Source organism: Lissotriton vulgaris, chromosome 1_1 (assembly GCF_964263255.1).
Source record: "Lissotriton vulgaris chromosome 1_1, aLisVul1.2, whole genome shotgun sequence".
NCBI lineage: Eukaryota > Metazoa > Chordata > Amphibia > Caudata > Salamandridae > Lissotriton > Lissotriton vulgaris.
This window is the reverse complement of record NC_141685.1, coordinates 210972645-211044733: the sequence shown is the minus strand read 5'-3', so window position 1 is coordinate 211044733 and position 72089 is coordinate 210972645. Positions and strand designations below refer to the sequence as shown.

The following is a 72089-nucleotide window of genomic DNA, read 5'->3' as shown; positions in this document are numbered from 1 at the left end:
GGCCCGGTGCCTTCTGCGGTTTAAGGGACCGAATGGCGGTCAACACCTCCTCCCTAGTGAAGGGGGCCTCCAAGAGGTCATTCCATTCCTTGGAAACCTGCGGGAGCGGCAGAGCTTCTAAGTATTCCCGCTGATCGGCTGGCGCCAGGTGGTCTGCCGAGTAGAGGGCGGCATAAAAGTCGCCGAAAAGCTCGGCTTTGACCGCATCCCTATGTTCCACAGCGCCGGAGGGCGTCCGAATGCCACCCACATATTCCCTCTCACGCTTATCATGGAGCTGCCGTGCCAGATGTTTCCCAACTTTGTTGCCTTGAGCATAAGAGAGGCGCCGTAAGCGCAAGAAGGTATATTCGGCCCGATTATTATAGTGGGCCCTGAATTTCCCCCGCACCACAGCAAGAGGGTGAAGGGTCTTTCGAGAAGGATTCTGCTTATGCTCAGTTTCCAGTGTCGCCAGTTCCGCCTCCAGCGCCTCCAGCGCCTCCCTCTCCTCGCGCCTAAGCTTGTTCAGGGCGGAGTTCAGCGCAATGCACGTGCCTTGTGTCGTCCCATTGGGTGAAGACCGAGGTGTCTCCAGCTTTGTTAAGCTCAAAAAACTCACCAATGGCTGCCCTAAGTTTTTTGCAGGATTCCTCATCCCGCGTAAGAGAGGCAGGGAAGTACCATTTGCGGTGAGGGGACGACTCCAGGGCCCAGATCAAGCCCAGATCAAGCACGTCGCCAAAAGGCTATGATCAGACACCGAGAGCGGAAATATTTTGCTGTCCCGCAAGTCGCCCTGCAAAGATTGATGTAGAAAAATGAGTCTCCTGCAGAACCACCACATCCAAATGATGATCAAGAATATACTTCCACACTTTCTGACGCTTTTGAGGAGAATTAAGGCCTTTAACATTCCAGGAGCCTACCGTAACAGGCAACATTTAGTCAACGCCCTCCCCCCCACCGCTCTAATCAGTGCCCCCCATAACGCCAGAATCAAACCAAACATACTGCAGTCACACCAAATCCCCAGCCACCACCACTGAGTCCCTTCCTAAACAACCCTCCCACAATCCAAAGGAGCCTCAAAACAATATACAAAAGAGAAAGAGTCAGAACTAGAAAAAGAACAATGAAAGTCGGACATGACCTTAAGGGTCAGATGTAGAAGACCCTGGTAATGCCCCCCTCGAGTTCAGGGTCGGGGTAACCCTCCAGTGGAGTACTGTCCCACAGAGTACCTGAGATGGTAGAGCCCCCCAGGCCTCCACGGGCCGCCTTCGGGGGAGCCTAGGCCGCTGATGAGCTGTCCACCCGGCTCGACTCAGTCACCAGGGCTAGCGAAGCCAAAACTTCTCCCCTTTCACTTTGGCTCGCCGATGGAGTCGGACCCTCTGCCACACCATGTCGACCCACTCTCTGCCACGCTGGGGAGCGGGAATGGCGACGTCTTCTTGGGGAGGCGCTGGCGTCTGCCGACGCGGCCGCTTCCTCCATGCCCAGCAGTTCTCTGGCGGCTGCTAGAGATCTCACTTGCACCAGTCTATTTTGCCACCTGAAAATGAGCCGAAAGGGGTGACCCCAGGAGTAGGACACCCCGCGCTCCCTCAGGAAGGCTGTGATCGGGCGGAAGTCCTGTTGTTTTTGCAGGGTGGAAGCCGCCAGGTCTTGAAAAAGCTGAGGGCTGTGCCCACGAAAAAGCAAGTTTTTGGTGTCCCTCGCCTTCCGCAGGATTGTCTCCTTCAGTTGAAAATCATGGACACAAACCAGAATGTCGGGAGGCGGCGAGCGCGCGCCACGTGGCAGGCCTACCCGATGTACTCTGTCCATGCGGACCTCCGTGCGGTCGTCCTCTGCCAGAATTTGCAGAAACAGGGCCTCCACGTACTCCCGCAGGTTCTCACCTTCTCCTTCCCAGGGCACCGCTCGGATCCGAATGTTATTACGGCGGGACCGGTTTTCCAAATCCTCGCAGTGGGCCTGAAGATCCAAATTTTGCTTGCGTAGCTGGAGCAAGTCCTGCTGTAGCTGATGAATATCACCATTGAGGCCCAGATCGTGGTCCTCCAGGGTCGCCACCCGTTCACTGATGCCGTCCACGTCCCGGCGGACCTCACGGAGATCGGAAGCCAGTTGCGATTTCAGTTCTGTGATATCGTCTTTGATAGATGCAAAAAGCTCAATCAGGAAGGCCTTCGTGACTGGGCCCTCACCGTCATCCTTGGCCGGGTACTTGCTAGGGCCGGGGAGCGATCCGGACGGCCCTTTCCCAGGACCATCCTTCCCCGTCTTATTTGTGCGATTCCTCGTCGTCATGGTGTGGCGCCACAGCCTAATTCTAGGCTACTCGCGACCTCCCAGAGCGTCTCGGGTAGCAAGCCACGCTCCTCCACACCTTCCGCGATCTCCGCTCCGTAGACACCGGGGGGCCGATGCGATCAAAAGGCAGCACTCGCCGTGTCGCTCAACGCCCGTTGGATCGCCCCCAGGGCATAGAGGGTTAGAGGCAAGATGGCACCACCTCTTCTTCCCACAGCCTTCTGGGCTGTCCAGCAGCCGCCAGACAAGTCGGCGCCTCCTCGTCACCGCCGCTCAGGCGTCAATAGCCAGATGGGTCGCCGGGGCACCAGGCAGGCTCGCTACAATCCCAGTGGGGGGAACCCGCAAAGCAAGCGCTTCACTATTCAACTTGCTAGAGTTCAGGGTCCCCTCGTGCTAAGAGCCGCTGCAACCCAGGCGAAGCTCCGTAGGCCGCTCCAGCGCTCGTGCGTCACTACTCCAACACCTCGGCTAAGTCCGCCGTTCTAGGTCGTAGCTCGACGGAAGAAGGATCAAAGGAATTCAGGGCACCTTAGTGACCCCAGGAGAGTCAAGGCCGGGGTTGAAATCGCCCCAGTGCAGCTAAACAAAGCTATGAAAGGCTCGGGGTACCGGAGGAGCTCGCAGGCACGTCTTACTCCGTCGCCATCTTGGCCACGCCCCCGAAGAGCCAGGTTTTGAGGTTTCTTGCGAAGATGGGGAGCGATGTTGTCTGTCTGAGGTGGAGCGGAAGGGCGTTCCATGCTTTGGCCGCGAGGAAGGAGAAGGAGCGGCCTCCCAATCTGGTCTTTCTGGTGCGGGGGACCACGGCGTAGGAAAGCTGGGCTGATCGTAGGGTCCTTTGGGGTGCGTGGAATTTGAGTCGGCTGTTCAGGTATGCTGGTCCGGTGCCGTGGAGGGCCTTGTGTGCGTGGGTGAGCATCTTAAAGGTGATTCTCGCCTCGACGGGGAGCCAGTGGAGTGTGCGCAGGTGCTGGGAGATGTGGCAGTGTTTTGGCAAGTTGAGGACCAGCCTTGCGGCGCCGTTCTGGATGTTCCGTAGCTTGCGGATGAGGTTTTTGTTTATTCCGGCGTAGAGTGCGTTGCCGTAGTCAAGTCTGCTGGTGACCAGGGCGTGAGTGACTGTCTTTCGGTGTTCGAGGGGGATCCATTTGAAGGTCTTACGAAGGAGGCGGAGGGTGTGGAAGCAGGAAGATGAGACAGAGTTGATCTGGCGGTCCATTTTGAGCTCGGAGTCCAGGATGATTACCAGGTTGCGTGCGTGCTCTGTGGGGGTTGGCGGGTTTCCGAGGGCGGTGGGCCACCAGGTGTCGCTCATAGGCGTCGGGGTTCGGGCCCATGATGAGTACTTCTGTTTTGTTGGTGTTTAGTTGAAGGCAGCTGTTTTTCATCCATTTGGCGACGGCTTCCATGCCTTCTCGAAAGTTGCATCTGGCGGTGTTGGGCTCGTTGGATAGGGAGAGGATGAGCTGGGTGTCGTCTGCATATGACACGATGTTGAGTCCGTAGGTTCTGACGATGGGGGCAAGTGGAGCCATGTAGACGTTGAAGAGCGTCGGGCTGAGGGAGGAGCCCTGGGGGACTCCGCAGGTGATCGGTGTGGGGTCCGAGAGGAAAGGGGGGAGTCTGACCCGCTGCGTCCTGCCAGAGAGGAAGGAGCAGATCCAGTCGAGGGCCTTGACCTGGATTCCTGCATCGTAGAGTCTGAGTATTAGGGTGCGGTGGGAGACTGTGTCGAACGCCGCTGATAGGTCGAGGAGGATGAGGGCTACTGTTTCTCCTTTGTCTAGTAAGGTGCGGATGTCGTCTGTTGCGGCGAGGAGGGCGGTTTCCGTACTGTGGTTTTTTCTGAAGCCGGATTGGGAGGAGTCGAGGATGTTGTGTTCTTCAATGAATGTGGCGAGTTGGCTGTTGATGGCTTTCTCGATGACTTTCGCTGGGAACGGGAGCAGGGAGATGGGTCTGTAGTTTTTGAGGTCGGTGGGGTCCGCTGAGGGTTTCTTTAGGAGGGGAAAAACTGAATATTTTAGGTGTCCTGGTAACCGAATCTTGGAGGCTCGGTATATCCGCAATCAGATGCCAGTGCTTTCTTATGATGTTAAAAATTGTGCTGCTTTGATCGGAGTACTGTGTAGTAAATGATAGGGGTCTGCTAGTGTTTGAAGGCCTGCTTTTGGGGGTCAAGGTGCTTGTTCTAGACACATTTTGGACCTTTTTGTTGGCTTTCTCAAGGGTCTTTCTTGGATAGCCCCTTTCAAGGAAACGTTTTTCCGTTTCCTGTATATTGTGTTGAAAAGAGTCATCCGTGCTGCAATTCCGGCGCATCCGGATCATTTCCCCATATGGAATATTCTCGATGACGTGTCGGGGATGGGCGCTCTCATAATGTAGGATGCTATTGCAGGCTGTCGCCTTGCGATGGGTACAACTCTGAATTTTGTTGTTTTCTACAAAAAGATTTACATCCAGAAAGTCAATTGCTTTCTGGTTGTGTGTCATGGTGAAGCGAACATTAAACGGGTTGTCATTGAGGTAGCCAAAGTAATCCAAAAGGTCCAGGGTAGGTCCATCCCAGATCATGATCACATCATCGATGTACCTACCCCAGAAGATGATGTTATTCATCCAAGCGGCCGCGTGGCGACCCCATGCATGCTCCCGCTCAAACCAGCCCATGAAAAGGCCGGCGTAAGCGGGAGCAAATTTGGAGCCCATGGCGGTCCCCTGTATTTGGTGATACCACATAGAATCATGTAGGAAGTAGTTTTTAGACAGTATAATTTCTGTCATCTCAAGGAGGACACCATTGTGTGACAAGTGGTCTGCTGTACGTTTGTCTAGAAAGGTTTCCAAGGCCCTTAGTCCAAATTCTTTTTTAATACAGGTGTAAAGCCCTACTACATCAAGGGTGACCAGGTGTAGGGTGTCTGTCCAGGAGAAGCCCTCCAATTTGCCCAGTATATCCTTAGTATCTCTTAGGTAGGCAGGAAGGTTCTGCACCATGGGCTGGATGAAAGTGTCTACGTACTCAGAAAGCCTTTCCGTAGGTGAGTTGACTCCTGAAATAATGGGGCGGCCAGGTGGGAAGGGGCCTCCCTTGTGAATCTTGGGGAGTATATATATGCAGGGGTAGGAGGGGGTTGTTACTGTTAAGTATTGGCACTCCTCAGCACTTAGTAAGCCTATTTCACGCCATTCTGTAAGCTTCATATTTATATGGGATGTGAGAGTTTCAATGGGGTTGTGGCCAAGTCTGGTGTAGCAAGTGGAATCTGAAAGCTGGCGGGAAATTTCATTCATGTAATCAACCTTATTCATGATAACTACATTCCCCCCTTTATCCGCCTCTCGGATGACAATTTTTTCATCTGACTGGAGTCTTTTCAGGGCTTCCGATTCTAACCGGGTGAGATTGTATTTGGGCGGGGGAGCACGCTTAGGATTTTCAAGCATTTGGTGGAAAGAGAGGCTGACTTTTTCTCGGAAGATATCAATGTTTGGATGGGTGCCAGTGGGGGTGAATTTGGATCTTGGTTTCAAACCACTTTCGATATGTACATCCTCAACAACATTCAATTCATTCCTTACACTTTCAATGTCAACAGATGTGTCAAGTTCAACAGAGATCATTGCTTGTAAGGTGTTTATTTCATTAACAGTATAGTCAATAACAGTGTTAACATTATTCTGATTAGCATGATTAGTGGGGTTACGTGCAAAATGATCTTTGAGTTTTACCATTCGAACAAATTTCATCAAATCAATAAATATATTGACATCTCCACCCATTTGGTTGGGGCAAAAACCTAAACCCTTGTTAAGTACAGAAATTTCATCCTGATCTAGTACTCTCTCTGATAGGTTGACCACAATAGACTTCACTGTGTTGTCACTCTCAGAGCTAGCTATTGTGGCGGATTCCCCTTCTTTTTGGACCTCGTTACTCTCTCCACTGATTCTGGATTTGGTTTTTTTGGGTTTCTGTTTGCGTTTCTGCCAGTTCCTCCCTCCCCGTCTTGTCTTTGAGGTTCTTTGTGAACCGGTCGTGCCCCTAACCTCCACCTCTCCATCTCCAATAAAAAATTATTGGGCCTTATGTCGGTCATGTTGGAACTTATTGGTTCAGTCGTGGAGGCTGAGCTTGCCGCAGACGAGAGTGATGTGATACTACTCGCTGAACTTAATTCGGGGGTCTCAGCTCTCTGCCTTTTACCTTCCCCTGGGACTTTCACCTTATCATATTTCTTGGAAAAGGTATAGACCCTCCCATCACTGTAATCTTTGTCGTCCCTCTTGATTTTCCTCAGTTTCTTGTCTCTAAGGTAGATCTGGTGTTTTTCTAGCACCCCGTCTAGTATAGCGTAATTTTTCTTTATCACATCTTTTAGTTCGGATTGTGCTATCTCCTTTTCAAGTTCTTCTATCTCTTGCTGGGCCTTTGCTCCCTTTTTTTCACCATTCTTAATCAGGATCCGCATCATTGTGAAAGATGCGTTCCGTAAGTTGTTTTCCCAATCTTCTAGTTGGTCAGTGTCTAGGTCTTCAAAAGTGGGGAAAATAAGTATTCTCAACCCACGTGGAATTTTTTCATTCTCTAAATATTTACCCAATGTGGTGCCATCCCACCAACGGGACATCTCATTAATTTTTAATTTTTCCAGTTTTTTGAACTTTGCTTTTAGGCCATCTTCCTTGGGGATTGAAGTGCCTGTTGTCTTAGCCCCAGGTGTGAATAAATCCTGAGCAAGCTCCTGGCGTCTATCTTTGAAGCTAGTCATGTTTGAGACAATCTTTTTGAAGAGGTCTCACTGATGAAACGGTATAAACATACGATCTAGATATGGGGTGTGTCAGTGCTAAAGAGGGTGAATCAAAGGGAAAAACTGAATAAATGATGGACCCTGCCTGGAGTAAGCACCTGACTAACTTTCCCCCGTGAGGTATCTTAACCCTTAAGTTTAATCAAGGGGGTTGTGTGCACACTGAATGGCACCCATCATCACCGTGCCTATTCCCTAGGGAATTCTAATTCAGAACAAACAGCAGCAAAGGTGCACCACAAAACATAAAACAGTAAATGCAAACGACGTTTATGCAAAATAAGGAGATATTCATCAGAGATGTTGAAGTTCTTCTTTGAATCTTTATTTTCAAAAGGCAATAAAACACATACAGCCGACACGTTTCGTCCCAAACTGGGACTTCTTCAGGGCTGTCGGTGAAAAAAACATATATACATACAATCAATCTTTATGTACAAGACTCAACTTACAATTAAAAAACATTATCAGTACCGAAAACATATTAAAAGCATTGCTATCATAGACGTGGAGCCTATGTAAGCATTTGATGTTGGGGCTTTAGCCCATCGTCACCGACAGCCCTGAAGAAGTCCCAGTTTGGGACGAAACGCGTCGGCTGTATGTGTTTTATTGCCTTTTGAAAATAAAGATTCAAAGAAGAACTTCAACATCTCTGAGGAATATTTCTTTAGGAGGGGGTTGACCTCGGCGTGTTTCCAGTCGTCGGGGAACGAGGCGGTCGCCAGGGAGCGGTTGATGGTTTGGCGGAGCATGGGTGCGATGGTGTTGGCGGCTCTGTTGAAGATGTGGTGGGGGCAGGGGTCCGTGGGGGCCACTGAGTGGATTGACTTCATTGTCTTCAGTGTGTCTTCAGTGGTCAGGGCTGTCCAGTCATCAATCGCTGGTTTCCGGGTGTCGGGGGTGGTTGGTGAGGGTTCAGTGTGTTGGTTATGTTCGTCGAAGTTGTCGTAGATGCTCTTGATTTTGTGGTGGAAAAAGATGCTGAGTTTGTCGCAGAGGTCTTGTGAGGGAGGGATGTCGGTAGACTCGCTGGTGGGTTGGGCGAACTCCTTGATGATGCTGAAGAGTTCCTTGCTGTTGTGTGCGTGGGTGGAGATTCTGTCTTCAATCGCTTTTTTCCTCGTTTCTCTGATGAGTTGATGGTGGGCGTTGGTGGCGGCTCTGAAGTTGTTGTGGGCTTCTGTGGATTTGGTGTTTCTCCAGGCCTTTTCAAGGCGGCAGCATGTGCGCCTGGACTCTCGAAGTTCGGTGGTAAACCATCTGGCTTTCTTGGCACGGGTATTGTTTTTCTTGAGGGGGGCTATGGTGTTGGTGCTGTCCGAGATCCATCTATGCAGGGTTCGGGCTGCGGTGTTGGGGTCGTCGTTTTCCGCGATGGTTGGGGTGGAGTTGTTGAGTGAGGAGGTGAGCTGGTCATTGGTGATTTTGGTCCAGTTTCTTTGTGGAAGCAGGTGCTGGTGGCTGTGGATGGTGGGTGTTCTGAAAGTGAAGTGGACGCAACAATGGTCGGTCCATGGGAGTTTGGTGGTGTGGCTGAAGGTGATGGAGTCTCCTGTAGTGAAGAGGGGGTCGAGGGTGTGTCCTGCTGAGTGCGTGGGCTCGGTCACGATCTGGCGGAGTCCAATGTTGTGGAGGTTGTCCAGGAGGGATGTGGTGTTGGGGTCCAGTTGATTGTCGAGGTGGAAGTTGAGGTCTCCCAGCAGGGTGGATGCGATGGCCTGCGGGGAGATAATGTCCGTGATGGAGTTGGCGAAGGGTCCGCGGGGTCCAGGGGGTCGGTAGATGAGGGTTCCTCGGAGGGGGGCAGTGGGGCTGGCCAGTATCTTGAAGTGAAGGTGTTCCATCAGTTCTGTGGACTTGTCAGGGAGTGTGCTCAGGCGGAGGCTGGATTTGTGGACGATGGCGATTCCTCCTGGGTGGATGGGGCGGTCCTTCCTGGAGATCTTTTATCCTTGGGGGATGGCGATGGTCGTGCAGGCATGCCTATGAAGCAGCACACCCTAGAGCAACAGTTACTCTGTCACAGAGGTCACAGGACCCTTGAGACTAGTCTGCCTCACCCACTGGTACCTCCATTGGCTTGTTTCAGCAGTAGTAGTGCAATTCACCTGGGATCTGCAATGCAGTATTTGCACGCACACCAAACTAACGGCCAGATCCATTAACATTATTTGCGGTGGCAAAGGGGATTTTGGCCCCTTTGCGACCGCAAAATAGGTCAGCCCAATGTACTAACACTAGTTTGCGAGTCACTAACCTATTGGCGACTCGCAAAATAGGGTTAGCGACACGCTATTTGGAAGGGGCGTGCCAAGGGCGTCCCTTCCGAATAACAAGTCCTTACCCAATGTATCATTGTTTTGTAACTGCAATTGCGGTTGCAAAACACTTGCAGTTTACCACCCTTCTCAGGAGGGTGGTAAAGCACTCGCAAATGGGAAGGTGACCCGTTGCCTTTTTTGAATGACTGCACAAACATTTTTCCTTTTTTAAATTCATCCTGTTTTCCTTTTTTTGGGAAAACGGGCTGCATTTTTTTTTTAAACTGCTCTATTGACAAAGCAGTCCCAGAGATTATGGTCTGCTGACCCCAGCAGGCCACCATCCCTAGGAGAGCCAGCCATTCCCAACGGTGTCGCAAATTGATATTCATGAGGCATGCAATTTCAGACACTGCTGTACATTGAATTTTGCGCCTTGCAATTTGTTGCAATTTGCGAGTCGCAAAATTCAATGGTTGTACACTTGGCCCCAAGTTTGCAAAATTCACGGTCTCTGAGTTAGGGCTTATTTTCAGACAGCACACCCAGAAAGAGAAAGAGGCAATGCTTGCTCAATGTGTCCGAGATGTAATGTTTGAAAACAAAACAACTGAGAGAAATACATCAGGTTAAATGTGTATTCTCTATCCGTAAGCCGTGCACGCAGGCACATAGAGCAGGCGGGCAGGCTCCCTGCAAGAAAAGACCATCGTGATATTCACTACATTAATTAACTGCCCTGTGACTAATCAGAATTGTGCGGTTTTCCCGCCATTCGAGTTGCCTGGGGAACCCACTCCCTCCTGGACCATTGTGAGATTCAGGAGTGTACCTGCAAGAGGGGGTGGGGGGGCTGGGGGGAAGGGGTGAGATGGCTTGCACAGTGTGGAGGGCGCTGCGAATCCGGCAGGTTTCTGCACCAAGTTACCTGTCCTAAAACTAAAAACAAAGATGAAGGTTTTAAAACTATATTAACCAGTAGGAGTTTCCGCAGCAGTGTTTGCCAGTGTGTTATTTCAGCGCCTGGCTCCGATGTTGGCAGCCTCTGAGGTGCAGACGCACAGATTCTTGTGCAAACACCGCCCGTCGTGCCCTCTGCGGACAGAAGTTTCAGCCTCTCACGGGAAAGTTACTGGCCCAGGACTACAATCTGACCACGGACTTAACCAAAAGATTACGGGATCAACGCCCGGAGGAGTCAGAGGCAGGGTAAGCTTTTAGTATTGACTCTGGGTATTGTCTGTGAGAGGGCCTCTCCAGAGGGTGGCAGCCTGCCTCAGGCATCTCCAGAGGGTGCCCAACCCGCTTCAGGCATCTCCAGAGGGTGCCCAGCCCAACTCAGGCATCTCCAGAGGGTGCCCAGCCCACCACAGGCCTCTCCAGAGGGTGCCTAGCCCGCCTCAGGCCTCTCCAGAGGGTGGCCGTCTGTCCTCAGGCCTCTCCAGAGGGTGGCCATCCCTCCTCAGGCCTCTCCGGAGGGTGGCCGTCCCTCCTCATGCCTCTCCAGAGGGTGGCCGTCCCTCCTCATGCCTCTCCAGAGGGTGGCCGTCCCTCCTCAGGCCTCTCCAGAGGGTGGCCGTCTGTCCTCAGGCCTCTCCAGAGGGTGGCCGTCCCTCCTCAGGCCTCTCCAGAGGGTGGCCGTCCCTCCTCATGCCTCTCCAGAGGGTGGCCGTCCCTCCTCAGGCCTCTCCAGAGGGTGCCGAGCCCGCCTCAGGCGTCTTCAGAGGGTGGCCGTCCCTCCTCAGGCCTCTCCAGAGGGTGGCCGTCTGTCCTCTGGCCTCTCCATAGGGTGGCCGTCCCTTATCAGGCCTCTCCGGAGGGTGGCCGTCCCTCCTCATGCCTCTCCAGAGGGTAGCCGTCCCCCCTCAGGCCTCTCCAGAGGGTGGCCAACCCTCCTCAGGCGTCTGCTTTCAGTAATCTCACCCACCGCGAGCCTCTCCTACTTAGAGAACTGTGCGCCACCAGGCCTCTTCCAACCCTCTCTCCAACAAACAGATCTTTGCACCTCCAAAGCCTTCCCTGACCCTCTTTCCTACAAATAGACAGACCTCTGATCCTACAACGCCTCCCTCTCACTTCACTCCTACAAACAGAGCCCTGGGCCTCCAGGCCTCCCCTAACCCTCTCTCTTACATACTGAGCTCTGGCCCGCCATGGCTCTCTGGCCTTTCTCCTACAAACTGAGCTCTGGCCCGCCATGGCTCTCTGGCCTCCCTTCTACAGACTGAGCTCTGGCCCGCCATGGCTCTCTGGCCTCCCTTCTACAGACTGAGCTCTGGCCCGCCATGGCTCTCTGGCCTCCCTTCTACAGACTGAGCTCTGGCCCGCCATGGCTCTCTGGCCTTTCTCCTACAGACTGAGCTCTGGCCCGCCATGGCTCTCTGGCCTTTCTCCTACAGACTGAGCTCTGGCCCGCCATGGCTCTCTGGCCTTTCTCCTACAGACTGAGCTCTGGCCCGCCATGGCTCTCTGCCCTTTCTCCTACAGACTGAGCTCTGGCCCGCCATGGCTCTCTGGCCTTTCTCCTACAGACTGAGCCCTGGCCCGCCATGGCTCTCTGGCCTCCCTTCTACAGACTGAGCTCTGGCCCCCCATGGCTCTCTGGCCTCCCTTCTACAGACTGAGCTCTGGCCCGCCATGGCTCTCTGGCCTTTCTCCTACAGACTGAGCTCTGGCCCGCCATGGCTCTCTGGCCTTTCTCCTACAGATTGAGCTCTGGCCTGCCAAGGCTCTCTGGCCTTTCTCCTACAGACTGAGCTCTGGCCCGCAATGGCTCTCTAGCCTCCCTTCTACAGACTGAGCTCTGGCCCGCCATGGCTCTCTGGCCTCCCTTCTACAGACTGAGGTCTGGCCCGCCATGGCTCTCTGGCCTTTCTCCTACAGACTGAGCTCTGGCCCGCCATGGCTCTCTGGCCTTTCTCCTACAGACTGAGCTCTGGCCCTCCATGGCTCTCTGGCCTTTCTCCTACAGACTGAGCTCTGGCCCGCCATGGCTCTCTGGCCTTTCTCCTACAGACTGAGCTCTGGCCCGCCATGGCTCTCTGGCCTCCCTTCTACAGACTGAGCTCTGGCCCGCCATGGCTCTCTGGCCTTTCTCCTACAGACTGAGCTCTGGCCCGCCATGGCTCTCTGGACTTTCTCCTACAGACTGAGCTCTGGCCCGCCATGGCTCTCTGGCCTCCCATCTACAGACTGATCTCTGGCTGTGTGAAGTGTGCATGATTGGTTTGGGCGGCCCCGGAGAGCCACCCAAACAGTCATTGCGTCCTCGGGAGTGGGCACACCATTCCTTCCCTGCTCATAGAGCAGACCCGCCCACACGCCCGCAACCAAACCCCTCTGCTGTCTCGCAGTGCGAGAAGCAGAAACATAAAATGGCAGTAATTACCATTTTATGTTTCTGCTTTTTGCACTGCGAGAAAGCAGTGGGGCAACGCTCCTCTGCCCCAGTGTAAGAGCCGCCCCTGAATGATCCCATTATTTATTCTTTGATATGGATCAAAGAATGTTTATCCAATGTCTGTCTCAAAAATGCTCAATGTCCTAATAGACTTTGTTTCTACCTACACCACTAAGCCGCTAACAAAAACACCAAAAGATGTCTTTTCAGGTCCATGGCAACATGGTACCTGCCTAAAAATGTGTGGAGGTCAGGACTACATTTCCCACAATGCACTTGACCATTTACTTTTGGACGATCCCTCGGATGGCCAGGGATTCTTTGGTTTAGGTTTGTTGTTTTTGCTTGCGGTTGCTGGGGACTAGTGCCACTGTCTGCGAGAACTGAGCTGTGAGCTAGGGCGAGTTGCAGTCGTGTAGTCCCAGGAGAGGTGCCACAGATGCAGTTTCCCTCTTTTGGTTTGTGCAAGTGCTGTTGTTGCAGACTAGGGTCTCGTCTTTGTCCTCTTTGATGTAAGTTGGTTCAGAACCAAGGTTCTGGTGTCAGGGGTATCCCTTAAATCCTAGATTTAGGCAAGTTAGGAGTGTGGGAGCGAGTAGCCAATGGGGTACTAGTACCTGCTGCTAGTCTGACCCTGAGGTGACCACATCTGGGGGTGTGGGTCACCTTTGCTAACCAGAATCCTCTATTCTGTCACTTCTAAAAATGGCAGAAACCTTCTTTGGCTGTACAGACCGGGAAGCCCACCCTGCTATGTAATGGCTAGCCTTCTGGGAGTGTACACCTCCTGAATACCTAATTTTCCCACTTGCCCAGGTGCAAATGGGCCTGGGGGCAGGGGGACAGCTGATTCCTCCCCTGTGAGGCAGTGCATGCTTTAAAGCTACAGGCCTTGATGTGCCACTTCACTACACCACTGGATTCAAGCTAGCCTGGCTGATGAAGGGTGATGCCCTAAAACCGATCCCAGGTTACTTGTTTCCGGTCCAGGGAGGACCTGACTTGGCAGTTCGGGCTCGACTGTTCCCATAAGGAGCAGGGTCAAGATTGATTTGTATATGGTTGGGTCCAAACTGGGATGATGTGGTGAGAAAAAGAATGATGGATTAACCCAGATCCTTGTGACTGGGGGTGAATGTTTGCATTGCCCAGCATTCCGTACATCAATTATTTATTTTGCATTTATTGCCCTAAGTGGGAAGGGTATGCCCAGACATGGGTCCGTGCTCACTACATCATTGGATTCAAGCTAGCCTGGCTGATGAAGGGTGATGCCCTGAAACCAGTACCAGAATGCTTGTTTCCAGTCCAGGGAGGACCTGGCTTGGCAGTTCGGGCTGGACTGTTCCCATAAGGAACAGGGTCAAGACTGATTTGCATATGGCTGGGTCCAAACTGGGGTAGTGTGGTGGGTAAAAGAATGATGGATTAAACCCAGATCCTTGTGACTGGGGTGAATGTTTGCATTGTCCAGCATTCCGTCCATCAACTGTTTCTTTTGCATTTGTCGCTCTAAGTGGAAAGGGTATGCCCGGACGTGGGTCCCGTGCTCACTACACCACTGGATTTAAGCTAGTCTGGCTGATGAAGGGGGATGCTCTGAAACCGGTCCCAGGATGCTTGTTTCTGGTCCAGGGAGAACATGGCTTGTCCGTTCGGGCTGGACTGTTCCCATAAAGAACAGGGTCAAGACGGATTTGCATATGGCCGGATCCAAACTAGGGTGGTGTGGTTAGCAAATGAATGATGGATTAAACCTAGATCCTTGTGACTGGGGGTGAATGTTTGCATTGTCCAGCATTCCGTCCATCAATTGTTTCTTTTGCACTTCACTAACCAGCCTGTTGGGGAGGAAGGTGTGACCTTCTTACCATAGTAGTCATTGATTCTGACTTCTAGGAGAGTGCTTACCTCTGGCATTCTTGGTGGCAACCAGGGCACGGGAAAGGCAGGGACAACAAGGTGGGCAACCTCTAATGTAGCCACATGGGTGCATACCACGTCGTCCTTGGCATGAGAATCGTGTCAGGGGTGAATAGGCACGTTGGTTGATACCAAACACAACATATTTAGGCGGTACCATAATGAAGCTGCCAAGCTCAGGTTTGCCTGGGTGAAAGCCCATGTTATGCTAAGGACCGTCTATCACATATAGTGTCCTATAATGGTAAAGGCTTCTATAGGGACATATAAGCTTGCACATACATGTCCACAGGGTTTAATATATTGAACCCTGCCTCCTGGACTTAGGAGGCCTCCTATAGGGGTGACAAGCATTGGCTTTGCCTAATATGGTGAGGGCAAAGTCAGGTTCAAGCAGTTTACACTGCTCATGCAGTCTGCAATGGCAGGCCTGCTGTCGGTAATTTACATGAGTCAATGAGGGTGGCACAAACAGTGCTTCAGGCCCTTTACTCCCTTTAACACCCATTCCCTGGGTACCACTGGTTCCATCTACTACCGACTTATAGGGGGGGGGGTTCAAGTTCTTTGACAATTGAGTTTACAAATTCACACATATCCGTTTTAGGGACAGAGCTCTGTCCCTGAGATCTGATTACAAGGCTTCAATGCACTGTCAGAGCCAAAAACCAGAATGTAGTAGCCGAAAATGGCAAAAAGGGGGGCGGGTATCGGCAAAAATGCCTGTTTCCTTACAGGTGGGTTCTCTCTGTTGACAGCCCTGGGGCAGCGAGGGATGATGCCTTCAACACCATGCATATGCTGTCCCTCAACACCCTCTCCCTGGAGACAACCTTGAGGCGATCAGGGCTCAGGCCCACATCACCCTGCCTGTGCTGTCCCTGGACTCAGCCCTTAGGTAGGGAGGGTCCAACCCTTTGTGCTGTACGTCATTTCCACCCTGGACACCCCTGAGACAGGTGGGCCTGAGAGTTCGAGACTCCCCCAGTGCTGTCCCTCATCCCCCTCTCAACGGACTCAGCCTTGGAGCGATGGGGGGTGGGGGTGGGAGGGGGGGATATGTGGTAAAAACAGGGAAATCAACATAAGAACTGACCCACCAGATCTTAAAACAGGCCCACAAGCAGCCACAAATCGGCCCACACACTGACCAGTCAGACGGGGCCAGCGGGCATTGCCAGGTTGCCCTATGGACCAGTCAAACCCTGCCCTGGGGTGGGCACCAGTGCTGTCTCTCAGCACCTCTGCCTGGCTTGAGAACTCCTCGAGACAGCCCTGGGGCAGGGAGTGCCACAGAGCTTCAGAACTTACTTGCTGCTCTCTTCTCCCTCCAGACTCTCATCCCACTCTGGCTGTTCTCCTCGCTCTCCAGGCCTCACATCCCTCACCTGCTGCTCTCTTCTCCCTCCAGGCCTCTCGTCCCTCCCCTGCTCTCTTCTCCCTCCAGGCCTCTCGTTCCTCCCCTGCTCTCTTCTCCCTCCAGGCCTCTCATCCCTCCCCTGCTGCTCTCTCCTCCCTCCAGGCCTCTCATCCCTCCTCAGCTACTCTCTTCTCCTTCCAGGCCCCTTGTCCTTCCCTCGCTGCTCCCTCAACGCCTCTAGTCCCTTCACTGCTGCTCCCCTCTCCCTCCAGGCCTCTCGTCCTCCCTCGCTCCTCCCTCAAGGCTTATAGTCCCTTCCCTGCTGCTCTATTCTCCCTCCTGGCCTCTCGTCTCTCCCTCGCTGCTCTCTTGCCCCTCCAGGCCTCTCTCTCTCCAGCTGCTCTTTTCTACTTCCAGGCCTCTCAGTCCTCTCGTCCCTCCCCCGCTGCTCTCTTTTCCCTCTAGGCCTCTAGTCCCTCCCCTGCTGCTCCTCTTCTCCCTCTAGGCCTCTCATCCCTCACCTGCTGCTCTCTCCTCCCTCCAGGCCTCTCGTCCCTCCCTCGCTGCTCTCTTTTCCCTCTAGGCCTCTAGTCCCTCCCCTGCTGCTCTCTCCTCCCTCCAGGCCTCTCATCCCTCCCCAGCTACTCTCTTCTCCTTCCAGGCCCCTTGTCCTTCCCTCGCTGCTCCCTCAACGCCTCTAGTCCTTTCCCTGCTGTTCTCTTCTCCCTCCAGGCCTCTCGTCCTCCCTCGCTCCTCCCTCAAGGCCTCTAGTCCCTCCCCTGCTCTCTTCTCCCTCCAGGCCTCTCGTCTCTCCCTCGCTGCTCCTCTCGTTCCTCCCCTGCTGCTCTCTTCTCCCTCCTGGCCTCTCGTCCATCCCTGCTCCCCTCTCCCTCCAGGCCTCTCGTCACTCCCTCACTGATCTCTTCTCCCTCCAGGCCTCTCGTCCCTCCCTCGCTGCTCCCTCAAGGCCTCTAGTCCCTTCCCTGCTGCTCTCTTCTCCCTCCATGCCTCTCGTCCCTCCCTCGCTGCTCTCTTCTCCCTGCAGGCCTCTCGTCCCTCCCTCGCTGCTCCCTCAAGGCCTCTAGTCCCCTCCCTGATGCTCTCTTCTCCCTCCAGGCCTCTCGTCTTTCCCTCGTGTCATATCCTGCTGGTAGTTGTCATATCCTGCTGGTGGGGCAGTCGGCACACCAAACACAGGACAACAGGTTGGTGTGTAAACACTTCTTTATTTGTTGTATAGGAGCATGTCTTGGCACGTCCGTCCTCTGGTCAGTCCTCGGCTTCTCTGTCCACTTCCTGTCCCTAACAGGATGTGGTGTCCAGTGACCTGGTCACTGCCCCTATGACCCAATGGGTCCTAGTGCCCTACCGTCAGTCGTCGCCCTATGGTCAGGTCACTACATCTCCCCCTTTGTCGCAAACAAACGTTCCTGATACATTTTCACTAGTCGTTGTCGCCCCCCATTCTTTGTTGACAGAACTTACTGATAGTTGTAGTGAGAGAGAGAGAGAGAGAGAGAGAGAGAGAGAGAGAGAGAAAGTTATTCGTTCTACATCTCTTCAATGAGTCTTTGTGGTTTCCTGCATGTTCTTCTTGGTCTTGTCTCTCCGTTGATTCCTGGCTCTCTGTCTTCCGCTTTCGGTGGTGTTGCTACTGCTGATTCTTCTTCTTCCGCCTTGAGCTCATTGGAGTGGGAACTGTTTCTCGTTATCCTTTGGTGGTCAGAGACTGCCGTCACCATTGATCCCTTCACTTTGGTCACTACCAGCGGATCTTTGGAGAATGGGCTGTCCGATTTCCGTTGTTGTCTCTGTCTCACCACCACCAGGTCTCCTTCATTTAACTTCGATTCCGATGCGTGTCTCTGCTGATCGGCATATTCTTTCATTTTCTTCTTGGCTTCGTGATCACTTTCCACGATGTCGCTCCGATCTATGCTCATTTTGGCGTCTGTTTGAGGCAGTCTTGTCTTGCTCGAGCGTCCCAGCACCAGTTCCGGTGGGCATCGACCTGTGGAGCTGTGAGGGGTGTTTCTGTAATCTCTCAAAACCTGGCACAGTGCCTGTCCCGTCGATATTTGTGTCAGTTTTGCTCGCTGGATGGCTTTCTTTATGGTTCCCATGAATCGTTCTGCCATTCCATTGGCCTGGGGCCATAGAGGTGTTATCTTCCGATGCTTGATCCCCAGATATTTCATTCATTACTATTTCATTACTCCCTTGGCCGGCGAAGATTGTGGAGGCCCATGTTAATCTGGCCCTGTCAGACCATCTTGCTCGGGCCAATGTCCTTGACTCCACGCAGAATGGCTTCCGTGCTGGGCACAGAACGGAGACGGCCCTTCTTGCTATGGTGGAGCACCTGCGTGCGGTGTTGGATGCTGGTCAGACGGCGGCGCTGGTATTATTAGACCTCAGCGCCGCCTTTGACACCGTCTCTCACAGCATTCTGCTGCACCGGCTGGAGGAGATTGGTGTTGGGGGACAGGCTCTGCAGAGGTTTTGCTCCTTTCTCGACAATTGTTCTTTCTGCGTGGCCATCCCACCCTTTCAGTCCAAATCCCAGCCTCTGGCCATGGGGGTTCCGCAGGGATCCTCGCTGACTCCCACGTTATTTAACCATTACGTGAGACTGCTGGCTGAGGTTGCAAGGCAGTGGGGCCTGATTATGGTCTCGTATGCCGATGACACTCAGCTGGCGGTTACTCTCAGTGGGGATGTGGAGCGAGATGCCCCTAGGTTTCAGAATGGACTGAAGGCGGTGGCCAACTGGATGACGGCGAACTGTCTCCAGCTTAATGCAACAAAGACAGAGATTATGATTGTCGGTAAGAGAGTGGAGCTTTGGGGGGACAGGTGGTGGCCCCCGGAGCTGGGACCAGCTCCGACTCCGGTCTCGGAACTAAGAAATTTGGGAGTTTGGCTGGACGCTAGCCTTAACTTTGTTGGCCATACCAAGAAAAATGCGGCCTGCTGTTTTGGCGTTCTTCGGGGCTTAAGACCTGTTCTTAAATTTTTTGATGCCCCGACCAGGCAGCTGGTGATTCAGGCTACGGTTATTTCCCGGCTTGATTACACCAGCTCCCTCCTGGTGGGGGCCAACCAGGCAGAAATCATCCACCTGCAGCGTGCCCAAAATGCCGCAGCTAGAGCGATAGTCGGCCTGCCCAGATTCTGTCCCGTTTCCAACGTTCTTCGCTCCTTGCATTGGTTACCGGTGAGGATGAGAATTCATTTTAAGGTCCTATGTTTGGCCTTTAAAATCCTGAAAGGCACTGCCCCTCAGATTCTGTCCAATCTTTTGTCCTTCTATGTTCCGACACGCTCTCTCCGATCCTTGGGCCAGGCCCTCGCCGTGGTCCCCCGGTTCAAGCTTTGTCGTGCCGGTGGCCGATCCTTTCGTGTGAAAACCGCGGCTATCTGGAACTCTCTCCCGGTGGAGATTCGTTTGTTGGAGGATCTCATGCAGTTTCGAAAAGCCATTAAAACCTTCTTGTTTTAGTTTTGCCTTTTAGCTGTTCCTTTATGTTTTTGTCTTTAGTGGTCTTATGTTCTACCTTGTTGGGCGCCAGGACGCTCCTTTGCTGGAGCAGCTGTGCGCACAATAAATAACTATAACTATAACATAACATATCCCATGAATCGACGGAATTCTTCTCCAGAAAATGGAGGGCCGTTGTCAGTCTTCAATGTTTGTGGGGAGCCCCAGGCAGCGAAGATGTCATCTAGTACTGGTAGTGTGGCACTTGCTGATGTCGACGATATCTGTCTTACAATCGGGAACCTTGAGAATTCGTCGATAACAACCAACAAGTAGTTTCCAGTTTATAATGGTCCATAAAAATCTTCCGCTAACTCAGTCCATACTGCCTGTGGCAGTTCTGACATTTGTAGCGGTGCTGGTTTTGATGGCGGTCCCGTCACTTGACAGACATGACAGTGTGCTATTGTTTCTTCCACCATGCCATCCAGTCCTGGGAACCACACTTTTTCCCTCAACATCTTCTTTGTCGCTACAATGCCTCAATGGGACTCGTGGGCTAGTTCAATTGTTCTCTTCCTCAGTCTGTATGGTATCACTATTCGTGATCCCCTCATTAGAATTCCGTTCTCTGTTTCAGATAGTTCTTCACTTATTTTCTTGAAAGCCAGCATTTCTTCTTTTATTACTCTTTCTTCTGTCGGGCTGTTATTGTTGATGTGTCTCCATCTCTGTTGCCGCACTACTCTCCCAATTGCCTGCATGGTCGGATCTCTCTTTGTTTCTTGTTCCAGTTCGGCAATCGTTATTGACGTCGGAGTGCTTTGTTTGAGGTTGAAGTTTAGGTATTCTTCTGCCATGGTGGTGCCATCTTCTCGATGGGGAAGCGGGTGTCGTGACATGTAGTCAGCCGGGTTTTGCTCCTTTCCAGGTTTGTGAACTATTTTAAAGTTGTAGTACATCAATCTTATCCCCCACCGCTCAATCCTTGGTGGTATCTTGGCGCTTGGGTTGCCATATATGGTGACTGGGGCCTGGTGGTCTGTTACAATCGTGAACGGCTTCCCATAGATAAACATGTGGTAGTGCTCACATGCCCACACCACAGCCAGACTCTCCTTTTCCGGTTGAGAGTACGCTCTCTCAACGTCTGACAGACTTTTGCTTCTGTAGGCCACGACCCGTCGTGGCGAGTCTTTTCCATGCTTGTGCTGTGCCAGTTTTGCACCCAGGCCTACTGGGCTGGCATCCACTGTTAGTTCGGTGCATAGGTTCGGGTCAAAGTACGCCAGGTGGTCGACTGCCGTCACTGACGCCCTTATCTCTTCAAACGCCTTGCTGCATTCTGTGGTCCATTCGAACGTTTGACCCTGCTTCGTGAGTTCTCGCAGTGGTGTGCTCACTGTTGCGAAGTCCTTGATATAGCGTGCACAATAACTGGCAAGACCGAGGAACAATCGTACCTCAGCTACATCTTTTGGTCCTTTTGCCTTCTGTAGGGTGTCCACCTTGCTGCGATCCGGCCTCATTCCTTTTTTCGAGAAGATGTGCCCAAAGAACACCAGTTCTTCTCTTCCCAATTCGCACTTCTTTTCATTTACCGTCAGGCCCACTTCTTCCAGTTGTGAGCAAACTTCTTTCAGTGCTTTGTCATATTCCACATCTGACTTGCCAAATACCAGGATGTCGTCACTATAATTGAGGCTGTTCTTGATCGGTCTTATTATTTGTCTGATTGTTTCCTGGAAAATCTCAGCCGCTGATGAGATTCCGAAGCTTAGCCGTTTGTAGCGAAACAGGCCTAGTTGTGTCGAGAACATTGTTATGTACCTTGATTGTTGGTCCAGTTCTAGTTGGTGGTACCCTTTACACAAGTCTAGTTTGGAAAATCGTCGCGTTCCCGTCAGACAGCTAATCATGTCATCTAGATGTGGCCCCGGATGTTGTTCTCTTTCAATGGCCGTGTTTGGAATTCCAATGTCTACACATATTCTGATCTGTGCAGTGTCCTTTTTTGGTACGGCAACTATCAGAGACAACCATGGCGTTGGCCCTTCAGCTGGTTCGATGATGTCCTGATCCAGCGGTGCCTTTATTTCTTCTTCCACTTGCGGTTGTAGGTGGATCGGTACCCTCTGTGATGCTGAGCGACAGGTCTGACTGATTCGTTGATGTGCAGTGTGATCTGCCGCCCTTTCAGCTTTCCAAGTCCTTTTGTTAGCTTCGGATACTCTCGTAGGATGCTTCTTTTGTCAGACACGTGGTATGTCATCTGTAGTAGGCCCATCACCTTCGCCGTGACATTGCTTAATAAGCATGGTGCTGGGATGTCTCCTCTTAGTACATGAATCTCTTCTGTGACTGTTTTGTCTTTGTATGTCAGGGTGTCCGTGAATTTTCCCAAATTTGTTACTGGCCTCTTTGCGCCCCAGGTAAATACTCGTACTCTTGATGGTTTTAGGTGTGGTTTTCTCTTCATTTTCTCAAATTCTGTGGTGCACATGATGTTGCACGTGGCCCCACTGTCTAGCACAAATTCTGCTTGGTGCGGCCCTACATCGATGGTCACCGAGTCTGTTGTTTCTATTGACTGCTTATCTACCAGCCTGATGTTTTCTTCCTCGTGTCCCTCGTCTGTGGACATGAGATATAGGCATTCTACTTTCTCCTCTGCTTCTTCTTCTTCTCCTGACTCCAGCGAAGAGCTCCTTGTTGTTGCTTCCATGTGTCGCGCGTGTCGGTTTGTCATCGTTCTAGGTCTCCCTGGCCTTCCTCTTTCATTCTTGAAGTGCATGCCTTGGCACATGGCGGCAAAATGGTTGCTTCTGTTGCATTTTTGACATGTCTGACCAAACGCTGGGCACGCTCGTCGATGTGGAAATTCCAGCCCTCATCTGTAACACTGTGACCCTTGTTGTTTTCTTGTCATCTGGTCATTCGACCCCTTCTTCCAGTGTCCAGTTCGACCCGTGTCTTTTATTCTGTGAACTTGCTCGCCCCGTCAGTCCATTTGTCTTGCATGCACCATCGCCCTTGCCTCTGCTCTAGCCAGTTCTAAAAAAAATTCTAGCGCGGTGGGTACCTTTAATATTCTCATACGAAAATCTGTGTCACAACATCCTTCTATCAGTCTTAGGCGGATGGCCTGTTCATTGTCGTATTTTTCAAACTCACAATGGGCCACTAATTTCCTTAGCCTCGTTGCAAAATCATCCAGTGACTCGTCAGGTTGTTGAAACGCTATGTTGAAGCTGTATCTTTCAAAGTCAATATTTCTCTGAGGATCAAATTTATTTGTCAGACACTTTATCAGCCCTTTGAATGTGCTTGTTTCGCTTTTTGGGAGCGTTATTAGAAGGTTGTCCACTTCATCCCCCACAAGATTTAGGAACAACCCTAGCTGTTTGGCTTCTACTACATCCGTGGCTTCCATGTATCTTTCTAATTTCATGATCCACTTCTCCCATCTTATTCCCACCTGTGGCTCTAAAACGCTGAATGGCAGTGGTCTGCGATACTGTGCGCTTTGTTTTGTCTCAGGCATCTTTTGTCGTCTTTTGTGCTCTCTTTGTCTCTTTGTCTTATTGCACCTTTATTTCCTTTGTTTGCTAGTGTATTGTAGTGATCCTGTCACTTTCCACTTCTCATTCCTTTATTTTCACTGGTTGCTGTTGTGTTGTGGGGATCTTTTTGTCCTTTTCCTATTTTTTCACCAGTTTGCCTTTATTTCTCTGTTTTATTCCTCTTATTCTTTTCTTGCTACTGTTTTTCACTTCTCTTTTTGTTCGCCTGGCCTTAAAATGGCTGCCCTGCTCTTCTTTATGGCTTTCTTCGTTTTTGTCCCACACAAAATGGCTGCCGGTAATCACGCGAGACTTCGCGATTGAAATTTCGCGTTTCCTGCCCTAAAAATGGCCGCCTTGGTGTTTCCGTGCTGCTATTGGCCCTAGCTGCCTGATTTCCTAATGGCCGCCGAGATTTGCGATCTCGCGCTTTGATTTTCAAGCGCGGAGACCTCGAGCTGTTGTGCTGACGCTCTTCTTACTGCGATCAGCTGTGCTTCGTTGGACGCTGTCGGGGTGGGCTCCCGTGTTGCTCCTTGCATCTTTCTCCTCGCTGCTGCTGCGCATCCAGGGTGGGCACCTGGTTTTCTTCGTTGATGCTCGTCCCAGACACGCGACGCGATGTTCCACGCGTTTGTCCGTTACCCTTCGTCGCCAGTTGTCATATCCTGCTGGTGGGGCAGTCGGCACACCAAACACAGGACAACAGGTTGGTGTGTAAACACTTCTTTATTTGTTGTATGGGAGCACGTCTTGGCACGTCCGTCCTCTGGTCAGTCCTCGGCTTCTCTATCCACTTCCTGTCCCTAACAGGATGTGGTGTCCAGTGACCTGGCCACTGCCCCTATGACCCACAGGGTCCTTGTGCCCTACGGTCAGTTGTCGCCCTAAGGTCAGGTCACTACACCTCGCTGCTCCTCTCATCCCTCCACTGCTGCTCTCTTCTCCCTCCAGATCTCTCGTCCCTCCCTGCTCTCTTCTCCTTCAAAGCCTCTCGTCCATCCCTTGCTGCTCCCCTCTCCCTCAATGTCTCTCGTCCATACCCTGCTCTCTTCTCCCTCCAGGCCTCTCGTCCCTCTCTGCTCCCCTCTCCTTCCTGGCCTCTTGTCACTCCCTCACAGCTCTCTTCTCTCTCCAGGCCTCTAATCCCTCCCCTGCTGCTCTCTTCTCCCTCCAGGCCTCTCATCCATCCCTTGCTGCTCTCTTCTTCCTCCATGCCTCTCGTCCCTTCCCTGCTCTCTTCTCCCTCCAGGCCTCTCGTCCCTCCTTCGCTGCTCTCTTCTCCCTCCCTTGCTGCTCACTTCTCCCTCCAGGCCTCTCGTCCCTCCCATGCTCTCTTCTCCCTCCAGGCCTCTCGTCCCTCCCTCGCTGCTCTCTTCTCCCTCCAGGCCTCTCATCCCTCCCTCGCTGCTCTCTTCTCCCTCGCTGCTCTCTTCTCCCTCGCTGCTCTCTTCTCCCTCCCCTGCTGCTCTTTCCTCCCTCCAGGCCTCTCGTCCCTCCCCTGCTGCTCCCTTCTCCCTCCAGGCCTCTCGTCCTGCCCCTGCTCTCTTCTCCCTCCAGGCCTCTCGTCCCTCCCTCGATGCTCTATTCTCACTCCAGGCCTCTCGTCCCTTCCCTGCTCTCTTCCCCCTCCCAGCCTCTCGTCCCTGCCCTCTTCTCCCTCCAGGCCTCTCGTCCCTCCCCTGCCCTCTTCTTCCTCCATGCCTTTCGTACATTCCTAGCTGCTCTCTTCTCCCTCCAGGCCTCTCGTCCCTCCCTGCTCTCTTCTCCCTCCAGGCCTCTCGTCCCTCCCCTGCTCTCTTCTCCCTCCAGGCCTCTTGTCCCTCCCCTGCTCTCTCCCTCCATGCCTCTCGTCCATCCCTTGCTGCTCTCTTCTCCCTCCAGGTCTCTCGTCCCTCCCCTGCTCTCTTCTCTCTCCAGACTCTCATCCCACTCTGGCTGTTCTCCTCGCTCTCCAGGCCTCACATCCCTCACCTGCTGCTCTCTTCTCCCTCCAGCCCTCTCGTCCCTCCCCTGCTCCCTTCTCTCTCCAGGCCTCTCGTCCCTACCCTGCTCTCTTCTCCCTCCATGCCTCTCGTCCATCCCTTGCTGCTCTCTTCTCCCTCCAGGTCTCTCGTCCCTCCCCTGCTCTCTTCTCCCTCCAGCACTCTCGTCCCTCCCTCCAGGCCTCCCCTGCTCTCTTCTCCCTCCAGGCCTCTCGTCCCTCCCCTGCTCTCTTCTCCCTCCAGGCCTCTCGTCCCTCCCCTGCTCTCTTCTCCCTCCAGGCCTCTTGTCCCTCCCCTGCTCTCTCCCTCCATGCCTCTCGTCCATCCCTTGCTGCTCTCTTCTCCCTCCAGGCCTCTCGTCCCTCCCCTGCTCTCTTCTCCCTCCAGGCCTCTTGTCCCTCCCCTGCTCTCTCCCTCCATGCCTCTCGTCCATCCCTTGCTGCTCTCTTCTCCCTCCAGGCCTCTCGTCCCTCCCCTGCTCTCTTCTCCCTCCATGCCTCTCGTCCATCCCTTGCTCCCTTCTCTCTCCAGACTCTCATCCCACTCTGGCTGTTCTCCTCGCTCTCCAGGCCTCACATCCCTCACCTGCTGCTCTCTTCTCCCTCCAGCCCTCTCGTCCCTCCCCTGCTCCCTTCTCTCTCCAGGCCTCTCGTCCCTACCCTGCTCTCTTCTCCCTCCAGGCCTCTTGTCCCTCCCCGGCTCCCTTCGCTCTCCAGGCCTCTTGTCCCTCCATCCAGGCCTCCCCTGCTCTCTTCTCCCTCCAGGCCTCTTGTCCCTCCCCTGCTCCCTTCTGCCTCCAGGCCTCTCGTCCCTCACCTGCTCTCTCCCTCCAGGTATCTCGTCCATGAGCGTAGGAACTGTGGGGGACGTGGGGGACATATCCCCCCCAGATTTTGCAGTGGGGGGACACGGGGGACAAGGGTGGGGGGGACAAAATAATTTCCCCTCTCCCTTCTGTTATGCACAGGGCCATTAGCGCGCGAAAGCGCTACCTAATGGCCCTGTACTTGACATGTGATTCACCTGCCTGCAGGCAAAGAGGCCACCCGCCCTTTGCCCTTTGTTATTCTGCTGTAAGGCCTGGCCAGTCTGGGAAGGGCAGAGAAGGGAAAAAACTCTTGTCTCTTTTATGTCATTCCCAGAGAAGGCAAGGGCAGTGTCCGCTTCTCCTGCTCAGCCTCTGGTAGCTTCTGGTAGCTCTCTGTTCTTATTCCTCCATCTCTTTCTGTCGCTGTCTCACTTATCTTTATGTGCAGATTTCAAAAGACATACTCTCTCTTGCCTCTCATTTTCTTGATTTGTTCCCCGTGAAATGCATCCAAAAATGAGCAGAACACTTTAACTGGAAATGTCCTAATTTTCTGACAGGGTTCTATTCCAAAGTACAACCTCGGGACGGAGATAAAAAAGTATCAAAATAGGAAAAATTATTAAATAACCAAATAAAGCAATACAGAGTGGTCAGAAGAGAGGCCAGATTGTTATTTACACCCATGCACCTTAGTGCTGCATTACAGAGTTTTCCAGTGAAGCGCTACTTTCTTTTTATCTTCTTTCTTTTAACAACATTGTTTTCCCAGGGTGGGGAAGTGCACCATTCATAAAGGGACTGCAATACCTGGTTGAGGGGTGGACTGGAAAATGTTTAATATGAGCGTTTTCAACTGTTTTAATTATTTTAGCCAATAAAATGTGTACCACAGCTCTGTGTTGAGGGAGTTGGTCTTTTTTAAACCAAACTGCTTATATTGTATAATGATATAACCAATGGACATTGAAACGGCCCTTCCTAGTCCTGTAGTCATGTCCAAAACTTTTCAGGCAAAATCACTTACTGATTTTTGAATAATGAGTTTAAAACATTTAAGGTAACCTTGTTGTTCCTGCTTACATTTCACATGCTTTGCTCATCCTTGCATTCAGTGTTTGCTTTTTACAGGGTGTTGTTACTTTTTTTCAGGCAGCATTTTACTCTAGAATAATGCATAATTTGCATTGAGTCTCAGCACAATTGGGTTGTATCTGAAGGCAGTGCCAGTTTAACTCAGTGGGGCAGTATGGTGTTCAGTGGGGGACAGGATGTGGCACTCTGGCTAGAGCTGCCAAATTTGGAACTGGAGCACCATTTTCAGCCTTCATGACCAGTCCACCAGTCCACACTCCTGACAGAGCTCATTCCGATGGTACACCTTAGAAGGCCCGATAGACCTTAGAAGCCCTGGTGTCTTAGCACCAGCAGGTGGACCCTAACGGTGGCAAGTGTGGGTTAACCTTGAAGGCCTGTCCACAACAATCCTTGCAGTTCATCTCCAGTCTTGCGAGCAGGCATACGAAGAAGAAACACACTAGCGCAACAGTGACTCTGTCACTGAGGTCACAAGACCCTTGAGACCAGTCCACCTTGTCATTGGTACCTCCATTGGACTTTTTCAGCACTAGTAGTGCAACTTACCAGGGGTTGGTAATGTTGGATTTGCATGCACATTAAACTCAGGGGGTGATTATAATGGTGGTGAGACTGTCACATCACCGCACCGTTGACAGTCCCACCACCATTGAAGACTGTATTACTACCCACCATATTCCAATGGCGGGTGGTTCCCTGGCACTCGGAGAGACCGATCGCCACGCACACTTCTCCCTTCCATAGGAAAGGCAGAAGGCTAGGATCCTTGTGTCTTGGAGAAAGGAGAGAAAATTGTGTATCTGCTCTTCAGGAAGGATATACAATGCAGAAAGGGCAGGAATAGCCACTCTGGCATTTCCTTTGTGGGCTGCAAGCTAATGATGTTTAATTTAAGTTGGTGTCTGCAGGTAAGGCGAACTGTATTCTTTGTTAGAGACCGGTACATTATTTAAACCATCAGACTGTAAAACCGAACAAGAGAAAGACATCAAGAGTTGTTGGCGGAAGGAGGAAGGGAAATATGGAAACAGAGAATAAGGAGAAAGCACAGATGAGAAAGAACCTGGAAGAGTGAGATAATGTGGAGGGAGAGTATGTTGGTAGATAACGGAGATGAAATCAGATAGACAGCCTTGGTATTCAACAACCCAGCTCCACCACAGATTCCCTCACTACCACCCTTTAATAGTGCTGCCCAAGTCTCCATACCTACTCTCTCAGAAGTATTCAATTAGTTATATAGCACCACTCATACCAGTGCAGGGTGTCAACACTTTACATCATTCACACTACACAGAGGCAGTCAATCATAGGTGTGTAAATCTGTGTATAGGAAATGTTAAATAAAACTACAGGGTGTAGGAGTCACATGTCATCCATACTTGTAGACAGTATTGTTTAAGAGTGCTTGGTCTGGATGTTGGAAAGTGGGTTAATAGTAGGGGCAAATGTATATCTGTCCCGGGTAATAAGGACACTACCTCAATATATAGCTCCATACCAGTCTTTGAAAATTATTCCCATGCTCAACCCTTGCTAGCTTGGCTGTTAGCAGGTATGTAAAGCATTTAAAAACACCAATTCAGTAAATAATTAAGACACAACACAATAAAAATCCAACACCAATTTATAAAATTAAAAAATATTTTTTTCTTTCAAATGAAAAAAATCCAATGCAGGGAAACGGGAATATTACTTTTAACATTTTTTGCACGATATAGCACATAGAAACGTATATCCCCTTTTGGTACAACTGGTCATGCTGGACCTGCTCAAAGTCAAAGTTTCAGGCCGACCACGATGAAGCCCTGCAGGGGCTACTCCTTCCGGTAGGTCTCGGTCAAAGTTTTTATCTTCTGACTTAGAAACTTTTCTGGAGCTTTTCTTCGCGTGGTCCGTCGAAGCTCTCAGCCACCCCTGATTCGGTGAGGGTTCGCCAGCTTGTCTTGCAATGAACTTCCAGTCAAACTTATGAAAGTCCAACCTGCGGAGCTTTCCAGCGGTACGAGCTAGGGATGCAGGCTGGCACACAGTTGATGGTGGGTGGCTTGGCTCTCATGGTTGGCCCGGTCACCTTTTCTAAGTTCATAATTAGAAATGTTTGCAGAGCTTTTTCTTGCAGGGTCCCTCAATGCTTTTCACTAGGCCGGATTCGGTGAGGGTTCGCCAGCTTAGGTTTCTACCTATGCCCGATCAAACTCTGGAAGACGGAACCCTGGAGCTTTTCAGCCTGAAGAACCTGGACGGCAGGCCAACTCATGGTTGATGGTTGTCGGCTTGGCTGGCCAGAGTGAGTCGGTCCACTTATAGAGCTTTTTACCAAAGTTGCTCCAAACTTCTCCAAACCTCTGGAACTTCTTCCTGAAGTTTTCCAAAGGGTCTCAAAGTGTCCAAAACTTACTCCACGGGTCTGGAATCGCCAAGATGGTCCTTGAAATGGACTTCAGTTACCACAATCCACTTGGACAAAACCCTTTCATATTCACTGGTAGTTCTCCAGGCTAAGGATTCTTGGTGGGCCAGGTTAGGTCTGTTAACCTTCAGCGTGCAGGGAGTCCACTCTTTAGTCCTTTTGAAGCAAGGTAGTCCATATGACTGTAATTCCAGATTGTGCAACAGGCACAATCTTCAGTCCAGAGCCTGGTTGGTTCAAATCAAACTCCTCAGCAGGGACCCTTCTTCTCCCAAGTTTGAAGCAGCATCATCTGAGAGGCTTTGTCCCTTTCAGATACTTATTCCAAGTTCTCTGGGTCAAGAAGGAGGACACTCCTGTCCAATGAGGTGCAGGGCAATGATCCAGGGTATGACCAGATCCTCTAAAGTGGGGCATTATTTTCCCAAAGAGAGCATCATTTCTCCAAAATTCACCATGGCTGATTTTCCAGCAGAGGGAGCAGAACTAACTCAACCAGCCTACAGGATGGCTTCATCTACCTAGGTCCACTCCCCTTACATCTGGGAATTCCTCCTTAATCCCCCCCATCCGGCTGTGGGAGAGGTGTAAATGAAAGTGATTTTTCCAGCTTGTCTCCTTCTCTTGAAGAGCATTGTTTATTACCCCTCCGCCTGGCTCTGCCATTCCTATGCCCAGCAACCTCTACTCAGACAGGCCACCTAACTCTAGAGCCCATTTATCACCTCTTCAAACAGCCAGTCCAATCCACTTACCTCTAACAAATCAAGGCAGGGCACTAAGGGCTGAATTGTGGCTTGCAGACAAGAACATCTTATAACTTCTTGTCTGTACATTTTAGAATAAATTCAACAATACCACATTGTTTCATTTATCATTAACATTCTTCTGAGTCCTTTAATTCTAGTTGTATGGCTTTCCTTTCTCCAGTTATTAATTAATAACCTCTTGCAATGTTAACCTATGGGCTGGGGATCTGCAATGGAAAAATTAACCGGCCAATTTCTCCGATACCAGGGCCTGTATAAGGATCCTCCTTATACCTACAGGACCCCCACCCCTAGAATACATAGGAAAGACTTTAGGGGTTCTGATTATATCAAAATATAGCAGATCCTCACTTCACAGTGCTCCAAGCACAAAAGCCGATTTTGGGAAGCACTATACTACAATGTAGGCAGTGAAATGTGCAATTTCACTAAACCCAGGGCATATAACACTCATTTTATAAGGGCCCTCCTTGTAGATACCTGACCTCTAACCCCTAGGACACCTAGGGGAACCCCTGGGGATCCCTAATATGCCCCAACATTGTAGTTTATCAATTTGTAAGTGCCCTAAACCCAAAAGTCAAGATTGGGCACAATTTGCATTTTAAAAGCAGTCCTCCAACACAGATCTGCTTTTAAACTGACCTCAGGCTACAGCAGTGCACACATGCAAGCGCAGGAAGGGGTTCTGGCCTCTAACCCACTATGCCCTAATATATACTAGGGACTTAAAGGTAGTTTTAATCCCCATGCCCTATTATGTACTAGGGCCGTATAGGAGAGGTCATGTCAATCATGGAGGTACCCTAACCCATGGTGCACCCTAGTGTATGTAGGTGTTTTTACTGTATTCGTAAGTGTCTCTTTCAACATAGCACTGGCCCTGGGCCTGGTTAGTCAGAGGCCAGGGTCAGTCAGAGTCAGGTACCACCAGTACCAGTCAGCAACAAGTTGGGGAGTGCCCAGGGCACAGATGGCTTTGCAACACTAGAGAAGCACAAACCCAGAATTTAAAACATAACACCATAGTTGGGGGTTCTCTTTAATAATCAGAATTGATTTCCATCCTAATGAACCCATTTTCAAACTTTAGGATAATGAAAGACTGGGTAAAAATCATAACGTTCCAATCTATACCTTGCAGTTTTTATGCAGCTCTTTGATGACGGTTAATAGCTGTTCAGTGTTAGGATTTTAACTTATAAACTGCAAATAGCAAAAGAATCTCTCAGACAAAAGCAGTGATTCACTGACCTATTTACATTATATGCATTTTGTGATCTGCCTGGTACACGTTCTTTGCAGCAGGCATATTACCCCACTGTGGCTACCTTACCATGAGTCAAAACTTCCAGTACTCAGACCTCTGATCTCTCTCAATAAAGATCATTAATCACCGAAGTTATCTTCACATTTTTATTGTTGCCTGAAAATTTCTGGAGACCAGGAGTGCAGCAGCAGGTACTTTTCAAACCATAATGCCCTTACAAACATGACGCCCTCACCCGAAGTCAGTGACCTTTTTTGCTTGGTGCATGACGATGCAAGATTCATATACATTTTTTTTAACATTTGGTCTGATTACTACGTGAATGTAAACAACAATAAAGCATGCATGCAAACTGTGACTACCTGCCTGCTTTTCTCAATATTTCACTTCAAAACGATGCGAATGTATTTGTTTAACGGGTGGTGATTTGTATAGCGTCAATGGAAAGTCCACAAGGTTGTCCCTGTCCCCCCCAGAATTTTAGTGTCTCCTACGCCCCTGCTCTCGTCCCTCCCCTGCTCCCTTCTTCCTCCAGGCCTCTCGTCCCTCCCCTGCTCTCTCCCTCCATGCCTCTCGTCACTCCTTCGTTGCTCCCCCCCCCCCCCCCCCAGGCCTCTGTCCCTCCCCCGTTCCTCTCCCCCCTCCCTCGCTGCTAGGTGCTCCAGGTGTAAACACAGGCGCAGTGAGGGCGGACGCGGCGCGCGTGAGGTCGGAGCCAGAGAGTGCGTGAAGGCAGCGCCGGGAAGCCCTCTCGCAGGTAAGTCTGAGGGGCTGGGGCGAGACTGGGAGGGGTTCAGGGGAGGCAGGGGCAGGTCTGTGGCTGCAGCCAGCGGTCTCGGGCCTCTCGGCTACTTATGACTTTTTAGGCACCAGCCGCTTCCTGGTTTTTTTTTAATCCACAATTACACATGTGCAGGTGAAACTGCAAGTCCCATAATGCAACTTGCAGTTTACAACAGCCACAAGTGGTTGGCGGCCCTCTCCACTCCACTGACTGTGCAGAACTGGCCTGTTTGGCCATGACCGAGTCCGGTCTGCAGAAGAGAAACAGGTGTTTATGAGAATATATTTGGCCACATTCTCCTCCTACCCTTCCCTCGCACCCCGCGCACATTCATGGGAGCGGTTCATGTAGCAAAATATCAGAGCTTTGGAGATGTTTCCTTTTCTTCCCCCAGTGAGAGGAGCAGAGGCCACTGTACAAGGGCTGATGTACCTCTCGGTGCATTGTCACTATTCACTATTGCAAGGATGAGATATCCAAGAGCGTGTATAAAGGGCAGAATCCCGACGTCTCAAGCGATATCAGACTCCGGAAGGAGCAAGAGGATAGGGAAGTCCTGAATCAAACATGCTATTCTGTGAGCGTTTAAAATAATCCAAAAAAGCTCTACAATACCAGGCTATGATTCCAGAAACGCCGTAGATGGGGGTCCTCCGGTGGCAAACGGGGCGATGGGCTCCCGGACACCATTCCGCATCGCATGAGACGTCGGGATCCTGCCCTTTATACATGTTCTTGGATATCTGTCTGTTGAATTACTCCGTGTATTTGGACCCAGCCTCCAGCTATCATTGGGAGGATACACGAGAGGACACAATACTTACACCATCTGGCTGTGGAGCATTTTTGAATGTTTTAGCATTATATATGATTGTTAGAATGTTGGTGATTGAGAGTGACGAATGAATGTGTGTGCAACTTTGGAATCTTGAATGAGTTGTTTGATTGAATGCGTTGTGTGGGACTTATGTATATATGCTTATTATGTATTATTTATCTATTTATGTCTTTCACTTTGTGAAATTCATAACATTTGATGGAGTATAAGAATGACAATAATAACAAAAAATATGAATTATTGTAACAATATTTTGTCTAGGAATTATGTCCTATTGTTAGCCCAGTGTTGTCTAATATTGTTTGAAACTATTTGGGCACTATACTTATCCTCTATATAGGCAGGTTGTTTTCCCCTGCCTCACCTGCCTATTATCCGCTATCGGGGGTCCCCCTTCTTATTGGTTACAGTCAACTCTATGTCACCTACGGTGTCATAAGGGTTCTGAGATGGAATGTTGGGTTGGAACTGACCAAGAGTGGTTTTCAGAGGGTCTCCAGGGATCTGTGGAAGTGGAAGCTAAACAAACTGTTGCGTTCTAATCTAGGACCCTGATGTATACTGTGACCTTATGTCCCTATACAGCTATAATCCATTTATACCCCTATATTGGCATGATCGATCAAATGCAATATTCAGAAACTCGTCTCTGGCCTCACACGATCAGAGCCACATTTCAGAATCTCTTCCTCTGCAGCTCATTAGAGTAAATGACACAGCAGAAGCCACTATCTAAAATTCCTAGATTACACTCCGAGTTCTTCAACAAGATAAAACTCAGCAACCTGGGAAAGCCCCGCTTGCTATGTTTTGATTAGTAATAGAACTCGAATGAGCACTGAGAGACGATCACTTCCTAGTGACATCTTTATTGACGTCTTATGTCCAAAAACTTACTTCAAACAAGGCACCTTTCAGGTATAAATATTACCAACGTTGCCTTAAGCAAACGCTGCTTCGCTGATACTGATGCTATCGCTGCTTCAACGACCTCAGCGAACGATGGTGTGGTGCACATAGGAGCAGAACAGCTGTCCCCTTCAGAGCCCAGCAGATACAAGCTGCCCGCGGACGCTGCCCCTCCTCCTCTTCCTTGACGCGCTGAGAGAGACGCTGTCTTTTCTCCTGCCGAGAAAATCCAGCTCCGGCGTTTCCAGCCTACTCTTGCGAGTGACTGGGATATCGAGTCCTGGAAGGAGATACAAGACCTCCAACATTCTATTCCAGAGGTATGGTGTTGACTAAACCCTTAGAGAGAATTCTTGAAGCAAACCTTGGCAAAACCAACTTAACTTAAAGCTACTTACTTACTCCCTCCCAAGTATTAGGCTTAGGTCAGGTACACTGGGGTAGGCGTAGTTAGAAGCACCAGTTGAGTACGTTAGCCTAATGTATATATGAATGTATATATGTTTTATTAATTTTAAACCATTGTATGGCTAAGAAACCATATCAATGCTTTTACAGTATTATTTCGCAATACTCATCTTACTGTACGCACTTTTTATAATAACTAGTCTTGCAATTGTGGCAATTCATTCCTCTTGTATGAGAAGAAAGACTGTTCAATAAATAATACCTTTTTATTGAAAACGCCTGTCTCTCTATTCTCTGCATATTGGTGAAAGTAATCTGCACAAAACTGACAGAGTAAAATAACTGTCTATTGTTTCACACGACTCTAGAGATTGACTCTTATTCTAAGGAGCAAAGTTGTCATGTTTATGCTGTTGTTGGAAAACTGAATCCCTTCTTGTCTGTACCAGGGAAGCTGATCACTTCCTATTCAGTCAAGAAAGTTTCCAGTGACATCTGAGCTAGTTGGTAACAAACCCAATTAAGTTTAGCATAGTCAGTGGAGACCTGGAAGATCCGCATTTCTACGTCCATACTACTGTTTATGTTGTTCCAATGCGCAGGGCCTATTGGGAAAATAGGAACTACACTACAAAACATGTGTTTTGAGCACAGCTAGTTCGTGTGTTAACACTATAACAATTGGCGACGAGTTGGTTTCGTTTATCTCTCCACTGGATGGGCCCTTTAATACTTCTATTCAGAACACAGCGATCCCAATGGCAAAAGAAACTCCACTGCGGTGTAGCGCATGTGGAGGACTTATTTTAACATGCCTCGCAGCACAGGTGCATAAAGAGAATGCGCCCCTCTGCACCGGTTTAAGATAGGGGTACATGACTTCATAACTCAGCTGGCAAAGTTGGTCAACTTTACAAGTTCATGAAGTTTCAAAGTTTACCATGACTGCAAAGCTTCACTTGCAAAGGAAAATGACAGTAAAAAAATGTGAGCAATTTTCCTACAGTGAATATGTAACCACTCAAATTATTTTTGAGGGATGTCAGACGTTGTTTTTTGAAGTTTACCAACATCAGAAAGTATAAAAAATAAAAACCTTTATGACTCTGACCAAAGCCAACTACACTAACACTTAGAATCTGCGTCTCCAGGCCCATCCTATGCATCTGGCTTCTTTTCAGTTCAAAATAAGTGTATTAGGGGTAATACAAATCTCAATACATAACTATACCTAGTCACATGAATCAATTGTTGAATAGAAAGACAAAATAGTTGCATATATAATTAAAGTTGGTCTATCTGAAAGAGAAGGATTATTGAAAATATATAAATAAATCAGTAAAAAAAAAAGCGGGGAAATGACAATTCGCATGATACGAAAACTTATAATGCAAAATTCAAAATGAACTTATCTATAAAAACACAATGAAAAGGAAGTCATGAGGTTTGGAAACTTCCTGCTGTTCGGGAGTTAAAATAGAGGAACGTTCAGCACTAGTTTCAATGAACGTTGTGATAGGTAACCATAAATGTAAACGTTTCGTTGCCATGGGTATAGGGTACACAAGAGTTGTATCTAATCTATGAATCTGGCCTCTTTGTAATTCCAGTGGAGTTTCTAATCTAGCGCTCTGATGTGGGTTAGGCACTGTCTAGCGCTTCCGTAAATAAATGATGAAAGCTTGGATGGGTGTCTGGCCTTGAACACTCTTTTTCTTCTTCTCTTCTCCCAAAGGAATGGAAGGGGCCGCGCGGAACCTGGAGAAGATGGACAGAGTCCGACTCCCTTCTTCTGCACGCAATATGTCCATTTTCAGGGTGAGGAGAAACATGGGTCATGCCAGGAGGGAGGTGATGATATTAAGGGAGAACGGAATGAGTCTTAAGTATGGTGACGTGTAGTAAATAAGTTGTACTGCATTCAAGTAGTAAGCAGAAAATCCTTTATTGAGATCTTGCGAAGAGACAAGAGCGGACTCTCCACCTCGGAGGCAACCAGTAACTGCCGTGGAACAGAACCCAGAATCACAGGCAAACATAGAACATAAGGATAAAGCATTCTGCATGAAGTAATAGTATTCTATAAAGACTAGAGCGGATACTTATGTACTGCACATCTTCTTCCTTTCTATTGTTAAACAACTAAAAATACACAAAAATAAAATGAATAAGAATAAAGCATTCTGCATGAAGTAACAGTATTCTATGAAGACTAGAGCGGATACTTATGTACTGCACATCTTCTTCCTTTCAATTGTTAAACAACTAAAAATACACAAAAATAAAATGAATAAGAATAAAGCATTCTGCATGAAGTAATAGTATTCTATAAAGACCAGAGCGGATCCTTATGTACTGCACATCTTCCTTTCTATTGTTAAACAACTAAAAATACACAAAAATAAAATGAATAAGGATAAAGCATTCTGCATGAAGTAACAGTATTCTATAAAGACTAGAGCGGATACTTATGTACTGCACATCTTCTTCCTTTCAATTGTTAAACAACTAAAAATACACAAAAATAAAATGAATAAGGATAAAGCATTCTGCATTAAGTAACAGTATTCTATAAAGACTAGAGCGGATACTTATGTACTGCACATCTTCTTCCTTTCAATTGTTAAACAACTAAAAATACACAAAAATAAAATGAATAAGAATAAAGCATTCTGCATGAAGTAATAGTATTCTATAAAGACCAGAGCGGATCCTTATGTACTGCACATCTTCCTTTCTATTGTTAAACAACTAAAAATACACAAAAATAAAATGAATAAGGATAAAGCATTCTGCATGAAGTAACAGTATTCTATAAAGACTAGAGCGGATACTTATGTACTGCACATCTTCTTCCTTTCTATTGTTAAACAACTAATAATACACAAAAATAAAATGAATAAGGATAAAGCATTCTACATGAAGTAACAGTATTCTATAAGGACTAGAGTGGATACTTATATACTACAGATGCTATCTAGACATGCTCATCATCTTCTTCCTTGTCTCCCATCTCCTCATTTTCCAGGGGCTGAGGCCTGGACAGAAGCGCTACTTATACAGCACAATGCAGGTGTATGATGCTCTGCCAGACCGGGAAATCTTGTACCACAAGTACGCCCACAACCTGCAATGCCAGAACCTTCTGGGTAAGTGATCCGAGGTAAGGGGCCACGAAGAACCCGACCTGTGCTTTTCAGCGCTATCCCAAACCCTAGGAACGTTTACCATGTGCAGAGTCCAACCCGCTCCAGATCCGAGGGGCACCCGCCCCCCAGACAACAGGGTAGTAGGCCTAGCAACAATGACTCTAGTGTATATACAAGCAAAGATTAGCAGGCCTACTCAAACCATAGGTAAAGACCGGTCAATTGCTGTTCATTTTATTTCTTTGGTTTCTTTTTTATTAGGTTTTATGTTTTCTAATAGTTCATTATGTGTAAGGCTCCCTGTTTTCCGTTTTTACTGATTTTTACAGATAAATACAGACACAAAAAACATTTATTATCTTGTCTGTATTTTTTTTAAATGTGGATAAAAACGGAAATGTGGTGATTTTTGAGTGATTCTAAATACACTTTGCCAAGACTGCCAGGCCAATAACTGTGTAGATTGATGGGTAAGGGGTTAAAAAAAAAGGAATTTTAATAAAGAGATTCAGGGCTGGAACATCCAGATTACTTGCCGGGGAGTTTCATTACTTCAAGCCGTAGTCTTCCTCCTCCCTATCCTCGTAACACCCTAACACCCTTATCTCCTTCTAGAATGCCTGTGAGAGGTACTTGTGTCTGCTATCTTTTACATGGCGATGTTCCAGGTGAGGAGGGGATATGAACGGGAAGGACAACTGGATATTTAGTTATAGAAAAGGAAGACTCTTTTATCAAATGTCACAAGAGACTCTTCCACCTTACCTGTTGTCTCTAGACCCTTCCACCTTACCTGTCGTCTCTAGACTCTTCCACCTTACCTCTCGTCTCTAGACTCTTCCACCTTACCTCTCGTCTCTAGACTCTTCCACCTTACCTCTCGTCTCTAGACTCTTCCACCTTACCTGTTGTCTCTAAACCTTTCCACCTTACCTGTTGTCTCTAGACTCTTCCACCTTACCTGTTGTCTCTAGACTCTTCCACCTTACCTCTCGTCTCTAGACTCTTCCACCTTACCTCTCGTCTCTAGACTCTTCCACCTTACCTCTTGTCTCTAGACTCTTCCACCTTACCTCTCGTCTCTAGACTCTTCCACCTTACCTGTTGTCTCTAGACCTTTCCACCTTACCTGTTGTCTCTAGACCTTTCCACCTTACCTGTTGTCTCTAGACTCTTCCACCTTACCTGTTGTCTCTACACCCTTCCACCTTACGTCTCATCTCTAGACTCTTCCACCTTACCTCTCGTCTCTAGACTCTTCCACCTTACCTCTCGTCTCTAGACTCTTCCACCTTACCTCTCGTCTCTAGACCTTTCCACCTTACCTGTTGTCTCTAGACCTTTCCACCTTACCTGTTGTCTCTAGACTCTTCCTCCTTACCTGTTGTCTCTAGACTCTTCCTCCTTACCTGTTATCTCTAGACCTTTCCACCTTACCTGTTGTCTCTAGACCCTTCCACCTTACCTGTTGTTACTAGACCCTGTAATGACCGGATTTTCTGCTTAGATGGGATCAGCCCCTAGGGGCCCCTCTAACCCAGCCAAAACGTAATCACCTCCCTCCTTAGAACGTATTTACAATGGGTATGGATACATATATGTACATTTCGTACCTAAGGATGGGGAAATAGCAATAAACATGCATAGGTTTTCTACCATATCCTATTCATATCAGCTAGTCTCGCGGCCACTCAGACCCAGACCAATCTACCCTGGGGCAGATATGACACACAATCCGGCGTGTCTACACACATGGGTCTGCAACCCCAGTGCTCTCATTAACGCCACTTTCCCTAGAGGCGATCTCATTACACACCAGTATCCTCCCTGGTGTTCTCATTAACGCCACTTTCCCTAGAGGCGATCTCATTACACACCAGTATCCTCCCTGGTGTTCTCATTAACGCCACTTTCCCTAGAGGCGATCTCATTACACACCAGTGTCCTCCCTGGTGTTCTCATTAACGCCACTTTCCCTAGAGGCGATCTCATTACACACCAGTGTCCTCCCTGGTGTTCTCATTAACGCCACTTACCAATGACGACCACTTTCCTATGAATACCTTCAGTTTTCTCTCTATATGTTGGGAAGTCTCTCTCACTATTCACTAAGGGTTTGCTACTACAATATTAGGAGTTTGCCAATTACTAATATGTGCCTTCTGCTCCTGGCATCAAAGGTCCCCTCGCTTCCTATTTGTTTGGTCACTCCTTACCTGATCGGGATTTCACATCCGTTCATGCAAACAATGCTCAACTAGAAGGAAAAAGTTACCAAGATTGAACAAGAATACAAGGCACATGTCAGTTCACTAAGAACTGGGGTCATCTTTAATATACAATATAGACACATACACAGATCTGTATTATAATGGACACATCCACATGTAACTGACAAAGACTATAAATAGAACACACCGCTGCAAGGAAAAGGATTAGCAATAGAATGGCCTAGGGAATAAAGACAAGATTAAGATGTAAGTGTAAAGTAAACTAATATGACAGGACCAATATCACCTGATTAGTGTGAAGTCTTGTTCTAGCTGTCATCTGGGCTCCTCTCTCGTCTGTGTCTTGGCTCATCTCAGACTCTCTCTCTCTCCTGCACTCTTGGATACACCTCTGCGCTGATCACTTTGCACTGGATTTCTCTCCCCCACGGACTCTCTCTCCACATTCCAACTTCAATCTAATGGTTTCTGCCGTTCTGATCACCGTTCATTCCACTAGCTTGTTCACTCTGTTTCAAGGTTTCTGTGCCAATGTCCAATTAACTCCAGCTGCTCCCACAGGTTAATCCACGATATACTTCAGTCTCTTCTAAAAGGCATTACTTCAGACTCCAGCTATTCACAACTCCTCCTGATAAGTAACTGCTTCTGACTGCTTCCTTCAGTTCCAGCTCACTGACTGTCTGTTTGTCTTCTCTCTGTTCCAAGCATTTTCTGTCTCTTCTCCTCCTGCAATTCCACTCCTCCAACTCTACCAACACTCTCTGCTTCTCCAATTCAACTAACTGCAACTTCAGCTCAGCTCTCTCTCTCTGCTCTTCCAACAACTCCTCTCTCTTCTACCACTCCAGCTCAACTCCCTGACTCAGCCTCTGCACTTCACTGATATAGAATGCTGTTTCCTCATGGAAAGTTCCAGCCATCAGCCTGCCGCCCACCAGATCTCTGCACCACTTCGCATCAAGGACACACACCCAGCTGGCCAGCCTTTTGTGGTGTCTTCGACACAGAGAATAATACAGCCTACCGATAAGGGCTGGCCCAGACCGGTTCTCTCCAAGTGAACAACAGCTTTAACTATAAACTTTACCTTTACTCTGCAAGCCTCTCAGCTCCATCAAGATGGAGTCCCTCTAGTTCTGGGCCTGTACGCCTGAGAAGGATGAAATACCCCTTAGCTCTGTCAGAGTACCTACATAAACCATACCAATGTGTAATATAAAGTCAGGACCACAGGATCCAACCTCTACTATAAGCAAGAATAACAGGCCAAAGCCAATAGGCAATAGATGGCCTCCTCTAGGTCTGGAAGAAAGGGCTTAAAAGGGCCAACACAAGCTAAGAATACCTATCCTAGATGTGAGCAAGATTAAAGTCTATAGAACTGCCCACTAGGGCCAAAAACCCTGTCAAGACATTCCACTCTTAGACTTTATTTTGCGAACATTTAACAACAACAACATCCATATAAACAAACATCAACATAATCTATCAACAAATCAAAAACCAAAAAACTCTCTAAAATGAATGACAACTTAAAGAAATTCCACCTGAAACTTAATGTAGGGAATACAAATCTAACAACTAACTGAAAACAAATCAAAGCACCCTCGACCTGAATGCTGAAACATATCTAAGATTTGATCTGATAACAACAGAAACTAACCAAAGCATCCTCAAACTAAATGTGCCTCAACTTCTAGTGATAACTGATGAAATCTAGTGATGTAGGGACTTATGTGCTGAATGAAAACAGCAAGGGGCCTAAATGGGGCCTACCTACTCCGGACAACTTAAGAACTAAATGTGCCTCAACTTCTAATGATAAAACAACAAAGGGCCTAAATGAGGCCTACCTACTATGGTCAACTTAAGCTAATGATAACTCATGAAATCTATTGGTGTAGGGCCTTGTTTGTGGAATAAGAATAACAATGGGCCTAAATGAGGCCTACTGACATTGGTCAACTTAAGGAAACATTTGGTGAAATCTGAGAAATAAACATGACAAATTGTTCTCAAGGTCTGGGCAAACATTAATAATAGATGTAGGACATAATCATACTAAAAGACACACCTCCCAGGACAACTTAAAGTCTGGGGTAACCACCCTTGGATCAATCAAAGTGAAAGTGTAATAACAGGAAAATAAAAGACAACACCATTCCTACAAGATAGCTGGTGTAGCACTATGCATAGAAATATATATAAATGCGGTGTGTATATAAAAGCACAAAACAGTTAGCACCCAGGTTCTTCACACTGTGGAACACATGTGTGCACCACCATTTAAAAATTAGATTTATATCTGCATCGATCTTTCATTGGCAAAAACTTGTTCTGCAGAAAACAGGAAAACTATAATAGGTGACTGCATCCTAAAAAGCAAAGATAGTACTACATAAACATCAACACCATGAAAACATTTCTTTTTGTTTAAAAGTGGGGCCTGTTCATAGTGATTGCAAAGAAAAACATGGGAATAATGCAGGCCAAGGAATTACATAACATATTCCCGTTGTGGGAAACATTATCAAAATCCAATAAAAATGGGTTCATGTAGAATACTATTGGCTTTGTCAAAAATATATCCAATGTTATTTGTATGGGGTTTGAACCTGACCGCTGAGGCTGCCAATTGTAGAATATAGTTAACCCCTTCCATGCTCATGACGAGCTCAGCCAATTGCAAGTTGTAAGTCCAATATCCTAATATTAAGATTTAAGGCAGTCAATTTTTTGGGACATCAGTGTAGGTCACCACCCTGCATCTTCATCCGGTACCAAGGAAACACGTCCTCCACCGTTGATCCACCACCAATCCGGTCTGGTCTGGTCTGGTTCCATCTTCCAAAAAGAATAAACTAACATAAGAAAGTGAAAAACAAAAAAAGGAGTGGGAGGGGGGTGGGCCGACGCACACACCGAACACCACAACCCAGCAACCTAGGACAAGAAAACAAGTATCATTAATCTTGCAGGATAAAATTTTCCATTTAAAAAGCACCCCAAGTGCTTTTCATTGTCGGGAAAAAAAAAAACTTAATTAATTAAAAACATTCTTCTAAAGTCAAGAAATAATTAAAATCATATACTTTTAAATTTGTTTGGGCAAAATCTAATTTTTACATACACAGCCAGAAGGGCCTAGTAATACCCTAATCCTCTGTGAGACAGCCCCTCCCTTCAGAAAGATGTTCGTGCTCAGAGCTTTGAATCTGCTCCAAAAAATATGCAGAAGCCAGGCTACAGTGTGAAGTAATTTGAATCACTGCCAAGTGCTGATCTCATTGCAAGAGGAAGGCGCTGCCAAGCACTCGATCCAAGCATCTCTAGTCTCTAATCAGGGAAGCCTACCCAGGCCTACTGTATCTAACGAACTCCAAGGGCCAAGAGTCTGCCAACTACTCTGCATGTACAAGGATCCCTTATCTGCAGGCAATGAAGCTGTCTGCGCCGACAGCAAGGAAGAGCGAGTTGACCCCCCCCCCCCTTACATAAACATTCCGTCCGCGGAACAAAATTGGATGTTGGCCAATCATAACAAGACAGGCAGTGTTCGGAGCCTGCAGAGGAAAAAGCCCCCCTTTACAAAACAGCTGGTCTGAGCCAGCCTAATTTCCAAGGTCAAAAAACACATTCTTTGGAAGCTGTTCCCAGGCCTGATTCTCTAACTAACGAAAGCAAATTCAAATGTGGTAAAAAGCAAAGTAATCTGTAACACAGTCATATGCAAGCAATTTAAAATAATTCTGGTACAGTGTACTGCTACTTAAAAGCTCCACTTTCTAAAAAACACTTTTGTCTGATTAATTCAGCTAGAAGGCAAGACATTTGAAACATGGGCATTTATTTAGCATGCAGATCAACACACAAAAAGGGGCAATTTGCTTCTGCACACAAGACTATGCATTTTGCATTTGAAAAAACGAATTATCATGGACTGTTGGGTTTAATATTTCTCTGCACATATATATATCAGGCAGCATGTTTAATGAACACTGCTTTTACCGTGCAAGGTATTACCTTTCTATCAACAGCTTGTCAAAGTACATAGGCGAGCCTTGTAACTAAATGCAAATTAAACTAATGTAAGGGACACATAGCAATGCATTAAGATGGTAGTGTGTCATAGTTATCATTTTTAGTCAAAATAGAACAATATATTCTGCTCCACCCTAACTATACACACTACCATCCAAAAAATAAAAAACGAAATCACAATATACTTGCAGCTGTTGAAAGGGAAATAATATTAAAACAACATAAAATGCAAACACATTTCATCATTGATTTTTTTCCAACCAGGGGCAACATGTAATTTTGCATTGCAGCATAATTTATCGTGCAAGCCTTTCAATTCAACCTAGTAAAAGGGCCAAATTCATATATTATCAAACAGCCATTTATTTTCCAACTGAGTGGGTTAACTTACATCTGCATATTAAAACAATTACAATTGAAAAAAAAAGGTTCAGCTTGCATCAGGGAAAAATAATAATGAGAACACATTTGTTTTAAAAGCACACGGTTGCCTGTCACTAATTAAAAGCACATGTTACTGTGCACTGTTGGGCAAGAATAACTACGCACAATCTGTGATCATTCTAAAACACCGGTCTAGTTGGAAAACCCTCAAAGAAATAATTAATGAAAACAGCCCGTAGAATGCATTCTAACAGGGCCATCTCCTTAAAATTTCACTCATTTTAAATCATGCATTAAAAAATAATTCTCCACACGTCTGTGGATGCATATCAAGTAGCACATTTAAAAGAACACTGCTCTCTCCGTGCAAACCCTTATCTCAATCCGACTGGTTGATTTATAACTTACCGACCTCTAAGAGTCAGACACATGAAACATCAGCTCCCAGGCAAACCCACACAAATTCGTAGACGCAATTCAAAAAGAATGTTAAATGAACAGAGCCCTACGCTCAGCACAAGATGTTACCTTTCCATCAAGAAGCTGACAAAGCACATAGGCAGACTCAGAAACCAATAAAAGTCAAATCAAATCATCAACCATCAAAACACTCACTGACTTTTATAGTCAGCTCAAATAACCATGCATGTTAAACAGCATGTTAAAATAAATACTGCCATCTCAATGCAAGATATTAACCCTTTGGCAGCTCAAACAAAATCATTTCCCAATGACCGTAGTACATGGGAAATTCAAGATAGTATCTCTCCACGTTTTCACATAACACGTACGCACATCTACAAAACAAATCCCCCAAGCATTTGAAAGAGATCCAGCTCTCTCCTACCTAACGCAACAATAACATGCTCTATCCAAGCCATAACCACATGGCGCTATTCACAAGCCATATTTACAATGAAAGTCAACAAGTTAAAAAAAAAAAATGACATGCTCCTCACAAGGAATATATGCAAGGCGCAATTCACAAGGAACACAGCAAGGCAGAATGAGAACATGCTCCTCACAAGCCACAATCACATGGCGCTATTCACAAGCCATATTTACAAGACAAGCTCTTCACAAGTAATACAACCAAGGCGCAATTCACAAGGAACACAGCAAGTCAGAATGAGAACATGCTCCTCACAAGCCACAATTACATGGCGCTATTCACAAGCCATATTTACAAGGGGCTATTTACAAAGAACTCCACAAATCATATTACATTGAACACATTTCACATTGCACAGCATAGGCAGATGCAGCAAGCAATATAATGGGCAATTTAAAAGCATTTTTCACACACATTTGTACAATTGGACCATCACAAAGATGTTACTGGCTCCTTCATGTAATATCATCCTTCAACCCTGACAGTTCAAACACCAAAATGAAAACCATTTCTTCCACCCTGCGTAAGTCAAATGCCATGATGTACTGCAATCTCCTCACACTGCAACTGTTCAAGCCCATAGGTCACACAGGCTACATAAACTGCAAAACTACACCAGATGGAACTGGCGATCAGGGCACTCCCTCACAACACATGGGAAACAATCCAAGCACATGGCCAGATCACACAGGATTCGTAAACAGTCGACTACGCCAGATGGAACTGGCGATCAGGGCACTCCCTCACAACACATGGGAAACAATCCAAGCACATGGCCAGGACACACAGTATTCGTAAACAGTCGACTACGCCAGATGGAACTGGCGATCAGGGCACTCCCTCACAACACATGGGAAACAATCCAAGCACATGGCCAGATCACACAGGATTCGTAAACAGTCGACTACGCCAGATGTAATGACCGGATTTTCTGCTTAGATGGGATCAGCCCCTAGGGGCCCCTCTAACCCAGCCAAAACGTAATCACCTCCCTCCTTAGAACGTATTTACAATGGGTATGGATACATATATGTACATTTCGTACCTAAGGATGGGGAAATAGCAATAAACATGCATAGGTTTTCTACCATATCCTATTCATATCAGCTAGTCTCGCGGCCACTCAGACCCAGACTAATCTACCCTGGGGGAGTTATGACACACAATCCGGCGTGTCTACACACATGGGTCTGCAGTCCCAGTGCTCTCATTAACGCCACTTTCCCTAGAGGCGATCTCATTACACACCAGTATCCTCCCTGGTGTTCTCATTAACGCCACTTTCCCTAGAGGCGATCTCATTACACACCAGTGTCCTCCCTGGTGTTCTCATTAACGCCACTTACCAATGACGACCACTTTCCTATGAATACCTTCAGTTTTCTCTCTATATGTTGGGAAGTCTCTCTAACTATTCACTAAGGGTTTGCTACTACAATATTAGGAGTTAGCCAATTACTAATATGTGCCTTCTGCTCCTGGCATCAAAGGTCCCCTCGCTTCCTATTTGTTTGGTCACTCCTTACCTGATCGGGATTTCACATCCGTTCATGCAAACAATGCTCAACTAGAAGGAAAAAGTTACCAAGATTGAACAAGAATACAAGGCACATGTCAGTTCACTAAGAACTGGGGTCATCTTTAATATACAATATAGACACATACACAGATCTGTATTATAATGGACACATCCACATGTAACTGACAAAGACTATAAATAGAACACACCGCTGCAAGGAAAAGGATTAGCAATAGAATGGCCTAGGGAATAAAGACAAGATTAAGATGTAAGTGTAAAGTAAACTAATATGACAGGACCAATATCACCTGATTAGTGTGAAGTCTTGTTCTAGCTGTCATCTGGGCTCCTCTCTCGTCTGTGTCTTGGCTCATCTCAGACTCTCTCTCTCTCCTGCACTCTTGGATACACCTCTGCGCTGATCACTTTGCACTGGATTTCTCTCCCCCACGGACTCTCTCTCCACATTCCAACTTCAATCTAATGGTTTCTGCCGTTCTGATCACCGTTCATTCCACTAGCTTGTTCACTCTGTTTCAAGGTTTCTGTGCCAATGTCCAGTTAACTCCAGCTGCTCCCACAGGTTAATCCACGATATACTTCAGTCTCTTCTAAAAGGCATTACTTCAGACTCCAGCTATTCACAACTCCTCCTGATAAGTAACTGCTTCTGACTGCTTCCTTCAGTTCCAGCTCACTGACTGTCTGTTTGTCTTCTCTCTGTTCCAAGCATTTTCTGTCTCTTCTCCTCCTGCAATTCCACTCCTCCAACTCTACCAACACTCTCTGCTTCTCCAATTCAACTAACTGCAACTTCAGCTCAGCTCTCTCTCTCTGCTCTTCCAACAACTCCTCTCTCTTCTACCACTCCAGCTCAACTCCCTGACTCCGCCTCTGCACTTCACTGATATAGAATGCTGTTTCCTCATGGAAAGTTCCAGCCATCAGCCTGCCGCCCACCAGATCTCTGCACCACTTCGCATCAAGGACACACACCCAGCTGGCCAGCCTTTTGTGGTGTCTTCGACACAGAGAATAATACAGCCTACCGATAAGGGCTGGCCCAGACCGGTTCTCTCCAAGTGAACAACAGCTTTAACTATAAACTTTACCTTTACTCTGCAAGCCTCTCAGCTCCATCAAGATGGAGTCCCTCTAGTTCTGGGCCTGTACGCCTGAGAAGGATGAAATACCCCTTAGCTCTGTCAGAGTACCTACATAAACCATACCAATGTGTAATATAAAGTCAGGACCACAGGATCCAACCTCTACTATAAGCAAGAATAACAGGCCAAAGCCAATAGGCAATAGATGGCCTCCTCTAGGTCTGGAAGAAAGGGCTTAAAAGGGCCAACACAAGCTAAGAATACCTATCCTAGATGTGAGCAAGATTAAAATCTATATCACTGCCCACTAGGGCCAAAAACCCTGTCAAGACAGACCCTTCCACCTTACCTGTTGTCTCTAGACCCTCCCACCTTACCTGTTGTCTCTAGACTCTTCCTCCTTACCTATTGTCTCTAGACTCTTCCTCCTTACCTGTTATCTCTAGACCTTTCCACCTTACCTGTTGTCTCGAGACCCTTCCACCTTACCTGTTGTCACAAGACCCTTCCACCTTACCTGTTGTCTCTAGACCCTTCCACCTTACCTGTTGTTTCTAGCCCCTTCCACCTTACCTGTTGTCTCTAGACCCTCCCACCTTAACTGTTGTCTCTAGACCCTCCCACCTTACCTGTTGTCTCTAGAATCTTCCCACCTTACCTGTTGTCTCTAGAATCTTCCTCCTTACCTGTTATCTATAGACCTTTCCACCTTACCTGTTGTCTCTAGACTCTTCCACCTTACCTGTTGTCTCTAGACCCTTCCATCTTACCTCTCGTCTCTAGACTCTTCCACCTTACCTCTCGTCTCTAGACTCTTCCACCTTACCTCTTGTCTCTAGACTCTTCCACCTTACCTCTCATCTCTAGACTCTTCCACCTTACCTGTTGTCTCTAGACCTTTCCACCTTACCTGTTGTCTCTAGACCTTTCCACCTTACCTGTTGTCTCTAGACTCTTCCACCTTACCTGTTGTCTCTACACCCTTCCACCTTACGTCTCGTCTCTAGACTCTTCCACCTTACCTCTCGTCTCTAGACTCTTCCACCTTACCTCTCGTCTCTAGACCTTTCCACCTTACCTGTTGTCTCTAGACCTTTCCACCTTACCTGTTGTCTCTAGACTCTTCCTCCTTACCTGTTGTCTCTAGACTCTTCCTCCTTACCTGTTATCTCTAGACCTTTCCACCTTACCTGTTGTCTCTAGACCCTTCCACCTTACCTGTTGTCACTAGACCCTTCCACCTTACCTGTTGTCTCTAGACCCTCCCACCTTACCTGTTGTCTCTAGACTCTTCCTCCTTACCTATTGTCTCTAGACTCTTCCTCCTTACCTGTTATCTCTAGACCTTTCCACCTTACCTGTTGTCTCTAGACCCTTCCACCTTACCTGTTGTCACTAGACCCTTCCACCTTACCTGTTGTCACAAGACCCTTCCACCTTACCTGTTGTCTCTAGACCCTTCCACCTTACCTGTTGTTTCTAGCCCCTCCCACCTTACCTGTTGTCTCTAGACCCTCCCACCTTAACTGTTGTCTCTAGACCCTCCCACCTTACCTGTTTTCTCTAGAATCTTCCCACCTTAACTGTTGTCTCTAGACCCTTCCACCTTAACTGTTGTCACTAGACCCTTCCACCTTACATGTTGTCACTAGACCCTTCCACCTTACCTGTTGTCTCTGGACCCTTCCACCTTACCTGTTGTTTCTAGCCCCTCCCACCTTACCTATTGTCTCTAGACCCTCCCACCTTAACTGCTGTCTCTAGACCCTCCCACCTTACCTGTTGTCTCTAGACCCCTCTTCATTACCTGTTGTCTCTAACCCCTCCCACCTTACCTGTTGTTTCTAGCCCTTCCAACCTTACCTGTTGTCTCTAGACCCTCCCATCCTACCTGTTGTCTCTAGACCCCTCTTAAATACCTGTTGTCTCTAGCCCCTCCCACCTTACCTGTTGTCTCTAGACTCTTCTCCCTTACCTGTTGTCTCTAAATTCTTACACCTTACCTGTTGTCTCTAGACCCTTCTCCCTTACCTGTTGTCTCTAGACCCTTCTCCCTTACCTGTTGTCTCTAGTCCCTCACACCTTACCTGTTGTCTCTAGTCTTCTCTTCATTACCTGTTGTCTCTGGCCCCTCCCACCCTACCTGTTGTCTCTAGCCCCTCCCACCTTACCTAATGTCTTTACGCCCTTCTAACCCAATCTGCTGTACTGTTGATTATGAAAAAGGTTCCATTTTGCGCATGTGTAAATTAGCAAAATTATTTCCACAAGAGAACTTGCAATCTGTGCACACAAAGTTCGCTCCAGGGCACACAAGTTTTACCCCCACAACACATTGTAATCAGAGGGTGGTCCTGGATCGGACGAGTGCCCTGGTGAGGTGCTTAGCCAATAAGCAGAGATAACTCAAATGCTGGTTGCTCATCCCTTTGTAATACAATTTTAAGAGGTCACACTGCTCCACACCAGTTGGATGTTGGTGCTTGTGAGCATCAAAACACTTTATGTGATCCAGTGTCTTGCCTGCTTCCCAGCAGGGGGAGCCCAAGAGCTAAACATATGGCCAAACCAGTGGTCCTCACCACAACAAACACCTGGGTCTTCAACAAACAAGACAGGAAAAGATAGAAAAGAGGGCCAGTAGGGATGGGCATCCCTTTCAAAGGAGGGTTTCCCTGACCCACCAATGGTGGCATGCTCCATCATTATAATGAACCAGTCATCTCACATTACAACAGCCAGGAGACCCTCGGGTGAAGCAGAGGCTCTGATGCTGCTGCAGACGAGGTGAAACAGGCTGAGAATTGATGTGCGTGTCCAAGGAGGCTTCAGCCAGAAGCTCTCTTGATTAGTCAAGGATGGTCTTTGTTATAACCTAAGTTTTACATTTATATGTAACTAGCAGCCCGTCCCGACGTTGTCCGGGTATGAATTGCTGCCGGCCAGTAATATATTGTTTTGTAGGATTTCGTTTTGATAGCATTTCTTATCTGTGACAGGCCTGTGAAACACTCCGATTCACAGTGCACTGCTTATGTACTTAAGAGTGCGCGTTCAGTAGTGTGTGAACTCGAGTTTCCCTACTTTATTTTTTCTTGCAATATTATATAGCGCAAACTCAACAACATGGCATGAGCACAATTTACATTACAGAAGAACATATTCATTTGTGCTTTGTCCTCCTGTGCTTTGGCATGGGGAGACAAAGCGATTTGCCTGGAATCACAGGATATTGAGCTGATGCTGAGATTCGAACGTAGATCCCCAGCTCTAAAGTTCGCAGTTCTAGAACTTGTGGCGGGAGGTGTGTCTAAAAGTGTATGTTACATCACTATCAGTGCTCCTACGTATCCGTGAGTCGCAGCACGCCGCATCCCGTAGAGGGATGCGAAGGCCCCGATGATGAAGCATGACACCAAGGGGCCTGTTGGTGTGTGAGGGGTATTTAAACAACACTGTGTGCTCCCCATCACTTTAGGGATCACTACCACTTTCTGATTGGATTCTATTTTGTTTAAACAAATTGTTAGGGGAGACTGAATCCACTTCTTCCTCTCCCTCCCTCCTTTTGTTGTATTTATGTTCTAGACAGCGCACAGCTGTGGGAGCCCCTCCCTATATTAAACACACTTAGACATCCGCCATACACTACATTCAACGCCTAATCTTCCCATTTACCATACTATAATGGAGGATGAACATGGCCTAACCTTCAGTGAGGACGACATCGACAGGATTCTTGCAGATGTCAACCCTTTTGAAGGGTTAAGCAACAGTGACCCGAGCCCAGCCGTAGCGTACTGGGATGAATTGATGAACTTAAGAAAAGTCCAAGTAAGGGCAGCCTTACATGGTCTACTAATGAGGGAATATTTGAGGAATAAAATAGCCCCGCAGGGATTGTTGGTAAGAAATGAACCTTTCATCTTTCAAGATGACCTCGTCTTTAAGAAAGCCTGGTCTCTTATCTCCTGGCATTGCACCAGAGACTGGTTAGTGCTAATAGTTCAAACAGCCACAAGAAAATCATTGGAATTGAAAGTAGAGATTCAGAAACTCGAGATACAACTGAAAGCTTTCGTTTCTGACATCCACAACAGCTTTGACAACCAACCCGGAAGCCAACCCACCCTACCATCAGCCGACCATCCTCCCCTCGTCAACACCCTTAACGCCTGGAACCCAATCTCCACTGAAGACACCATCCGCCTGATGAATTCCATCCACTCTGGATCCCCCACAGACCCTTGCCCTCACCACATCTTCAACAAAGCAGACTCCGTCATAGCTCCGCACCTCCGAGACGTCATCAACTGTTCCTTCAACTCCGCTACCTTCCCAGAAGACTGGAAACACGCTGAACTCACCGCCCTTCTGAAAAAACCAACAGCAGACCCCACCGAACTCAAAAACTACCGCCCCATCTCGCTTCTCCCATTCCCGGCCAAAGTCATCGAGAAAGCTGTCAACAACCAGCTCGCCGCCTTCATCGAAGCCAACAAATCTCTCGACCCCTCACAATCTGGCTTCCGAGCCAAACACAGCACTGAGACCGCCCTCATCGCAGCAACAGACGACATTCGAACTCTACTGGACAATGGAGACACAGTCGCCCTCATCCTCCTCGACCTCTCTGCAGCCTTCGACACAGTCTGCCACAGCACCCTTTTACAACGCCTCAGAAACATCGGAATCCAAGGAAAGGCACTGGAATGGATCACCTCATTCCTCACCGGAAGAACCCAGAGAGTCCGCCTCCCACCATTCAAATCCGAGGCCTCTGAAATCATCTGCGGCGTACCACAAGGATCCTCACTCTGTCCCACCCTCTTCAACGTATACATGAGCCCCCTCGCGGCCATCGCCCGCCAACACAACCTCAACATCATCTCTTACGCGGATGACACTCAACTGATCCTATCTCTCACCAAGGACCCCAGCACCGCCAAAACTAACCTACACGAAGGAATGAAAGAAGTCGCCGAATGGATGAAACAAAGCCGTCTGAAACTGAACTCAGACAAAACAGAAGTCCTCATTTTAGGTAAATCCCCCTCTGCATGGGACGACTCCTGGTGGCCGGAAGCCCTCGGAAATGCACCCATCCCGACAGACCACGCACGGAACCTTGGCGTCATCCTGGATTCTTCACTCTCTATGAACAAACAAGTCAGCGCCGTATCCTCTTCCTGCTTTAACATTCTTCGCATGCTCAGAAAAACTTTCCGCTGGATCCCCACCGAAACAAGGAAAACAGTCACCCATGCCCTGGTCACGAGCCGACTGGACTACGGAAACACCCTCTACGCAGGTACCACCGCTAAACTTCAGAAGAAACTACAACGAATCCAAAACGCCTCAGCCAGGCTCATATTAGACATCCCACGCAACGAACACATCTCTGGTCACCTCAAAGACCTCCACTGGCTACCCGTCAATAAGAGAATTACTTTCCGTCTGCTTACCCACGCACACAAATCACTCTACGACATCGGACCAGATTGCCTCAACTCTCGACTGTCCTTCTACACCCCCTCCCGCCAACTTCGCTCTTCCAGCCAAGCCCTCGCCACTGTACCTCGCATCAACAAGACCACCATGGGAGGCAGATCCTTTTCTTACCTGGCTGCCAGAACATGGAACTCACTCCCCGCTTACCTTCGCCTCACCCAGAATCACCTAGCGTTCAGAAAACAGCTTAAAACGTGGATTTTTGACAAATAATCATCCTCCCCCTCCTAAGCGCCTTGAAACCCTCTGGGTATGTAGTGCGCTATATAAATTTTATGACTTGACTTGACTTGACAGCTTTCGTTTCACCAGCAGACTTAAAGAAAGGGCTGGAAGAACTTAATCAGCAAATGAAAGATTTCGAGATCACTTTAAAACAAAGCAAGTTTAACAAACTGGAAAAAGATAAGGACCGTTTCACCCCGGAGAGGGCATACTCTTACACAAAAGCTGATTATGTAACAAAAGGAAACATTAGTGACACCGACAGTGTGAGTTCAGATGGTAGCTCCACCAGTACCAACTCAGGTGGTTTTCAACAAAGGGGTGGTTTCCGCCAACTGAGATCTCAATTCCCCCGCCAGAGAGACTGGAGAGGTTTCCAGGGACCACCTCAATATAATCCTTATCAAAATCAATTCCAATTCCCTCAAAACCAATTCGGCCCACCACAAATGGGAAAAATGTACACCCCCAATGGGGACCAGACCAAACTACCGTACCCCAGAATGCTCAGCATTTTTTATCATGGGGCCAAGGACCCTGCAGAGGGAGGAACAAGAAGGGGAACAATGTCAACTGGCAGCCCGCAGACGAAGCAGACCCCAGGGTCCATACCAGGAGCATGACTGCGAACCAAGCCTCAACAAGCAAGAGGGGGACTTAGTAATCAACATAACCCCCTGGCCCTTAACAAACATACAGAACGAGGTACTCAATAAGGGCTTAGGATACGTCCCCACTAACAAACCTGACTCATTCCTTCTGCATAAGGAGATCCAGGATTTCATTAGAACTATAAAACTGAGGGCTTTCTTTAAAGACAAAGAACCATCCCAAGAGACTTCGGATACTGGTAAAAAACCTAAATTTACTTTCACACCCCTGGACAATCAACTTCCCGTTGAGGTACTGGCATTCGAGAAAGCCATCATGCTTGAACTCAGTAAATTGAACACTAAGCAGAATGTTTTCCAAAATATGAGTAAACTTGAGAATGAGGTGATAAAAGAACTCACACAAAACAAAGAACTCGCCATAAAACCTGCAGATAAGGGCGGGGCAGTGGTGATTCAAACCTCAACTGCATATGATGAGGAATGCAGGAGATCACTCTCTGATAGGAGGAACTATCAGGTTCTGGTAAAAGACCCCACTGAGTCTCTACGTGTGCAAATAGAGGCAATGATTGAGCAGGCGTTGGCGCATAATTGGCTCACCAAAAAAGAATCGGAATTCCTGGTTCAAAAAAAATCCCTGCACACCCTACTTCTACACAATACCAAAGGTCCACAAAAACCTAGAAAGCCCACCAGGCCGCCCAATTGTGTCCGGCATTTCATCTATTTTGGAACCACTGTCCAAATTTGCTGATGCCTTTTTGAGACCTTTGGTGCAAGCAACAGACACGTACCTAAGGGATACTAAAGTGGTTCTGCAGTTACTACAGAACCATCCATTTGACCCAGACTCACAGATGCTGTTGAGCCTTGATGTAGAGAGTCTCTACACGAGCCTCCCACATGCTGAGACACTACTGATCATTGAAGAGGTACTATACTCTGACCGATGGAAATATCAAACCCCCCGTGGAGTGGTCATGGAGTGTATCTCGATAGCACTTACAAAAAACTTTTTTGAATACGAGGGCACTCTGTATTGGCAAAGTCATGGAACTAGTACGGGGAGTACATTTGCGCCGAGCCTGGCGGGATTATATGTTCACCATCTAAAATCCTCCAGGATTCTCCACCCAGACAACCCCTTCAGGGAAAGAATCCGCACTTGGCGACGCTATATAGATGAAATTCTGGTGATTTGGGAAGGGGATGGCCAATCGATCACTGAGTTCATGCATTGGCTCAATAACCAAAACCCTTTTCTGAAATTCACCCACCAAATGTCCAACGACTCAATGGTCTTCCTAGATTTGAATATCTATCCCGAGGCAGGTCTGTTAAAAACTGAGACCCATTTCAAACCGACGGCGAGGAACTGTCTCCTCAGGTTCGACAGTTTCCACCCACATCACCTGAGGGAGAATTTACCATACGGACAGTTCCTACGCCTACGCCGCAACTGTAGCGACATAGCCAAATACAAAACCCAGGCCAGAGATCTGGGTGAAAAACGAAAACAAAGGAAGTACCCAAACCAGGTCATTCAAAAAGCAATGAAGAGAGCGAGAAACAATAACCGTGAAGCCCTCCTGGAAGACAAGCCTGCCAGAGAAAACACACCCAGTAGAACAGTCTGTGTCACAACGTACAGTTCAGTTTCGAACTAAGTTTTGCAGCGTGAATCTTTCTGGATTCACTATGCTGTGCATATTCCGCGGTCTTGTGGTTGGGTCCGGATTCGTAGTCTTTTCTTTTCTTTTTTTTTTTTTTTGTAGCCCTTGTGGGCGTCGGCGTCACACCTCCTCGGGTGCATTTCCGGTGACGTCGGCATGCTTCCTGCGGAAGCTCCCACTCTTGGGCGCCATCTTCAGATTCTTTTTTCCGCGGTCGGGTCTGGATCGTTCCCGTTGGGCTCCAGACATTTTTGGAGAAAGTACTGAAAAGAGTGGAAGTTGGAGGAGATATTGGAAGAAGAAGACTAAAGAAGACTTCACAGAACATTGACGAAGAGGAAAGAAGGTGAAAACCTCGAGAACTTCGACGATCGTCGACGTCCACGCGGTCAGGGAGGCCTGAATGCACGAGGATGGACAACACGCCGTTCAAGTTCTGCCCGAACTGCAGACACAAGTACGCGCAAAAAGACCAGCACCCGGTTTGCAACCTCTGCCTACCGGTAGAACACAGAAGCGAGGACTGCAACGCCTGCGCCGTCTTCGCCCAGAAGACCCTCCGTGTGAGGAAGAGACAGAGGATAGCACACGCCGCCCTCAAAGGAAAATCCCCGACGCCATCGCTGTACGAGCTGGGGATGTCCTCAGAGGAGGAGGACAACGCTGCCGCCGAAGACGACAGCTACACGGTCGTAGAGACCGATTACAAGAAGACACCTGATAAGGTAGGAGACTCGACGTCCCACAAGAACACGAGAGACTCTGAGTCTCAAAAGTACGAGGCCAAGAGCCCGAAGGCGCCGACGCAGCGACATCTGCCGTCCGCGACCACAAGCAGGCCCAGCGGATCCTCGGAGAAGGAGTCCCTGGCCCCGAAGGCTGTTGACCAGCAGAAAGCGTCGAAGATCGTCGCCGAAAGGGACCGATCGACGTCGAGGGAGAAAGACCCTAAAGCCTCGGCACCGTCCAAGGACCCGAAAGCGAGTTCGACGTCCAAGCCGTCGACGCCGAAAATCTCGCCGCCGAACCAGGCGACGAAGAGAGGGGCCGAACGTTCCGAAGCCGAAAACGCAGCCGAGGTGGAAAGGAAAAGACGTCGGCTGGAAGCCAAGATGGCAAGCCTCTTGCAGCGGAGAAAGGAGGTCGCCGCCGAGATGAGTGCCTTCACGATTCCACACAAGACCAAGCACGCCGTGCTAGATCTGGTCGAGGAGGAAGAGGAACATGTCGACGACCATGTGCCTAGCGACGAGATGGTCGACGACCGGGAAGCTGAAGAAAATCCCTACGAGAATTACAGCTATGAGGACGAAGAGGGCAGTAGGTTGGACGCCGAGTCGGTCACCTCTGACCCACGCGAGGAGGATTACCTAGACGTCGACACCGAGAGCCCGGAAGAGGCGGTCGACTCATACCCCTCGAGACCCTCGCCGCCGGACGACATCGGGGCATACAACTCGGCGATACAATCTGCCGCAACTGCATTCAAGTTAAAGCTCGACGAAGAAAAGCAGAAAGCAGACTTCCTGCTAGAGACATTGCTCCCAACACAAACAAGAAGCCAGTTCCTCCCAATGCTCGAGAGCGTCTTGGCGCAGGGAAAGGAAGCGTTCAAAGAGCCCGCAACATGCAAGGCGGTAACTCCCAGAACAGAGAAAAAATACAAACACTCCTCGAAGGACCCGGCCTACATTCGAGGCGATGTCTCCGCTGACTCCATTATCACGGCCACAGCTAGGAAGAGGGCGAGCGTATCCACTACCTCGGGCCCACCACCGGATAAGGAGAGCAAGAGGATGGATCTGGTGGGGAGAAGGATCGAGCGAAATGCCGCGACTAACTGGCGCATGGCTAATTCCAACGCCCATGTTAAACATGCACATGTACCAGATCATGGAGGGGCTGGGGCAGTTGGTGAAGGACCTACCCCAGGATGCCAGGCAGAAGGCCGAAAAATTGATCGAAGAAGGGAAAAACGCGGCAAATTCTTGCCTTAAGACGGCCCTGGACGGAGCAGACACCGCCAGCAGGCTAATGATGATGGGTGTCACGGAAAGGAGACACGCCTGGCTCAGGATCTCAGGGTTCAAACCCAGTATCCTGAACACACCGTTCAACGGCGAAACACTTTTCGGAGCAACGGTTGACGACAAACTATGCCAACTCAAAAAAGATAACGAGACTGCAAGATCCATGGGGGCATTGCAGTTCAGAGGCAACAGAAGAGGCACCCCGGCACGGAGGCCCGGCGGGAGAGGTGGAAACCAGCCAGGTACATCGCACCAGGCCTTCCAGCAGATGCACCAGGCAGACTCGCAGGCTCAGCAAGGTCACCAGAAGCAGTCCTGGCAATACCAGCCAAGAGGTCAGTCCTTTCGAGGGAGAAATGGCCGTGGCCAGAATAGAAGAGGGGGGCAGCAGCCCACCTCAAAGTGACTTCAGACACCTCCGGGTGCCCGACCACAGAAAAGATCCCAGGGGGCACCACGTACGAAGGGGTCAGGACAATCTAGAGACCTACGACCACATGACACCAGTGGGAGGAAGATTAAAGTTCTATCTCCAAGAATGGAGAGAAATAACATCAGACAAATGGATCCTAAACATCATCCAATTCGGATACTGCTTGGAGTTGGAAAGAAAGCCAACAAACAGAAAGCCAAGGGGGAAGCCACCAGCAAGAGAACAGCTGGCGAGGCTTCAGGAAGAAGTGCAAGAACTTCTACAAAAAAAGGCCATAGAAAGAGTTCCCTTCAGGGAAAGGAACAAGGGAATATACTCAACGTACTTCCTAGTACCAAAGGTCGATGACAAGATGAGACCCATCCTAGACCTAAGGTTCCTCAACAAATTCATAAGGACACAAAAGTTCAAAATGACCTCCCTACAGGAGGTGCTGCCGCAATTGCAGGTTGGAGACTTCATGGTCACGATAGACCTCAAGGACGCCTACCTGCACATACCGATGAACGAGAAGCACAAGCATATGCTCAGGTTCGCAATCGGAGGAGGCCACTACCAGTTCACAACGCTGGCCTTCGGACTGAAATCAGCACCAAGGGTATTCACGAAGTGCCTCGCGGCGGTCGCAGCGTACCTACGAAGGCAGGGGATACACGTATACCCTTACCTGGACGACTGGCTGGTGAAAGCAAACTCGTACCAGAAGTGCAAGCAGCATGCACATGCAGTGACGAGCACGCTCATAAACCTGGGGTTCTCCGTCCATTGGAAGAAATCATCAATGGAGCCGGAGCAAGTGAAGATCTTCCTGGGGGCAGAGATCAACACCTTACAGGGCAAAGTGTTTCCCAGCGAGAAGAGAGCGAGGGCACTGGTCAAGGAAACTCGGACAGTGAGGACTGCGAGCAAGATCATGGGGATGATGGCATCGTGCATCCACCTAGTGCCGAATGTGCGGCTCCACATGAGACCCATGCAAGAATGGCTCCAGGAACAATGGTCACAGGCTTCGGGCAGTTGGGAGGATCTTGTGGTGGTGACGCACGCAGTGCAGAAGGAGATGGCATGGTGGACCTTGGAGAACTTAACAAGGGGACAACCTCTAACACTCCCAACTCCGACAGTGACCATCACCACGGATGCATCCCTGAAGGGATGGGGCGCTCACATGGAGGAGCTCAAGGTGAGGGGTCTTTGGCGCCAACAGATGCGACAAGGCACATCAATTACCTCGAATTGAAGACAATCTTCCTTGCACTGAAAGCCTTCCAGACAAGACTGTACAGGCAAAGGGTGTTGCTACAGACGGACAACACCACGGCGATGTTCTACATCAACAAACAGGGTGGAACACAGTCAACAACGCTTTCGACACTGGCGCAGGAGATATGGAGGTGGGCCATCCCTCTCCAGATAGACCTGCTAGCCATACACCTACCAGGGAAGGAGAACATTCAGGCAGACTGGCTGAGCAGACAGACCTCGGCATCCCATGAATGGGAGCTCAATGCTCAGGAGACAAGGAGGCTGTTCAACAGGTGGGAAACACCATCAGTGGACCTGTTTGCAACACGCCAGAATGCGAAATGCCGAAACTTCGCATCCAGACAACACGAAGAAGGGTCCCTTGGGAATGCCATATGGATAGATTGGTCCGGGAAATTTGCGTTCGCTTTTCCCCCGATACCACTGATACACAGAGTACTGAGCAAGTGCAGAGCGAGCACCATGACCCTGATACTAGTCGCGCCGCAGTGGGCGAGGCAGACATGGTACTCGCAGATCATGGAGATGGCGCAGTGTGCACCCCACAGATTCGGCAGATGAAAGGACCTGCTCTCCATGCAGAACGGAGAGGTGCTGCACCCAGAACTAGAGAGCATGAGCCTAGTAGCATGGCTCCTGAAGACATAGAGTTCGCACATTTGAGACTGCCCGAGAGCACCCTCGGGGTCCTTCGGGAGGCGCGAAGGCCCAGCACAAGGAAGTGCTATGTCGCAAAGTGGAAAAGATTCACGATGTGGTGCAGGAGGGAAAGACTCCACAATAAAATGAAAAAGGACTCCACGGTACTGAAGTACCTGACACAATTAATGGAGAAAAACCTCAGCTCGTCCTCCTTGAGAGTTCACCTAGCGGCTATAGTGGCATACACAAGGGGTGAGATGGGCAGAAGCTTCTTCACATCACAAGTTGTAAAGAGTTTCCTGGAAGGAGCAAAAAGGATTGCACCACCCAAGCGGGTACCACCACCGGCATGGAACTTAAACGTGGTCTTGACGGAACTCATGAAGGAGCCCTTCGAGCCACTTCACAAGGCCTCCTTGAAGATGCTTACTATGAAAACTGCTTTCCTGGTTGCAATAACGTCCTTACGAAGAGTGAGCGAGCTGCAAGCGCTAACGCTACAGGAGCCCTACTTACAAATACACAATGACAGGGTGGTGATGAGGACCGACCCACACTTCATGCCGAAGGTGGTGTCCAAGTTCCACATGAACCAGTCCATACAGATACCGAGTTTTTTCCAAAAAACAACAACTAGCGCAGAGCGAGCTCTGCACACCCTGGACGCCAGAAGGGCGGTCATGCATTACATTGAAAGGACAAAAGGGCACAGGAAAACGAAACAGTTCTTTGTGTCGTTCGCCAACAGTTACATGGGCAAGGCAGTGACTAAGACCACTATTGCACGATGGATCGCGCAAACAATCCAACTCTGCCACAAAAGGGCAGGAGAGGAACTGGCAGAGGGGGCACGCGCCCACTCCACTAGAAAAAAGGGGGCTACGATAGCCTTCCTGGCCAATACGCCCATACAAGACATATGCCTGGCGGCAACATGGGCTTCGGTGCACACATTCACGAAACACTATTGCGTGGATGTTCAGATGAACAAGGAAGCACAAGTCGGACAAAGGGTGCTCCAGCATATATTCAGAAACCAGAGCCCATCTTCCACCCAGCCGCAACGGAAATGAGAAACCGCTACGAAATCGATGCACAGCATAGTGAATCCAGAAAGATTCACGCTGCAAAACGAATAGTTTCTTCCCTGTCGGTGTAGTTTTGCAGCTTGAAAATCTTTCTGGATTCACTAGCGAACCCACCCACCTCCGCCAGAAAGATGAGGCTGGAGAGAGAAGAGGTGGTCAAAAAAAAAAAAAAAAAAGGAAAATAGGAGGAGAAGAAGTAAGAAAATATAAGGACAAGTGGTAAAGAAATTATCACCTGAATAGAACATTGCCATTACTTCGGAAAAGAAAGAAACACGGAAAAAAGAATCCGAAGATGGCACCCAAGAGTGGGAGCTTCCGCAGGAAGCATGCCGACGTCACCGGAAATGCACCCGAGGAGGTGTGACGCCGACGCCCACAAGGGCTACAAAAAAAAAAAAAAACAAAGAAAAGACTACGAATCCGGACCCAACCACAAGACCGCGGAATATACACAGCATAGTGAATCCAGAAAGATCTTCAAGCTGCAAAACTACACCGACAGGTAAGAAACTATTCGTTTCAAAACTGGTTAATAAACACTGGCATATTTTGACAAGCGGTTCGCTTGATCTGGAAAAACCTCTGTTTGCCCACAGGCGGGGCAAGAATTTAAAAGACATTCTTGTACACACAAGACCACCAACCACGAAAAACAACAAGCAAGGTTACAGGGACTACATGGCCACCATCCCTGTGGAAACTGCAACAGCTGTCATCTAACTAAAAAGAGTCAAACCCTTACTTTCATGAATGGCACTAGATGGGAACAACGCACGTTCACTAATTCTAACAGTAAGAACGTTGTGTATCTAATCACATGCCCTTGCAACAAAGAATATGTGGGCATGACTACAAGGGCGGTCAAAATCAGGAATAATGAACATAAAAGCAACATAAGATGTAAGAAATCAACCACAAAAATGGCAGCCCATTTCCTGGAACACCAACACTGTGTGAATGAAATACAGTGGACAGTGATTGAACAATTGGCAACGGATGTTGGCCTATTCGAAAAGGAGCAAAGGTGGGTGTTCTGTCTAGGGACAGACACCACCGGATTGAACGACTCGATCCCTTGGAGCCAATTGCGATGACCCATCTTGACCCAATGGGCACCCCTTAATTATGCATACCACCTTTTCGTGCTGTTGGCAAAGTAATTAGACAGAAAAACACTTGTAAAAATTGACCTGTAAAGAATTCAACTTTAATACTGTGAACAACTGATGTACAACCTGAACTGACAACCACCTCTATACTGGTTGTCAGATATTGTTTCAATGTCTTAAATGAGCTGGTCTGAATGTGTGGACCACATTTAGGTCATACCAAATCCCCCTGTCCTTTAGCCATAGCTCTAACCTATTAAGCAACCCCATGCCCAAAAACTGTCAAACTGATTTGTGTACTTCTTAACAGCTCCCTAGTGCATAATACGCATGCGGAAACATACAACATCTCCCAATTTGTCTTGGCTAAGGGAAGTGCATTGCGCACATGTGTTGAACCTCCCAGTGTTCATCAGTGCATAATAGGCATGCGCGAACAACCAGCGTCTCCCAATTTGATACTAAGACGCATGCGCATTGCGTATATGTGCCGAACCTTCTAGCCAGCATCACGATCGCCCATACACATGCGCGCAGTTGGGAATACTTACTTCTAGCGCATGCGCCTTCTTACCGCGAAACACGCCCCTGACCAGCGCGCAATACTTGACCTGGTGGAGGGATTTTATCCTTCTTTGGGCATGATTCCGCTTCCAATTACCACCTAATTGAAGCGGTTTTGGCAGTATAAAAGAAACGAATCAACACGACTCGACACATCGTCGGAGCCGCGTTGAGTGGATGGCAGTCTACTAGGTCGTGCAGTAACCGTGAGTTCTGTTGTTCAAACAAGGGCCACTGAGATATCCGATATTACCACGTATTCATGACCCTAAAACCTACCTTTAACATCTTATAGCTTGCTATATTGAGCAGTGAGGAAGGAACCCCCAATACCACACTAACTAAGGCTCATGAGGTCAGACAACCTTGATCCATAAGTAAGCGACACATATAAGATCCTTTTCCTTCCTCCACAGTCAATATTTGGGAAGATATTTTGGCGTATCTTCAATCAGTGTATGTCTGTATCTATTGTGTGTCTTTTTCTTGTTTTATTCCACAGGGTCCCTGAACCTTATTTTTGGTTCAACTTTACCCTCCCATATATGGAATTATTTTTTCCTGATCCTGGACGTCCGACTGTGATGTTTATTATGCTTTTGGTTTATCCCACAGGTTCTTCAACGCCAATTGGGCGCAACAGGGCTTATCCATACTATAACACCTATAGGTACATTTCACCTAGTGTTTTTTTGTAGAATACACTTTTACATTCTAAACCCATATGAGTAAGGTGAGGATAGTCGTGCATATCCTCGTCCTGAAGAAGGAGTCGCTGTACTCCGAAACATGTCGACGCACTTTTTGAGGTTGATATACCCTAATACGTATAACTGACAACCTCGTCTTGCACCCCTTTTAACAAAACCAGCCGAGGACATAATAAATATTTTCTCCTACGAGACAGGTATTTTTTAACCTTCACTTTTCTCACCTCACCACTCACTCTCCCTCTCACACACACAAACACATAGTTCACTATCAGTGCTCCTACGCATCCGTGAGTCGCAGCACGCCGCATCCCGTAGAGAGATGCGAAGGCTCCGATGATGAAGCATGACACCAAGGGGCCTGTTGGTGTGTGAGGGGTATTTAAACAACACTGTGTGCTCCCCGTCACTTTAGGGATCACTACCACCATCAATGAGCGAGACCTGTGCATTTTTTAAATGAGTGGTGAACAAATATGAGTATGTTGCTGGAGATGTGGGCCGCCGTGCCACCAATGTACTTACCGGGGGAGGGTAAACACCCATTAATCCGCAACTTTCTTTCCGCATGCCATCACTCTGCATACTTTCATTACAAAAGTACCATGACTCAGCAATGCCATTATAACGCATGGCATTACATTTTATATGCTTTTACCACGCATACATTTACAACGAAATTCGTTGTAAATGCATGAATGGTAAAAGCATGTTTTTTTTAATGTTTGGATAAGGTAAGTATGGGTATAGGGGTATATGTTTTGGGGTACTGAGGTGTATGTTTTGGGGTGTTTGGGTATTTTAAAGGTTCAGATAAAGGTTTGGGTTATGGGGTCCAGGGGTAGTTTTAGGGTTTAGGGATAGGTATGGGTTTTGGAGTACAGGGGTATTTTTAGGGTTCAGGGCTAGATTTGGGTTTTGGGGTATAGGGGGATTTTTAGGGTTCAGGGCTAGGTTTGGGGTTTGGGGTACAGGGGTATTTTTAGGGTTCAGGGCTAGGTTAGGGTTTTGGGGTACAGGGGTATTTTAGGGTTCAGGGGTAGGTTTAGGTTTTGGGGTAAAGTGTTATTTTTAGAGTTCAAGGCTAGGTTTGGGCTTTGGGGTACAGGGGTATTTTTAGGGTTCAGGGGTTGTTTTGGGGTACAAGGGTATTTTAAGGGTTCAGGGCTAGGTTTGGGTTTTGGGGTACAGGGGTATTTTAGGGTTCAGGGGTACAGTTGTATTTTTAGGGCTCAGGGCTAGGTTTGGGGTACAGGGGTATTTATAGGGTTCAGGGCTAGGTTTGGGTTTTGGGGTACAGGGGTATTTTTAGGGTTTAGGGATATGTTTGTGTTTTGGGGTACAGGGTATATTTATAGGGTTAAGATGGGTTAGTGTTTAAGGGTGTTGGGGTATTTAAAGGGAGCAGGGTGGAATTAGCACACGTTATGAGACATGGCATGAAGGGCGGAACGTACCACACGCCCCCAGCGTTTATCACGCCCCCAGCACAACGCAGAAACGCCCACAAGGGACTACTTTGCTGGCACGGATCTTTTACCTTTTAAATGTATATGGTGGGCTTCTGGATAGCCTATGTCCTTCTGCTGCAACTGCCCTTTCCAACGCTGTATTGGGTGTTGTGATTGGCGCTGTGGTTCCTGAGATTACCCGCCTCAAAGGTTTGGGCTCTCTCTTTATTATATTAGTATAGATCAGCCTAGGTCCTCCTAGCTGCTCAGCCAGAGTGAGAGATCGTAACGTAATGTTGGTGGGTACAACAGTCTTCCTCCACAATGGTCCATTAATCAAGTGTATTTCTTGCTCATTGGTCCAGGTTACATCACGTATGAGGATGCGGCGCGCTACTTGTCTGTTCTGATGAGACCAGAGATGGACCACGCCACCACCAAAAGCCTCAGAGACAGGAGGGCCAGCAGGAGATGAAAAGTGTCCGGAACCATCCTGGGACTGGGCCATTACAGGGGTGTGTCGGATGGTGTGTCACAACAGCATCTTTAAACAGAGCTTCTCATGAACCTTCTGTCCTCTCAACAAGAGAGGCTGGAAACTTCTGCTTTATTTGGGTCTCAAATTTACTAAGCTACGAAAAAAGAACTGTGCTGAAAATGTCTCCCATAAAATGTAATTCCTGCATTTTGTGAAGACTTATTTTTAAATGAGATAGTAACAGGCGTGGAAAACGAAGGAGCGCCTGAGTAATTGTGGGAGCCAAGAGATGGAAGGCCAGTTCATTAGCTGAGGCTAACAGGGGTAATATTACACTTTTGCATAGGATGAAACAATTTTTTTGCACAAGGTAAATTAAAATTTGGTCTGTGGAAACTTGAATGTCAAGTCACTACTTTCGAACCTTGAACATCTTCCCTTTCACAGCTGGATGTCTTTAGTAAAGCCCCCAAGTATTGTGCTTGATACAGTCCTTATTTGCGGTGGGCGAGCCACTGAAAGCTCAAGCTGAAGTCTGGCACTGGCTCAGCTTGAGGTCCTGTTGGAACCTCGAGCCCATAACAAGCCGAGCTTTCATCTGCCTTCCTCTCCTCAGATGTGGCCTTACGGCCAGAGCTGCTGACTGTGGAAGTGGGGAACCTGGTTCGAGTCTCGGCACCTGATCAACATCAGTTGATCTCCCCATCCCTATAAACATTGTGTCTGACCTTGTGTAATGTAAATGTCATCATTTGTAAAATGATGCCATCTACATTAGAAAGCGCACAGGTACCTCCAGAGAGGTGTCTCAGCGCTGGGGCCCGTTGGGAAGATTAAGCAAGCTACTGCCCAGAATCACATGGTGCTGGGCTAACCTGCGTGCCGGAGCTGGGGATGGAACCAGGAACCTTGTGGTCTGGAGTCAGGCACCCTGGCTGCTGCGCCACACCTCTTACACAATGTAACTGGTGCTCATGTAAAGCACTCCAGTAAGCCTTGCGCTATATTTTGAAAAGTATACTGAAGTAAAAACAAACCGTTATATAAGGAAAGACAAATAGATACCCATTTATTGGCTGATTTGTACAAAGTGAAACCAGAAAACCTGGAGGCATTGCAGCTTCCTCGCTTAATTTGTGTTATTAGGCAAGTCGTTTATTGCACTAAAACTCTTTTTTTTCATTATTGCGTATGAAAATGCAAGTTCAGACTTCTAGTTGTACAAAAATAACACTTTTAACTTCTCAGAGCAGTGCTATAATGTGCTTTATAAGTGTTGAAGCCTCCACGTGTTAAGGAAATACACTTTTTTTAATTAAGAAGAGACTTTATCCTATTTTACGTCACGTTTGTTGTAGATTTACATAGCAATTATTTTCAGGGCTTGGCTCTTGCATGGGCTCTAAGCTGCGAGCCAGAACCTAGGTTCGGCTCTCCCTATTAATTACTTCTCTTTTTTCAATCTTCATTATAGCAATAAAATGTTGATCACTCTTCTAGAAGGTAATCGCTTTTTACTTAAACAATCGGTACAATCTGCAATGCTTCCAGCAATCTTGCAGTTTCAGTGTGGAATTTTACCACCTTCAGTGCTTTGTCACAATGCTGGAGAAAAAATAAAGCTTGTCTAAAGGGCATATCCCATATCTGGACGTGGCCTTTCAGTCTGAATGAGGTCTTCTAGAGTCAACCATACTGTCTCAGCACTGATGATAGTTAATTGGCTGTAGGGGTATGCATTAAAGCATCCTTGCTGGCTGCTGATGCTTCATCACTTTGAATAAATATGTCACTAGCCCTGCTACTCTTCCAGAAGCCTAGTGGAGAGCTGTGGTGCAGTGGCGGGGGCAGCGGACTTCGGAGCACAGGGTTCACGGTTTGACCCCCGGCAGCAGCTCCGCTCAGCACCATGTGACTCTGGGCAATAGCTCACTTAATTTCCACGACAGCCTTCAGACCCGTAAGGGTGAGTAGTTTGCGCTTTCCAAATACGGATTTATCAAACAAAGATCTTCTGTTCTGAAGCAATCAAGCCGTCTGTTTGACAATATTACTTTTTTTCAGGTTCCAGTGGATTTGGAGCCCACCCACTGCTTACCACCCGTTAGCTTCTGTGCTCACTCTCATTTGTCTGCTTTTTGTTTCTCAGCTTGTGTGTGCTTTCCATCCTTTTCTTGTGTTTGTCCCTCTTCTGGAGCATGGCCTGGTTACTTCTGTCCTTCCACTGCTTACTTTTCAGGCCCGACTTGTTTCTTTTTGGTTAAACACTCCATCAGTCAGGGACATTGGGAAATCAGACATTTGTGAAGCTTGTTCCACTCACCTGCAGAATTTCCCAATCACATCAGGTCGAGAATTGCTTAAAATGAAAAATAGAGACATCCCTCTAGAGCCAATCTGTTTTATGGAATTTCATCTGTAGCCCGGCCTGGGGTAGGGTTATCTAGACCCTCTGGCAGTAAAGACTTAGTCAACATAACCCAACTTGAGGCAGTGAACTCAATGGACTTTAACTCACACAACCGACTGAGCGTTTACATGAGACGGGTGCGCATTAGGTATCAATCAGTCCTGTGAGTATTGTGATCAATGGACCTCAACCTTCTTTCATTATGAACAGACACGCTCAAGAACTCACACTAGGAATCTACTTAATTTAAATCAAAAACTCACCCCAGTGCAAACAATATGAAACGTGGTTAATATAAAAATATATAAGATTAATGGTAACAATATTTGTCAATAAAAAGTACAGAAAATACTGCAACATTGAAACAATCCAACCTCACCTCTCCCTCCTCTAAGCTAATCTGACCTATTGGGTTTCTTACATGGTCTTGCTCACAACTTATGAGAACAATGGAGGCAATATTCAGTAGGAAGACATCTGTTGGTCCTGCCGGAAGACTCAATGTGTCTTCTGTTAACCTTCAGCAAGGGAGAATGTGCTTACAGCTTTCATCTGTGCCACTCAACCTGTGATTCCTCAAACTAAGATTTCTCTCCCTCCCTAATAATGCTCCAATGCAGTTTATTTATCTTTCTTAGGCTTTGTCGAATGTTTTAAAATAAACATGTCAATATAGAAGCCCTCTGCCCTTAGCTGCTTCAAGGCACGTGTGCTGTAGATACACATGATTTACATAAGTCCACTATCTAGTGACGGGCTCGAATGATTGCCAGGCTGCCCTGGGCACCTAAGAGGGCGGCCACCCTTAGTGCCACATGATGGCACAGACCCCAGGAGCGGTGTAAAGTTGTTTTTGTTTTCTTCAAGTCACAAGGCTGTGCGACTCCTCCTCTTGGGAATATTGCGCATGGTGATTGATGCCATCTTCTGATTGTTTTTTTCCACCAACTGGTTCGGATTTAGTATCGAGAGCTCTGGTTCGAGTCTCCTTTGGCCCCTTTTTTTCGGTCCGGGATAAATATGTAGTCTGTGTTGTTTTGATCGGTATAGTATAATCTCATACTAGATTTCCTAGTGGGTTTTCGACTTGTCTCTTTGACACTTCACCATTTCAACTGAGACAGAGAAGGACCTGCTAATTGAATGCACTGCATTCCGTTTCTGTCCGAAGTGCCACTCCAAGTACCCTCACACTGACAAACAACCTGTTTGCAACTTATGTCTCTTGCTTGAACATGGAGAGGACACCTATGAGGCCTGTAAGTCTTTTCGGTCTAAAAAGACTCTTCGAGATCGAAGGGCTAGACAACAAGAGATACAGCGCTAGCAAATGAACAATGTCCCAGACATCTTCGGTTGACAAGAGGAGGAGGAAGATTTCGAGTCTCAATCCAGAGAGGACTCGGCCACTCTTCTGCCAGCACAAAAACAACATACTGTGAGTACTTCTACCCCAGCTCCGAAATCCAATTCCTCAGTCTCAACTGAAACAAGCACTGGTGTTGCCAATAGGTTTCGCATTTGGAAAGTTGGAGCTATTGGTTTTGTAAATGACATTTTATATTTATATATCGTTATTGGCATTGTTAATAACAATATATAAATATACAATGTCATTTACAAAGCCAATAGCTCCAACTTTCCAATTCGAAACCTATTGGCAACGCCAGTGCTTGTTCTGGAGTTGCAATCCTTGTTTACTACCTGTGTATACGTTGCATTGCTTGCTTTAACTCTACAAAAGTTGTATAGTAGGTTTCCCAAGAAATGCGTTTTCCCTATCTTTGTGAGGTACATTTCATTACCCAAGCTATTCTGGATCATTAGTCACAACGAATACTATAGCGAAACAATGGCTTTTTTTGGAAAGTCGTCTCGAGAAAAAGCAAGGGAATACAGAGCCAGAAATGTCCTGCATGATTCCTTTGCCCATAAACCACAGCCACTTGAATGTAAGAGGTCGGTGGGTTAAACACCTGCTGCAGGAACATAGATGTAGCTTGCAAGTTATCCTTGTGTGTTCTGTAGTTTGGTGTTCCTTTTGCCACTAAATGTCGTTCATCTGTCTTTTGGTGTCCCTGCTCATCCTTTAGCACTGCCACTTTCAAGCAAATCCTGCAGATTGGACTCGGGTGTGCCATGGTCAACGGGTGTCGGGTGCTACTTAGCAGATCACAATGCCCGTGCTTAACGGACATGCACAGAACTGCCATTGTGAGATCTGCTAAGTAGCACCCGACACCATCGAACATGGCACACTTGAGTACAATCTGCAGGGTGCGCTTGAAAGGGAAGTTGAAAAGAGCTGGGACAGGGACACCAAAGACAGAAACGACACTGACAGAAGGTACACCAGTAGAGAGAGCACATAGCTTATGTAGAGCTGTTCTCCACAGCAGATATCTTATAAGATATTGAAAGCGCTCTTTCAGTGCAATACTTCTATGTTGCACTCAATTAATTGCAACAGTGGCCCCTGCTGCTGTGCCCGATGCCGCGGGAGGCGCACAGTGCACATTTGCAGAGGGAGTGATTGTTGCAGCGGTCAGGAGTTGAGGCGACAGGCGGGCGACTGGCCATTGAATTGCTGCGGCACGCCTCGCAAGTTGGTGACAGTGCCACTGTGAGACTCAGTGCCAGCCGAGGGTTAGCTTTTTAACTGCAGCGCGATCTGCTGATTGCGGGTCGGTGCCTGGCATGGATTCTCGTTTTTTGTTTTACATGAACGATAAAAATAAAATGAGACTTCTGTGCACTGTGTTGAAGTAAAATTGTAGCCCTATTTTTGGAAAATGTCCGTTTTTTTTGCCTTACAAATCTGGTCACCCTATGTCATTGCTTCATTTTGCTCGCGAGAAAGTGTCACTCATTCCTTGAGATGTCACTCGTTATAACACCGAAATTATGAAAGTGTCACACTTAGCAATCTGAAACCTTGGCAGCTACGAGAAAATGTTTTTAAGTGCTACTGCTCTCCCCAAAACAGTAACAGTCACGCACGCTGGAGGAAATAATAAAGCTATCTCCTATTCTTCCCGTGTCTTGGTATGAGATACACATTAAGATGTAGAGAAGAGAAAAACTCCGCAAAAAAGAACAAGGTAGACGGTTTTAAGTCACACTCATTCAAGGTAAGCATATAAAATGCATTCCAACCCAATCCCAATATATTTCAACAGCACTCTACACTCCTATGCACTCCGTTGCAGAGACCACCCACTATATAAATAAATAAATAAACCGGCCCCCTAAACCTTCTACCCAAAAGCACTGTCCCCTACCTCTCCCGGCACAGTATTTTCCTTTTTCTCGTTGGCTTCTGACAAACTTCTTTTCTTAGTAGCCGGGCCAAAGAAAGAATGAATAGTTTTCTGACCAATCATTATCCCTATTGTTCTTTTAATTTTGATAAATGGCAGGACTACTTTAAATCCCGCGCAATGCAGTCAAGCCCCGAGATATACCTAAAGCTAGAAAGGGCGAATTTGGCGCGGAAAGATCACGCATGCGCATTACATCTAGCTGATTCCAAAGACTGGGTTTTGAGCTGGATCTGACTAGACATAAAAAGAGGACTAACTGAATGTCAGTTGAGGCACTAAATTATATACACGTAACTTCTTTATTCAGTATCTTTAGTTTCTTAAAACAAACTAAAGAGGCGACAATCTTACAGGGAACTTTTGTGAAAGCAAGAGTTCATAAATAACACCGTTTTGCTAGTCATATTACAATGAAAACTGCACTTGTCAAGATTTCTGTCACAAAAGAATTAGGCCCCTTAACTGTAATATTATCGGGCTGTATTTTCCCCTTCTTAAATTATACCGTGCAGCCTTTTAAAATGGCCGCCATGTTCAGTAACAGCTCTGGGAATAATTCGGAAGTAAGTCCTTCCTTTAATGTTTTTGAAGGAGCGTGCAAATTTGAAGCTTCAGATCAGGGTAAGTGTAAAGTACAGAAGAGTCGATGTTGCTCTTTTATGAGAGTTTCCCAAATATGATTGCCGGGTTGCATTGTGCCAAGTTAAAACAAGTCAGGTCCCGGGCCGGCCAGCCAATCACAGCGCGGCCCGGGAATGACGTCACGGGGGTGTCCGGGGCCGGCAGCCAATCACAGTGCGGCCCAGGACAAAGGGCCGGGGCTTAAAAAAAGAACGAGA

The 72089-nt window shown here is 47.9% G+C and overlaps 1 protein-coding gene across 1 annotated transcript; it reads left to right on the top strand.

Annotated features, from left to right (window-relative positions):
* Nucleotides 1-32082: 32082 nt before the first annotated feature.
* FAM216B (family with sequence similarity 216 member B) lies at nucleotides 32083-65913 on the top strand. The gene is made up of 4 exons (XM_086952194.1): nucleotides 32083-32213; nucleotides 36131-36213; nucleotides 37424-37544; nucleotides 65405-65913. Exons 2-4 carry the CDS (start codon nucleotides 36133-36135, stop codon nucleotides 65512-65514), a joined length of 312 nt encoding a protein of 103 aa, XP_086808320.1. The 5' UTR covers nucleotides 32083-32213; nucleotides 36131-36132; the 3' UTR covers nucleotides 65515-65913.
* Nucleotides 65914-72089: the final 6176 nt, after the last annotated feature.

Excerpts from the sequence above, each read along its gene's own strand:
- FAM216B (XM_086952194.1), top strand. The coding sequence starts at position 36,133 with ATGGAAGGGGCCGCGCGGAACCTGGAGAAGATGGACAGAGTCCGACTC. Across the intron at positions 36,214-37,423 it reads GCAATATGTCCATTTTCAGG|GGGCTGAGGCCTGGACAGAA; the intron begins GTGAGGAGAAAC and ends CTCATTTTCCAG. Across the intron at positions 37,545-65,404 it reads GCAATGCCAGAACCTTCTGG|GTTACATCACGTATGAGGAT; the intron begins GTAAGTGATCCG and ends TCATTGGTCCAG.